At 37.1% G+C, this 50,671-nt stretch overlaps 2 protein-coding genes across 17 annotated transcripts; both read right to left on the bottom strand.

Moving 5' to 3' along the window:
• Positions 1-11,666: 11,666 nt before the first annotated feature.
• On the bottom strand, positions 11,667-16,474 carry LOC148870341 (GATA transcription factor 8-like). 4 transcript variants are annotated; one of them, XM_088970903.1, is made up of 5 exons: positions 15,988-16,247; positions 15,408-15,766; positions 14,309-15,112; positions 13,126-13,367; positions 11,667-12,772 (listed from the first exon to the last, which is right to left on the bottom strand). In XM_088970903.1, the coding sequence occupies exons 4-5, from the start codon at positions 13,354-13,356 to the stop codon at positions 11,993-11,995; spliced, it is 1,011 nt and encodes a 336-aa protein (XP_088827029.1). In that variant the 5' UTR covers positions 13,357-13,367; positions 14,309-15,112; positions 15,408-15,766; positions 15,988-16,247; the 3' UTR covers positions 11,667-11,992. The 4 variants fall into 4 exon arrangements, with proteins under 4 accessions (XP_088827029.1, XP_088827030.1, XP_088827028.1 ...); XM_088970904.1 differs by lacking the exons at positions 14,309-15,112; positions 15,988-16,247 and adding an exon at positions 16,323-16,474; XM_088970902.1 differs by lacking the exon at positions 14,309-15,112 and having other exon boundaries at positions 15,988-16,417.
• Positions 16,475-30,231: 13,757 nt separating this feature from the next.
• LOC148870342 (protein ENHANCED DISEASE RESISTANCE 2-like) lies at positions 30,232-49,867 on the bottom strand. Of its 13 annotated transcripts, none has more exons than XR_016107794.1 (22): positions 49,379-49,867; positions 40,881-40,955; positions 40,640-40,693; positions 40,487-40,552; positions 40,316-40,377; positions 38,222-38,352; positions 38,100-38,146; positions 37,926-38,026; positions 36,767-36,862; positions 36,616-36,680; positions 36,453-36,524; positions 34,938-35,084; positions 34,498-34,817; positions 33,571-33,634; positions 33,238-33,413; positions 32,969-33,070; positions 32,782-32,832; positions 32,524-32,683; positions 31,669-31,764; positions 31,391-31,531; positions 31,196-31,297; positions 30,232-30,553 (listed from the first exon to the last, which is right to left on the bottom strand). XR_016107794.1 is itself a non-coding variant. In XM_088972370.1 (21 exons), the coding sequence occupies exons 1-21, from the start codon at positions 49,529-49,531 to the stop codon at positions 30,461-30,463; spliced, it is 2,217 nt and encodes a 738-aa protein (XP_088828496.1). In that variant the 5' UTR covers positions 49,532-49,867; the 3' UTR covers positions 30,232-30,460. The 13 variants fall into 13 exon arrangements, 4 of the variants coding, with proteins under 4 accessions (XP_088828496.1, XP_088828497.1, XP_088828498.1 ...); XR_016107787.1 differs by having other exon boundaries at positions 30,359-30,553; positions 32,524-32,667; XR_016107791.1 differs by lacking the exon at positions 32,524-32,683.
• Between the last annotated feature and the right edge of the window lie 804 nt (positions 49,868-50,671).

Consider the following 50,671-nt stretch of genomic DNA (forward strand, 5'->3'; position numbering starts at 1 on the left):
ATCATCAATATGAACTTTCTCAAGTTGTAGCAGGTTCATCTCCAGCACATCTCGAATCCAATGATACCTTACATCTATATGCTTAGAACGTGAGTGGAAAGTAGAGTTCTTATTGAGGTGGATTGCACTTTGGTTGTCACAGTATAGAACAAACTTTTCTTGCTTATGGCCCAACTCTTATAGGAACTTCTTCATCCACAAGACTTCTTTACAGCCCTCAGTAATAGCAATATACTCAGCCTCAGTAGTAGACAAAGCAACACATTTTTGTAGTTTAGATTGCCATGAAACAGCTCCCCCTGCAAAGGTAATCAAGAACCCTGATGTAGACTTTCTAGAGTCAATGTCACTAGTCATGTCTGCATTTGTATAACCATCTAGCACTAGCTTGTTACTTCCAAAGCACAAACAAAATCTAGAAGTACCTCTGAGATATCTGAGAATCAATTTCACAACTGCCCAATGTTTTTTTCCTGGATTAGAGAGAAAGCGACTAACACCACCAATAACATGAGCTATATTTGGCCTTATACATACCATAACATACATCAAACTACCAACTACGGATGCATAAGGCACATTCTTCATTTATTCATTCTCTTTCTCACTTGTAGGACATTGCTTGGAGCTAAGCTTGAAATGACCTACAAGTGGAGATACAACCGGTTTTGTTTTGCTTATATTGAATCTCTCTAAAACCTTCTCAATGTACTTTTCTTGGGATAACCAAAGCTTCTTGTTCTTCCTGTCACGGATGATTTTCATGCCAATGATCTGTTTAGTTAGACATAAATCCTTCATAGAAAAAGCTTTACTGAGTTCTTTCTTCTACTTGTTGATCTTAGCAGCATCATGACCAACAATCAACATATCATCCACATAAAGCAGGAGAATAACAAAATCATCATAAGAGAATTTCCTTACAAACACACAGTGATCGAAAGTAGTCTTATTGTACCCATTAGCTTCCATAAAGGAGTCAAACTTTCTGTACCACTTTATGTGTGCCTGTTTGAGCCCATATAAACTCTTTCTCAACCTGCAAACAAGTTCTTCTTTACCTTGTCTCACAAAACCTTCAGGTTGCTCTATGTAAATCTCCTCCTCTAAGTTACCATGGAGAAAGGAGGTCTTCACATCAAGTTGTTCAATTTCCAAGTTTAAGCTGATAACCAATCCCAAAACAACTTTGATAGACGACATCTTCACAACAGGTGAGAAAATTTCTTCAAAGTCAACACCATTTTTCTGATTAAATCCCTTCACAATTAATCTTGCCTTGTACCGTGGTTGTGAGCAATTTTCTTCACTCTTAAATCTGAAAACCCATTTATCCTTCAAGGCCCTCTTACCCTTTGGTAGCTTTACCAGATCATAAGTATGGTTCTCATGCAAGGATTTCATCTCATCTTGCATGGCTTTTAACCTTTCTTGTTTCTTCTCATGAGACAAGACCTCCTGATAATTCTTTGGTTCTCCTCCATCAATAATCATTACATACTCATTAGGGGAGTATCTTACAAAAGGTTGATACACTCTAGTGGATCTTCTCAACTGAGGCTCTTCTGGTGGTTCTAAATTATTTTGTTCATCTACTTGCTCTTCTTCATTTACTGGCTCATTATCAATTAGAGGAGTATTTTCATCTTGATCTTCTTGTACATCTCTTCTATTTCCAGTATTTGTAGTTGGTGGACCAATCATACCTGGGTCAACGGGTTCATGATCTGTAGACTTTGGCTTATTTGGCTTTTCAAAGTCTGCAATAGTCCAATCCTTGAGGAACACTGCATCTCTGCTTCTGATGAGTTTCTTGTTGACTGGATCCCAAAACCTGTACCCAAATTCCTCATGACCATACCCAAGAAAGATACACTGCTTCGTTTACTATCAAGTTTGCATCTCTCATCTCTAGGAACATGCACAAATGCCCTACATCTAATTCTGTCATTAATGGTACGGTTCAATCTCTCTGCAACACTATTGTGTTGAGGTGTTTTTGGCATTGTCTTCTCAAACTTGATCCCATGAGTTCTGCAATACTCTGTAAATGGCCCTCTGTATTCACCACCATTATCTGCATAAACACATTTCAACTTCCTTCCAGTTTCCCTCTCAACTGCAGCATGAAAATACCTGAAAACATCTAAAGCTTGATCTTTAGTTTTCAAACAATAAGCCCAAACTTTTCTGAAATGATCATTAATAAATGTAATATAATAGTAAGCACCACCAAGACTCAAAGAGTCCATTGAGCAAACATCAGTATGGACCAAATATAGAACATTTGCTCTTCTAGAAGGAGAGAAAATTTTAAATGTGATTCTGTGTTGTTTACCTACCAAGCAGTGGGAGCATGAGTTCAAGTCAGAAAAATTCAAACATGGAACATTATGCTTCTTTAAAAGAATTCGTAAACCATTTTGACTCAAGTGACCCAACCGTGTATGCCAAAGTTCAATGGGAGAGTATTCAACTGCATTTACCTCTCCCCCACAAGATTTAGCCTCTGTCACATAGAGAGAACTGCACTTGTTTCCCTGAGCTACCACCAAAGACCCTTTAGTGAGCTTCCATTTTCCTTCACCAAAGTAGTTATGATGGCCGTCATCATCAAGCATCCCAATGAAAATCAAATTAAGGTGGATCTCAGGAACATGCCTCACATTCTTCAAGAGCAATTTGCAAGCAGTATTTGTGTTCATGCATACATCTCCTATACCGACAATTTTGCACTCTCCATCATTCCCCATCTTCACATGACCAAACTGGCCACTAGAATATGAAGAGAAAACATCACGACGAGAAGTGACATGATACGAAGCATCGAAGTCAACAACCCATTGTGAATTCTGACATGTGAGATTGACACTACCACCATCGCATATAATACAAACATCATCACTAACTGCAGCTGCTACAGTATTGGCTTCTTTTTTCTTTTCTTCGCCCTTTTCTTTGCTATGTTCCCTCTTAAGTACTCTGCAAGGGAATTTCTTGTGACCTGGCCTGCCACAATGATAGCACTTAATCTCTTTCCTTGACTTGGATATTCCTCGAGACCTGTCATTGCTATCACGATTCTTTGGAGTTCTACTTTTGCTTCTCCCTTGCCTTTCAGTAACCAGAACTTGACTTTGCGTTGTTAACCCGCAATCTTTTCTTCTGTTCTCCTCATTCAGCATGCTCTCCTTCACCATTTTCAAAGTGGGTACAGCATTTGAAGAAGAACTTACAAGGGAAACCACAAGAGTATCCCAACTTTCAGGCAAAGAACTAATCAAACACATAGCATGAATCTCTTCATCTAACTTTACCTCCATAGTAGCCAACTGGTTCAATATACCTTGAAAGACATTCAAGTGCTCAGAAACAGAAGTTCCATCTTGAAATCGCAAACACATAAGCTTATTGAAAAGAGAAACTTTATTATGATAATTTCTTTTCTAATATAACTTCTGCAGAATAGTCCACACCTTATGGGCGTTAGTCTCATTGGCAACATGTTGATACACAGTATTATCCACCCATTGCCTGATCTTTCCTACTGCCTTTCTATTTAATTTTTCCCAGTCTTTACCAGACATACCCTCTGGCTTGCCTTCATCACCTAATATGGTGTCTTCATAGTCATAATAACAGAGTAAATCCATCATTCTAGACTTCCATATTGAATAGTTTGAATCAGTGAGCCTGATCATAGTGCCACTGTTGTCATTGTTCGAGTCCTCCATTTAATTAGCACAAGAAATTCCTCGAAATAACCATAGCTCTGATACCACTTGTTGAGAAAAACATGCTATCTCACAATAGCCAAATAGCCAAATATATATGTTTGAATGTTTTCCTCTTTGTACAATTAAATGGACATGCAAGCCAAACAATATCAACCAAGTAGAAAAATTATATGCAATAGTAAGAATACAATCCACAAATAGAAGACACAAGATTTTAACGTGAAAAACCCTCCAAAATGAAGGGAAAAACCACGGGCAACTAGCCACTTAAAACTTCCACTAATAAATCAATAGGATACAACAAAGTTCTTCTCTAGCAGTAAATCTAAAGGCTATCAGCATCAACTACTCACCCAAAGGTGGATTTCATCACATATCACAAAATAGCTCAGAGACAAAATAGAGAAGAGGAATAACAAATCAAACTAGTAGATATGCAGCTTGATGAGAATAAAAATTATCATATTTTATCCCTTAATATTCAGTCTTTTACACTTATTTAATACCTAATTGGACTCACTATTCTTGTATTTCGATTTAGGGCATGAAAGAATGCGTTAGGTAAAAAATAAGGCTAATCGGGTAATTTTGCATAGTTTTGGCGCTGTGTGGTAATCTAGGTATAACTCTATCATACAGATTCCGATTGAGATGATTCAAGATGCATTGGAAAGATAAGGACAAAATAGCAGAAGCCCAGCTTAGAGAGAAGCCTTGCAGTGACCCAAATCGTTGAGGAAGCCCAATACGAATTTATCTTGCAAGAATAAGAATCATCAAAGAGTCCTATCAGATTCAACTTGTTGTTGTATTTGTAGAAAGATAAGAGAGATTAAGATTATCGGTTAAGAGATAGGAGTAGATTAGATCTAATTTAGGCATTATCTATTAGAGAACTAAACTCCCAATGAAGAAAGAACTCCTTTGAGGAGTAGGAGACAATTCCCTCCTAAGTCTATATAAAGGGGACGAGCTAGCACCCAAGGCACCATCAAATCCTCTAAGAGAGCTTCAGCCTTGAGAGAGAGCAATTAGCAACCAAGGAGGAAGAAGCATAGTTCGCCCCCTCTCATATAGAAGTTGTGATTTCATCATGAAGTATCTGTAAGGTTTTATTTTCTGGTTGAAGGGTTAGGGAAGCTTTGGTTCTATAACATTGTGACATCTAATTGATTTTATTTTAGTTCATTGTTTATGGGTATTCATATGTTTTCTATGATTTCCTGTTAAGATTACTCTTATTGATTAAGCAAGAAGGGCCCCTTGTTCATTCAATGAGAATAATCTATGGCCAATTGAACCTCCAATTTCGTATATGATTGGTAGGTTTAATCATGGTGGCAACTAACATAAATTGATTGCAAAAGAGCTTTCGATCTATGTTAGAAAAATATATGATCTGGTTTAAACGGTCTGATATTGTGAGATCGCTGACCAGAATTGGGTCTCTTCCCTCTTAATGCTATTAATAGATTAAATCTTAAGAGATTGTTTAGGACTATCTATTAATAAGAGAAGCAATCAAAGAGCTTGTTTTGGTTGTCGAATAATACGAGTAGAGACTGGCTGTTAGAGCTTGTTAATGGCTATAACCAATTTATTCATAAACATATGAATTTATCTTTGCATCGAGGATCAATGATAAGAATCAAAGCTGAACTTGTCCCTTCAACCGGAAGCAATCTCCCATCGATTTGATCATTGCTTTCTGTTATTTTCTTTTATTTCATCTTATTTTCCTTAATTCAACAATCCCCTACTTCGTATACTTGGAAATAAATCCACCCAATCCCTGTGGAGACGACCTTGCTCATCACTATATACAAATTATTCACTTCGAGCAAGGCTTTTTATCTTTGGTTGGATTTGACACCCACCACAACTTGAGACACCATCGACTGCATACAAAAATCCCAAGACGATTGGAGAAAGGATCACTATGCAAGTTTGTGTTATTCACCCATGAAAACCCAAAAACTTCTCTTCTTTCCCACTCTCTCTCTCTCTCTCTCTCTCTCTCTCTTTTGTTTTCGGTGATAGGTTTCACTGAACAGTTCAATTCACTGAACTTGCCGATCAAGTTTTGTTCCTCATTAATGTTTTTTCCCATGCAAAGACACACGAGCCTGCCTTTATGAGCCTCTTCGACTTCCAACTGCCCTCTCTTTTTTTTTTAATTTTTTTTTTATTTTGTGGGCCCTCCACGTGGGAAGGGAGCCCAACCAACAGATTTCTATATGATACACAGTTTACCATGGGGGATAAATTGCACAAATTTGGTGCATATTCCAAAGAAACAAAATGTTGAAAATATTAGCCAATTTTGACCTATTAGTTATTATAATGTTTTATACATGATAGCGTTCAGGTGCTTATTTTTCGAATTGCAAGACAAATTGAAATATCGAGTGGTAGAAAACCAATCAACTTTCAATTTCATCAAGGGAAGGCAAAGGATAGATAATGTCATTATAGCTTGAGATCTGATAGGGAAGATAAAGAAGAATTAGAGAAAAGGAGTGGATAACAGAGATGAACATGTCAAATGGCCATAATAGGTTGAATAGAAGCTTCCTTTTATAAGCTTTGAGTAATACGGGTGGGTTTCCCAGAACAATGGTGCAAATTGGTAGAATGTTAAAGTAAATGGAGTTTTGAATGAGTTGTTTCAACTTCAAAATGGCATAAGACAAGGTGATCCTTTCTCTCCGTATTTATTTATACTAGTCGTGCAGTCTTCTCTTCGCTTTTGAATGAAATAGAAAGTCAAGGAAATATAAGAGGGATCAGCGTGGCAAGAAGTTGCCCCTATAAACCACCTTTTTTGTTTTTTTGTAGGTGACTGCATTATTTTCCACAAAGCAGATATTGAAATGTAATATGTCTTAAAACATGTGATTAATAAATTTGAGCTACTCTCAGGGGAGAGAGTAAATAACCAAAAGAGCTCCATCCTCTTTACTTGAAACATAAGCCGAAGGAAAAGGGAATTCATACTTAAGTTGTTTGATATGAGACCGATAAATATGAGTGATAAATACATGGGATCAAGGTTGTGGATTGATAGGGAGAAGTATCAAGCTTATAGGGAACTATTAGACAAATTGAAGCACGAAAAGCATCTATGCTATCCTAGGTTGAACAACAATGATCAAAGATGTTGCACAAGTGTTACTAGTGCATACAGTGTCATCTATGGTTCTACCTAAAAATATCACAGCTCGGATGGAAAAAGTACAGAAGGTTTTCTGGTGGAAAGGGAGCAGTAAGAAGAAAGCTATACATGCCCTTAGCAGGGAAAAGCTATGCCGCACTAAGAAAAAGGGGGGGATTGGGTTTTAGTAGATTATTTCAAATGAATCAAGCCTTATTTGCAAAATAGGTTTGGAGGCTCTTAAATGAGCCAAATAGATTATGGGATCAAGTAGTAAAAGCGAAACACCTAAAGACATTGATCCCTTTTTAATCAAACTCCAAACTCTGGACGCTCACCTTACTGGAGGCAAATGGTTAAAATAGAAAAATTTCTAAAATTTGACTTCATATGGCAAAATCAAAGATGGGAGTCAAATTATTTTATTTTAGGATCATTTTTATGGAGGATATCCACAAAGGTCAGATTCTACTACTCACAACTCCACTATAACAAAGGTAAAAAATTTTGTTTTGTTCAGACTTCAGATGGATCATGGGATAAAAAGCTTCTACTTAATCTTGCATTATATGCAACGATACTGCTGAAACAACCCATCATTTATTTTTCTCTCGCCCTCTTTCGCAAGGGTAGTTTGGGCTGGATTACAGGTGACATTCCATGTACAAAGTTTCCTTGCAAACTCAATGCATATATATACATTCATAACTGGTACAAAAAATCTTCCTTGTACTCTGTCAAAAGTGTAGAAAATGTTTTCTTTCAAAGAATTGTGATTGCACCAAGACTAATATGGGGTGCAAGCAATGTGATATTGCATGAAAATATCTCCCCAGATTCCATATTTGTTCTAAATTCAACGGACAACTACCTCTGTACATATTTTCCCCTCACAAGGAAAATTCAGAGTATTCCACAAATAGAAGAAACTCGGTTCTACTTATAAACTAATGATTCATTCATGTCCTCATTGAATCGGGCAACTGGTTTGTATGTTTTAATGCCAGGGAGTAACAAAGTAGTTGCAACAGCAGGTCTGAAAATCCAAGTAAAACAAGCCTTGGATGCTGAATGGGAGGCACTTATTTTGGGTTTTCAAGATTTTTTTTTATTTTTTATTTTTATGCTTTAGTCATTGTAGATATCATGGATATATATTATTACTAGTACAAATAACTGGGTGCAAAAGATGTATAGAGATGTAGTATGGATCTACAAAAGCATTTTGCTAGTTGTAAAATATACCGCGTTATAATGAGACAGACCTAGCTACAAAAGCTTGGAGGGGAATAGAGCTATTCTATCAACTCCTCAACGGATTATCTATATTTTCTTTTAAGTTGATAATATAAGGTATTCGGTTTTTTTTTTTTTTTTTTTTCTATGGTGAAAAAGAGGTTGTCAGGGGAAAAATATTCTTTTTGCTCATTCTGCATCTCCTATGCACAAACCTTTTCCACATCCCTTACCCACAAGACAGGGAACATGTTCCCTTGTCATTCCAATGCAGGATTATAGTGTCATATGGGTGGTTGTGAAAAGAGTTTGTGGGCAGGATATCTAAGTTCATTAATCCTGTTAACTACATTGCCATGTGGAACTTTCTTGGCTTATTGGCTTATTTACCAACCTGACTAGAAGATACTTTATCCATAAACGTATGTCTAGGTTTTCTAGTGAAGAAGCTGATTTTCCATGTGGCAACTGCCAATTAGGTTTCGTGGATCAAAAGGTTGACACATGTTTCTTTCATCGTTTCCAATTAATTTCACTTTACAATCTTTTCCATGTGATTATAAAAAAAAAGAAAAGAAGAAAAGACCATTTCTCATGTCATTTCTAATTAAAATAGGCAAATGCTAGTGCGTGGGAGCACTGTTCATTCTATATGATATAAGAATGAACTGGGACCACACAACCCCATGACCCACCCTTGTATTGGCCTGCGTGCCACTTTATGACTAAGGGTGTTAACGGCCTAGTTTTGGATTTGACCCCATCCAGTCCAAAATCAATTTGGACGGATTGGATGGATAACAAGACATTGGATTGGATTGAACCTGGTCCATTTGTAATTCAATACAAGGTGGGGTATTGGCATTTGACAGTTAGGCTGTGTTTGATTGCAATGCAAATAAATTTTCACTGGTGTAAAATTATAGTAGTACAAATGATTTGAGTGTAAATTATGACCTATTTTGTTTCAAATTTTAGCTTATGTTGTTTGATTGTAGTACAAATGAAATAAATTAAGATATGAAGCAGAATAAAGTAAAACCCAAAAAACAAAATTCAATGAGAAATTGCATTTTTTTTCATTTGCACTCCTATGCATTAGTACTAGTTGCAAATAAAATTGTACTGCAATCAAGGCTGTGTTTGGTTGCAATGCAATTTTATTTGTACTAGTACAAATGCATAAGAATGCAAATTACTGTTTAATTTTGTTTTGAATTTTACCTTATTCTACTTCATGTCTTAATTTACTTCATTTTTTCTGCAATCAAACAAAATAAACTAAAATTTGAAACAAAATTAGGTCATAATTTACAATCAATCCATTTGCACTGCCATAGTTTTGCATCAATGCAAATTTATTTACATTGCAACCAAACACAGCTAAGGAACGAAATATGTTTGGGTTAGTATGAATTAAGTGTTCATCTTTTTTCACGGTGTTCAATGCTAGAGCTGTTATGTTTGGGTTAGAAGGTGTGCAAGAAGATCAAGCAGCGGAAAATAGTCAGAAATGACACAAACGCAACAAGTGATGTGGAACAAGCACCCAAGTCGAAGGTAATGAGTGATACTCAACCAAATGCTCCCATAGAGCTTAAGAAGGCTCCAATGGAAAAAGTACGTTTGTAGGAGGAATCAACAAAATGCGGAGATGGAATAAAGGAAAGGTAATGAGGAATTCAAGTTCAACATCATAGTTGCAGCATTTCCTTGAATCTGGATTTACTCCTAACACCCACCTCACATGTCATATCACTTGAAACCGTGTCATTGGGAGCATCTCCATCGATCTTCCATTAAGACCTATATGATTTAACTGACTAACTAGAATAACTGAATCAATTATAAGTTTGGACTCTTTGAGACCCAAAACTTAAGCCCATCGGAATGCGCAAACACTGCTCATCACTCCGCATGTGCTTTATACCTTTGACCTATTGCTGCAGGAGAAGTGCCATGTGGAGAAAGTATTAGAAACACACTCCCACCCCATGTGATATGTGATTTGATACATAAGAGTGAAGACTAGGATGGATGTATCTCGGGCAGGTTGATCCATTTTAAGGCCAGTAGAGGCCCAAAATCGAGACCTAGTTCACTCCCGAGCCCGATCTAACTTGACTAGGCTTGGGATTGAGAATTTGTTAAAATTTGTCTAGGCCCATTCCAATAGCCCACCCATGCAATGTAAATTTTTCAAAATTCTGTATTGAGAAATGTACCCTTGTCTAAGCATTTATCCAAGCTCCAATTAAAACGTATCATATTGATATATTAAACATTACCTTAAATTAAAATTTTTAAATAATTTTCACCCTTAGGCTCAGTTTGGGAAGAGTAAAATATAAATATGTAGATTGTAAAACCATTTCTAAACCATGTATCTGTAGTGTATACATGGGCTTGGTTTGGAAGGAGTACAAATACAAATATGTACAGTGCAAATATATACAAAATAATACAAAATACAAGATTTTTGAGCCTTAAGAATAGATATGTTACCTATACAAATTAATAACCAATCAAACAGCTATTTTCTTATCTGATAAATTCATTAAACACTGAAGGATAATTTTACAATGTGTAAGGGGGTAGGAACCGGGAGCCCCATGCATGTTTTCCAATAACAACCAACTTATTTCAGGAGGGGGACAATTCAATTTTACCCCTTTTGGCTAGAGATCGGCTTCAGTTAGTGCAACATCCATCCCAACAGCCTTTATAGCCTTGTATTGAGAATATTTCCATACTTATGTGTTTTATTTTATAAGGAGATATTCCCAATGGAAGGCTGCAAGAGACTGTTTGATCGGTGTGAGCATGAACTTGCATTGACTGAAGCCATACCACTTTGGTTAAATGCAAGGTTTGTTAGCCCATTCATGGTAAAGAGCAATCGAAGTGAGCTTGGATCTCCTACAGTCCTACGCACAAATTGGGTTGCGTTGGGAATATCTTCGTTGTCATTCATGAGAAATAGTGTCTAATGGGTAGAGATGTGAGAAAAGTTAGTGAAGAGGAGATCCAGAGTAAAACACTGTGAGGTAGCCTTTCTTGCCAGCTAGCATGAATATATCTTTTTCTTCATTTCGCAAGGAACTTTAGAGTCGCATTAAAATTGTCCAATCATGATAGGAGACATCGAACTGTGGGGTCCGTTTGTATCAAACCAACCTGGTGTATCATGATTGGCCCAATATTACAACTTACAAGTAAAACTGCTGAGATGCTATCATGATTGGCCCACAATCATTTAATCTCTCACTGGCACTGGCATGAGATGTTATCATTGGTCTTACATCTGCTGCTACGTATCCATCACATTCAATTAATCCATTTTATCAAAAATGGTACCAAGGCATCTCATAAATTTTGATAAACACCACCATGTCTTTTTGATATTATAGCCAAACCCTTTGTATGCATTTATTATTATTATTTATTATCAACGCTTCATTCGTTCTCTTATGTAAGAGTAAGACTTGGAAAAATCATAGCATCACGCTGATACCATTGCACATGACACACCATAGAAATAGAACATCAAATTCAAAATCCACTTCAGAATTTCCTAAGAAAAAATGAATTGCAAAAAAGAATTGGAGGAAAAGGGAAAAAGAAACCAAAGAACATAAATTTCAATAGCTAACATTCCTAATCCTAATCCTTCATTACCCCAGGTTCTCCTCTTCTTTTCCTTTCTCATTACTAGCTAAAATATGGTCAACTGTTTGCTCCTATCCCCTTCCCCCGCCTATGTACAAAATTATAACAAAAGAACCAAGAAATGATGAAGCAGTAAGACCCAAAAACAAAAGGAAAGAACAGAGAAACTCCAACTAGGCTATCTCAAGTTCCTCCTTCATATGTAATCAAGCAAATGGCTATTTGGTATTAACTCTGTCGCATCTGTAATGGGAGTTCCGGTGGCAGCCATCTCTGCCTTCTGGCCAGCCTGGGTCCTCATCTCTAGAACTTTCTTGTGGGAATTGGAATGTAATGAAGCGACAAATGTTGGGCTTGCTGCGGGCCTGTACTCTGGGAAGAGACGGCCCGACTTATAGCGGACCCCGCATGCATTGCATAGAGTCTTAGGGCCCATAGGACCAGCTCTCCATTGCGGGGTCTTCGTTATCTCGCAGTGCAGACATTTCCTCACGGAAACCGGCTGTGCTGGAGCATATAGCTCCTTTGCACCCGGCGCAGGCGATAACTTCTTTTTCTTCTTTTTCTTCTGATCCAACATTTCAGATCTCGGTACCTTCTTCCATGGACGGGACTCCGCATGATTTTCGAACTCGGATGCTAATTCGGAGGCCGACAAGGATGGGGAGGGATCGGTTACCGAGGAGGTGGGAGAGATGAGGGGGATAACAGGCCGTGGGTTGAAAGTTGCAGGGCGTGGGCGCTTGCTGCGGGCGCGGCCAGGGACGATAGTTTCGGGACTGAGAGGCATGGTCCTTCCTCCACTGCCAGAACTGGAGCTGCTGCTTTCAAGAACTGAGACAGGACTGGAAGTCTGGAACTGGTAAGAATTTTGATCATTGGTGGAGGAATCTTTGTCAATGGTGATACTGCTGCCGGCAGAGAACGAGTCCTCGACGAAATTTGACAACCATTCCAGTTGGGCAATATCTTCATACTGAGGAAAAAACCGATCAAAAGCAGCAGAGATCAGATGTGAGTTTGAAAGGATTAGGTACAGGATAATGAGGCCCATGGGCTTTTATTTTTTAGTATTTCTTATGGGTGCCAATCAAATGGATCAGTGGCCCATGCATATTTAAAAAGCCTACGGTACACGTTACATATATTCTCAAATATTAACCGATCAAAGAAGAGAAGGCATTCATCACGAATTCTCGATGGAAGACGTGCTGAACAAACCAAACAAGATAGAAACTCCTTGATATTTTACTAGAAAAGCTGTTGTTTTTTATTATTTTATTAACAGTAACGCGACTAACCAATAAAAAAGGGGCGGGGGCAACTCACCGGAACAGAGAGTTCATTAGCAAGTTCTGATCTGCTGCTGTCGTTATTATCGGAGAAAACAGCGTTTGGTCCTCCCATCAAAGTGTCAGGTGGTGGGGCAGTCCAGAGAGCATTGCAGTCTCCTCCAATTACTTCACCTTCCATATCTCCGGTTGGAAAATCCAGCAGATCATCTATCTGGTCGAAGAAATCCCCGCATATATCCAACAAATCATCCGCTGGTCCTATCATCTTCTCTTTCACTGCAGCACAATAAGACCAATGTTAGCTATAGGGCTATCCTTTTGCTTTTTCTCATTTTCTATCTTAATGCAGTAAAAAAAAAAACTACCTTCTAATGTTATTGTTACTACGTGGATGATTGATTGAACTTATTAAGTAAGAGAAATGGGGAACATATAAGAAGTTCTATTCTATACTGACCTTGTTAATGTTTTTTGGCTATTTGTTGGTATATTATTCTTTGGTTGATTACCAAAAGAATTTCTATACTGACCAAATTACATTACCTTAAAAAAGGATATTTGCGGGGTGTTATCTTATAGATCACGATTTTCTTCTTTAATTAGCTAGCTCTTATTTACTTTTTTCTTCTACGCATGAACCCAAAAACCGGCAACTCTTTCCTTTCCCAATAACGTTCGCGTCCTTACCAAAAGAGGGGCTTAAAAAAAAGTATAGCGTGCTCGGATTACGCGGGTAATTCCAACCGAAGGTTAAGGTTCCACAGGAAAAGAAGATCTACTGCGTTGAAGAGCACCCACCCAAATATCAATGTCTCATTTTTGCTTCATATTCCGATCAACATCTCGAACCGGAAAGAATTGTTTCTTCAGGAAAAAAAAAGACTCAAGCTTCTTTAACGTGACAGCTTCCGCTGCCGCTGGACTTTGTACATAATTCAATGAGGACTCTGCCTCACTCAAAATATTTTTCAATTGCTCTACAAAAACAATCTTTTTCTTTTTTTCCAAATAATATATATTTCTGGTATCTGTAGCGAAATTTAACCAACAGGTAAGGCGCTGATTTCCTAACACCCACAACCCCACCACCTCTCACCCTGCAAGCACCCCATTCCCATCTCAAGCCTCACCCACCGGTAGGTTAAGGTGGGGAAAGAAGAAAAAGAAAAAGTAAATAAGGAAAACGGAGAAAAAAGATAAACTAAGAAACACGATACCTTTTGCTTAACGACTGAGAAAACCCGCCTACAACATCTGTTAACGTGTCACATGAAACATAGGTGGACCCTAAAGAGAGAGAGAGATTTAGGGGCAAATTTGGATGGATGAATGTCGATGACAAATTGGCAATCCCATCTTACTGCAGCTAGAAGCCCAGGATTCCAATATATCAACAGAGTGGAAAATGGCTGGAAATCATCATCACACCATTATTGAATATTTGAATTGAATTCTACCCCTGCACCACCTCTATTAGCTGGAACCACCAAATGCGGGATCGTGTCCGAAATCCGAACCATGTGCCCACATATCTTTCCTTCAAGAGCGTTTAGTAGATTGAGGCAAGATGAGAGAACAAGTATCTGGCGTGGCCCAACTAAGCAATGATCACGTCCAATCCGTGTGACCCAGAAGGCCCAAAACGCCAGCAGCAAGTGTGAAGCTTAATGAAGTATGCATTAATGGCCTCGGTGGGAAGAAGGCCCACATTATCAACGATGGTGGTTGATCAATGAGCCGGTAGGCCACGTATACAGCGCATTTTAGTGGAAGGGGAAGTAGTGAGAGTGAGACAGAACACTTGAGGTGGACCAGAGAAAAACAATCAAAGGATCCACTGCAATGATCCTAACCATCCAATCCTATACCGGTGATGATCACAGAACTGGAGCAATGGGAATGGCTGACCGGGACAGACCTCCCATCGTAATAGACAATGTTGTAGGTCCGTATTAGACTTTCACCGTGTAAATTACCACTCACTCCGGAGTACAGGGCACCAAATCCAATGTAATTTCGGCCTTCAAAGTAAGAAAATTCAAATTCTTTCAAGAAAAATGGCAAAATGTTGAATTACTGGTGGAAGAAATTTTAAGAACAAGTTGCATTTTTTTTGTGAGAAAAAAGAAAGTTCAAATTGAAAAGTAAAAAAAGTAACAAAGAATGTGCTCATTAAACGCAGACTCATTAACTTTTCGCAATATTCAATATAGTTCACATTGATTTGAGGAAATGAGTAACGGATTTGAAGAGACCAACAAGGAAAAGTTCAATGAAGATAAAAAGAAAAAGATGTAAGAGTTCAGTGGAACAAACCTCAATATCAAATGGACTATCTGCTGGTATTACTGCAGGTTCTGTTTCTCGCTTGTTTGAATTGGAGTAACAGTGCTTGTTTGTCACACTGATGGAAGATTGAGATAAATAGATAAGTGAATGAAATGCAGACGTTTAGACTGCAATTTGTCAAGCACTAGCTCAAAATTTGGGTTCGCTTTCTGGTCTCGTTGGGAATTCTAGAAGGCTTGTATGATAGACTCAGAAGTCCTGATTTAGAAGATGAATTCCAACAAAAAAGAAGTTGAGCGGGTGGCAAAGTTAACTAAGTAATTCTGGTGGAATTAAAGAGGGAAATGACAAACTCGACAGCGAATGGTAGAGACTTCAGTCAATTCCTGCAAAATCAAATGAGCAGAAGTAGAAAATGAGAAACAGAGCACCATAAAATCCTTAATAATCTCCAATAAATCAGCAGAAAATGCATGCAACTCTTCACCAAGGGAACAAAAGAGATGAAATTCTTTCAAATCCAAAGGCGGAAGAGTGAAAAACACTGAACAGAAACAGATGTATATAGTAAACGATTTCCCGGAGAAGAGAGAAAACAAACACAAACCTGTATGTAAATCCTAATTCCCGCGAAAAACTCAAGGAAACAACATAAAGCAATGCTATCCGCGACAACTACAGAAAAATCGCAATGAAACCTCTGGGAATCAAGCAAGGACCAAAACACAAGTACAAGAACAAAAGCTAAATCCTACTCCTAACCCTAATGTTCGACGAGAACTCAAACAAAGCTCATAGAATGAGTAAAGGAACAGCGAGCGAAAGAGAAAGAAAGAAAGACGAAAGTAGTTTGAAAGTGTAAGAGAGGAGAGAAATAAACCCTAATAAGGGGGGGGGGGGGGGGGGAAGAACATGAGGAGAAGAGAAGGATACGGTGACTACTTCTGTTAGGTAAGCCTCCTCATTCATTGCTAGCTGTCTTTTACGATCCTTTCCCTTCCCTGTCGTGATGTTGAAGTCCTCATTACCTTTCCTTTATTTCTTTTTCTTTTTCTTTTTATTTTTTTTAAATCACCCTCCCTCTCTAGTCTCCCCCCTCTCACTACTCACTCTCTCTCCGATGACTGAAAGCAAGAAAGGGTCCCACGCGGCCTCATTGCTTGATTTTGATTTATTTTCTATAATTTATTTTTATGTATTCCCTTCTCGCAGATTTCCTCCATTCCTGGTTCCTGGTTTAAAAAGATGGTCTCGGTTTTCGGTTTCAACTTTCAATGTCTGAATTGTGAAATCAATGAGACAAAACTGCCCTCAACACGAGTTATGGTATTTATTTGTGATCACATCTTTACTCCCGTTGAACATTTCGACTTAGAATATTCAAAAATAAGGGAATTTTGATATAATGATTATCTTGTTCTGTAATTAATAATAAAATGAAAATGTCTTTTAAAATGCTGATGATTGTATGTATGAACCAAATGAAATATAAATACGATCGCTAATATCCTTAGAATTACTCTATTTGAAAGGAATATAAATACAAATGTATACGGTACAAATACTTTCAAAATAATATACAATATATATAAGATTTTTCACTCTACATGATTTGTATTTATGCTCTTTACAATTGGGTGTTGGATCATATTATTTTTTATAGCTCCTGGCTCAAAGCTTAAAAAAAAAAAGGACTGAGATAGGCAGCATATATAACATTCCCATGAGCTTTGAAATAATTTCATAAAAATCTATGGACTTTGATTTAAAGCCAAGAACTCCTTGTTTCTAGTTTGGAAGCGGCATTGGCATATTTAATATGTATGCACCCTTCAAAGAAGGGATAATAGAGATTAGTATTGAAGAAGCAGAATGGAGGTGTGGGGCTGGGTAGGGGTGTTCATGGTTTTGTTAATCGAATTATGGTACTTTTTTGTAAATCGAATCGGTGGTATTGGTTTTTCTAATTCTCCAAACTGAAACTGAATCGGTACCACCAGTTAACTAGTTCGTCGGTTTTGGTTTTTGATCGGTTCAGTTTTTTGGTTTTTTATATTTATAATATATATTATATAAATATATGTATAATATTATATAATAAATAATAAATGATATATAATATATTATAAATATTTGAAAAATATATAATATATTTATAAATATAATATAAGTATATATATAATACATAAAAAATATGTGACATATATTAAAAATATATATAAAATATACATAAAAAAATATACCAGTCGATTCAATTAACCGTCAATTTTTTTTTTTTTTTTTTTGTAGATTAACTGAAAATCAAAATTAAAAAAAAATCCCAAACCAAAACCGAACCGATTAATTCAATTAACCACATTTTACGGTTCAATTTTCTTAATTCGATTCAGTTTTTCGGTTAACACCCATAAGGCTGGGTGATCTATGGGTGGAAATCGGCCGGGTGTCCGGCCAATATATGTGAAAGTTTTAATTTGCATTAACGTATCAGGCAGATGGGCCCTTCGATCAGGTTTTCCACATAATGGCTTTTCATAAAGTTGGCAGTGGCAGTAGCACATTATTGATTATCCCACAACATTCAATCCATTAGACCATTACCTCCCATGTTAGATATGAGGTGTCACAACCACTAAACTAATTCTAAGGATATTTGGTGTGCAATCATACCAGCATTATATTACATCAAATTTGTTTGAGAGAGAGAGATGTTACAATGGATGACCGGCCTTTCGGAAAGTCCCCCTGAGCTGTTCATAAAAAGAAAAAAGTAAAAAAGAAAAAAAAATCAAAAGGCATTGGGTTCTTTGCATAAATTTTATGTCATTTCAATCCATATCATTTTTTTTTTGTTTACTTTATCCCATACCGGTTTAAATGATTAAATCCTCCAATTTTCAACAAATTATTCTTCTTACTGGTGATGAAAACATCTTTAAAAAATTATAGAAAATCCTAGAAAAAAATCATTACCCAAAACTATAATCTAAAAAAAAAATTACAGAAAGGTTTACCACACAACACAAAATGTACGTCAGTCAGACGATGGACCACACGGTCTCGATTCTCCCAATTAAAAACCAAACATGAGTCATTTCATTATTATTGCCTTATTGGCTTCCAGACGAACTTTTAAGGGGGGCATTCGCCAGCGTTTTTTCAAAACAAGTAAACAATTATCAATATGATTTTATTTTTCCGATGCGATTTTTTTTTTTCAAGTAAAAGAATTGTCTTGATAATATACAACCCAATGTGTTACCAAGATGTAGATTCTTAACCTGACAATGGAATTAATTTCTACAAATTCTAGCTGGCTGTAAATTTCGATTTCGAGTTCTATCACGTAGCTTTATTATAGTAATACTTGTCTTTCCATGGAATCATCGACTGCTGGTGGAGCTCAGGGTCAGGGTCAGGGTCAGGGTCAGGAACACAGCACCGAAACTATGAAACAGAAACTAATTGCGGGTGGCAGATGGCAGATGGCAGGGCAGACTGAAAGCTTGCAGTTGCAGGTTGCAGCATAAGTTACTGAGGAGGACATAACATATAGTCCCTTAAATTGATAGGAAACACCGCACCCTACAAAATCCCAATGCTCCGCACTCATTGTAGCCATTTGCTCGTAAAATTGGGAATCTTATTTGTAACTCCTCTATCAGTATCACTTTCAATTTCTGGGTTTACTATTTATTTTATTAGAAAAATAGCTAGTGTACAGCATTTGTACTCTTATTTTTTGTAACTCTGCATTAGCAGTACGGACCGGAATTTCTGCTTGGTTTTAACGCGAGAAATGACAAAATTTTAAATCACCGTTGGTATCATCTACAGTCATTTTTATTATTATTAGAAGAAAAAAAATAAAATAAAATAAAATGGAGCTCGGCACCAATCACATCATTGGATAAGTCATGTATTTATTATTAGGGATTTGGTTAACGAATTATTGGGCATTGGGTTAGTATCAGAAGTAACTCACGCCAATACAAGGTGAAGGTGGGGTTGAGTCAAGGCAGTCTCGGTTCTGAAACAAAGAATGGGGGTTAGTTTAGTAAATTAATCTGATATAACCAGAAGTTTTGGTGATCTAATTAAGGATTAATAGATTATATTTAATAGAAAGTTTACCAACTCAGCAGCGAGTAGGGCATTCATGTTAGGTGTAGAAGAGTTTTCTGTTTGTTGGTGGAATTTGATATTTCACTTTTTTGGATTTTACCTGTCTCGTCCATTGCACACAAGTATTACCAAGAATAAATATATAATGAACATTCACTCGTCGTTCAGGTTCAGTGTGTCTTGCATTTATTTTAGTACAACTAAACTCTCAGTCATTCTACCAAAAGTTTTCTACTTTCCTGGAGACGAACAGAATAGAGCAAAATTAAGCACAATCTGCGCCAAATGTGAAGTAAGAATTTACAGCCCTTCAATTTACTTCGTCCACCTCTACACTCCATTAATGCATGCAAAGAGTGGGAGTGTGGGGTGGGCCACGAGGCACTAACCAATCTCTGCAGTGCGGAAGCAACCGCCCTTGGCAACACTAGTACTGCTCATAAATTAAACTTACATATTTAATAAAGTGAAGGCACAACAGAAGGTTGTTTTGGTTAGTGCCTCATGGCCCAAATGATGGGGCTCACCTCCCATCCGGTCCCCTTTCACTCTCCTCTTCTTTTAACAAACTTGAGCTGCACTCTTTGCACCTCTCTCTCTCTCTCTCTCTCTCTCTCATAAGTTGGAATATTAAAAAACTTTTAAAGGATGGAGCCAGATGTTTTCTTTATCTTTTACCCAACTTGGGTTACACTCTTTGCATCACTTCCTTCTGAAACACTCTCATCACCAGTTTTAGTGAAAATCTAGTTTCAACTCAATATGGAAGGATTAAGCTTCATACTATACTCCAATGGTGTTGCCTAGCTTAGACTATGCAATCATGAAGCTATGGATTCAGTTCCACTGACACTGTTGATTACTAACAATTCTTCCCATAAAAAATGTAAGGGATGGAGCACAGCAAAATATTCATATTCATATCAAGCAACCTGGAACCACTCCGTCCTGGAGGAAGACAGTAAGGATCGATGCATACAGTTAAAAAGAATACAAATATACGGAAACCTATTTACTTAAAACACCGTAATTGGTCGTCCCTTTTTCAATTCTTAGCTAGTCCTATTATATACCATCTAAGTGTGAAGTTCCAAAATGTTTGCATGGGTCACGCGATACATAGAATGGGAACATGAAAGTATGTATGGCACCGACGACACAGAGGCCGGGTTACATCATAATTCATATATAGATGCATGGGTTATAGTGTAGGGTATATCAATCAATATCAATTTTCTTGAAATGGGCAGATGGAAGCGGCGCCATTGGAGGAGGTTAACAGATTGTGGTAGTAACGTCTTGGAATGAAAAACTCAGGCGCAGCCTCATGTACATGCATGTATCGCATTCACTTGCCTATTTTCCCGCATTTCTGACAAAAACACATGATCATCATTTTTCACTTCATTTGTTCCATTTCTTAAACAACTAGTAATTGCTATATGTTTTATTTCATTTGTCTTTCGCACCGGATAAATTAATTAAATTAAATTTTCCTAGCAAAATTATATTTGGAGAAAATGGTAGATCATCAATTCCTCATCCTGATTGTTTACGGTGAAATACAATGTTTTAATGAATAGGAAGCACAGAAGCGAGAAGGGGCACATCAAACTAAGTGGGACTGAATCATCATCATCTTCATTTAATAAAATGCAAAAGAGATACTTAACTTAGCGGTTCTAATATACTTGACTAAGCTGCTTGGATAGTTGGGAGATTGCTTAGTTTGTTTAATAAGATGATGGGTTGAACTTGCCATCTAATTAATAAGTGTAAGAGTTGCACCATGTCATGTGGTTGGTACTTCATTATCTTGGATGTTCAGTCGTCACTCGTCACACATTTTTGAGTTAAAAAGAGCAATTAATGGTGCATTGTTGGTTGATCCTTCATGGGTGGTGGTGGGACCGTGTCAGTTGTAATCTTCTTCTTCTTCAGTTGTTTAGTTCACCTTGGGCACACCGTCAAGAGAGAGCTACACAGGCCATCAATATGAGTCACCAAAGACAAATTAACCCATAACTCTTTTCCCCTCGCGTCTTCTCGTCGTCAGAGTGTACGATCCTCCTTGAAGTTAGAATCCCCTAGGCTCCTTAAGCGTCCGATTGGAATAAGTTGTAGGTCCCACGCGAGACTGGGTTACTCCGTTAATATCGGTCTAGGGGCATATCGGGACCGAATCTGCTCCTCACACATTGCGCCTCAGTCACGCCTCACACGCACATCGAACCATGCATCGGGAACGTCTCCCCTACTTATGAATTATTATTGACGGGAGATGTGTTCAATACACGGTGGATGTACGTGTGAGGCGCCCCGTGTAAGGAGCAGATCCCGTTTCGGGCATATCAGATATCACAATTCCAATCCGGCAATCCGGATTTCTTCTCCACAGAACACGCCTCACATCAACCTTACATTGCTTTTAGCCGTGTAGTAAGAACATCTCCCTTTATCATTTATGGGAAGATGTTTCGAATGCACGGTCGCGATCTTGGTGTGACGTGTGAGGCGCGCTTTGTGAGGGTCACATTCGATAATTTAATGGAATGGATTAGACATTTGGGCGAGGTATTGACCATGTGCTGGATTGACGGGAGTGAGATGACAAATAAGGGACTTGACTAGCTCGTCACTTACTTATTCACTAGTGTGTGGGAAGCCGGCAACAACAGCGGGGGATGTAGTCCTGTAGGTGCAGAGTTGCGGGCATGTATGTTGGTGAATGGTACACATTCTCCCTGGCCCAGCGCACGTTGCGTTCATCGGTAGAAAGTCGACCACACTTTCTGACACCCAGATGATTGATGTACTGTTCGTGGAGCCATGTCCCAGCTGGCACAGAACAGAAGATGCTGCGTCAGGCATCACCACGTGACTCTCTTACTTCGGGATCCGAGCTTGACGATGCTTGTACTTTTATCAATACTTTGGACTATTCTAGATTGCCATGTCACTTTGAAATTTGCATTTCTGATTTGTTCCCTTCTAACTCCCAACTCATCGTCCGTCATCAAATCATCATGCATATTTGCATTTTTCCAATTTCACTTTGAATCCTTGATGACGTATCGATGATGAAACAGAGTTTCGTCCCAGCACCAATACGCTACTACTAGACCTCTCTTGGATGCGAGCGTAGCAAGTAGCAACTAGAGCCAAAAGTCTTCTCAACAATAACAAGATCCTTGGACCCTGACGTCAGATGGGTGGGCCCATTGATGGGTTGAATGGTTGAGATATATTTGGATTTTGGATGGGCTCTTGAGATCTGTGCCAACTTAGAGTAAACCCAAAAAGTCAATAATAACCCATTCTTCCTTTATTGAGTTGAGGGGCTCTTTATGAATATGATTTTGGAAGCATTGAACCGGAACATGGGGCCCACTGATCCACTCAAAACACGACCTAATGGGCTTAGTTCTCCGCTGAATTATGTATCCATTTTTTTTTCTCTTTGCCAAGTGTTTTCAAATATGCAAAAAAAAAAAGAAAAAAATAAGTGTTTTCAAATATGCTTTTTCTTCGAGTTCCAAAAAACAAAGTCTATAAGTCAAAATCGTATTCATTCTGTTTCTTGTTCTAAAACTGAAATCAAGAATGTATTCTTGTATTTTTAGTTCCAAAAACACATTTTTTTCCTTTGTGGTTTGATATAAAATGTTTATAAAGCATATAATAGCCTATGTGATCAGCCTTATGAAGTTTAATGATGTTTTTTGTTTTTTGAAAACATTTTTTTCTCTATAAATAAGTATCATTTTAAGTTAAATTGAAAATACTTTGAAAGAACGTATTTTTGTTTTTTGCCGATGTGGCATTTTTTAAAAAACAAAGAGCATTATTGTTGTTCTCTAGAGTTGAATTCCTTAATTGCTTGATGATATTCTGGGAAGTCTACCCATACTCATTGTACGGCTACTTAATTTACTAAAATTAAGAGAAATTAATAAAAAAAATTCAAATAATAAATTGTGTAATAATCAAAGAACCCCTTAAAATACCAATACAATTCATTGTTGGGTACAATACCCCACTCCTGAACTTTGAGATTTCAACATTTTGCCCCCTTACTGTGAGGTGGGACCGCTGAATTGGCTGAAGTGAATACCTTATTTATTTATAAATAATTAAATAGCGAGTAAACTGCTTAATTGCTGAATGCCTTCAGATTACACAATTCGGCAGTTATCAATCGCAAAAATTTGACAGCACATAATAGTTTAGTAAGATATTGCTTGGCAAAGCTCCAAGACATAATAGTTAATTTACACTATACAGTTTGCTAGCATACTAAAAAAAAACGATTTTATTTTCTAAATCAAATCAGGCAAAATGATTATACCATGCAACAAAGACATGATTAGTTTAATGTGAATATGTGATGGTAAGTATATCTTGTTATATTCTATGAAATTTTTAACCAATGAAAAGTAAATAAATTTTAATGTGATTGATTGATATCCAAAATTAAAAAAAAAAAATACCAATATTAATAAATAGAATTCTTCAAACTATCATCCCAATCACATATTAAAGGGCACCTCCAACATTAATACGCTCGATCTTGAAAACAATAAGACCAAGATTGATTGACGCTAGTATCACAGTTAATAACCAAAATGAGCCTACAAACCCATGAAACATTTCCCAAATTTTCACAAATTGATAATGGAATCTGAAGGAGAAATGTTTTATGATCAATCAATTTTGGTGCTTTGAGACAAAAAAAAAAGTTATATTTACTTGGCACTAGCTAATTGGTTTACAGAAAACAGGTCACGCATTCCCTGTCTAGAATAGAGTTCGCGAATTACGAGTGACAACCAGCACTGGACTTCCATCTCCATGTGTTTCCCCAATAAGTTACGACGTTTATTCTCATTTCTCAACAGGAGAGAAAGAAGGAAATAAGGCTGAAAAGAGAATGTGGAGAATGACTCCATCCGTCTTGCTGGATTTTGTATAGAGCTTCTGAGTCACAGCCTGTACATATTCTGTTTGAATTCAATTCAATTAAACCGTGGACTTTTTCCTTTTTGTGGGTAACAGAAGGAAAACTACACATATTCAATTAAACTGTGGATTTTACAAGCTTAGGTCGTGCAGTAGCCAATCAAGACTTGGATCGGAGGGTGCGAGTGGGGAAAGAAAACGAAAGCACGTACGTCGAAAGTGACCCCACCTATGTCCTACCTCCTACGCCCTTCGCCCTACGATCGTATTACTTTCAAATTTCAATTACAAAAGTACCCCAACGTAACAGTCTAACAGCCTATTTGCCCATTTATTTCTTTTACCGGGAAACATATATGGCGTGTCGGTGCCGACACGGGTTCCAACCGACAAAATTACCGGGTCCTTCCCGTGACAAAACCCTGACATTACAGCTCTATTTCCATACACCATCAACGGGCACATGCCGGTGACAAAGAATCCCATGTACACCTCGTCGCCTCGTCGGTGCGTGGTTTGTTTTATTATTAGGCCCATTTTAGGTATTTTCCATATTAATAATTTATCTGTTTATTTATTTTTCTTGGTATTACGACATTTGCTGCCACGTGAGTTTCTAATGACCAAGAACTTAACTCCCCACGTAGATCATGTGCTGATGGTGGTGTCCACATGTTAGTAGTCGGTCATGAGTATTTATAAGAAATAAATAATTTAGTTTTTTCTAAAATTTTATGAATAATTAATGAGGCGATCGAAAGAATATTATAAGCCTGTGATCACCGCTTTCCCCGCCGTGAACAGCGGATAAATAGCGAAGCATGCAGGTGAAAAATAAATAAATTAATTTTGAAACAAAAGAGGGATTAATTGTTGGTGACTTGGTGGGGCACAAGCAACGTGAGGGCCTCTATCCATGCCATGGTTTATTTTTGTGGAATTCTTGTTTCAGAAAATGACGTTTCTGACCATGTAAATATATGATGAAAGCAACCACTCATGGTGTTGTTTCTGAAGGTCGTTTTGGTAATTGTGACATTTCGTGCCTACTGATTGGTTTCCATCGACAACATAGTTTTTTGGTGGCATCCATGATCCATCCCTAGGTCTGGGGGACACAGGCGCACAGCTCAGTGCCTCACTCACTAGTACGTACAATTGCTTCAATTTCTCTCTATTACATAAAAAAAAATCCACGTCTGCGCCCATAGAATGCACCTCACAGCACAGCCCAACCGTGCATGTGGGACGCCTGTGGGGCGCCATTGTAAACTCTAGAAAAACAAAAATGGGTGATTTACTAATTACTTGAATGCAATCTAAATCTTTTCTGTAGCATTGCTGGTTTGTAGGGGTGAGCAAGAAAAACCGATAAATTGAATTGATCGAAATCGAATAAAAAATTCGGTTAATCAAACTGATTGGTTTTTGGTATTTTAAAAAATCGAAGGTACCAAATTCGGTTTTGGTTAGTCAAAATAAAAAGCTGACAGTTAATTAAACCAACTGATATATATATATATATATTATGTATATTTATGTATAATATATATTCTTTTTTATACATTATAAATTAATAAATATATATTTATAATATATAATATATTATTTATTATTTAAAATATAATATTTGATATATATATTTCTAGTATTTTATTATATATTTATTATTTATAATATATATTACAAATAATAAAAAACTAACAAACAAAACCGATGATTAACCAAACCAGTCAGCTGATTAACCGATCAACTTTAATTCGGTTTTGATTACCCATTTTTCAAAAACCGGTAACTTCAATTCGGTTTCAAAAATAAGCCCATAGTTCGATTAACCGAACCATGAGCACCCCTGGTGGTCTGAAAACCGATTAAACCTTGTTTGTGCGATTCAAGAAAACAATATGGGTTAGGGGATGCATGTGACGTGCTTCCATTTTAGATAGTAAACTGAGCTATTGCGCTCTAAAATTATTAATATTGATTCCACTTGTGATCGAAAGTGAGTACGTATAAACGATTTAATTTGCTCCCACTCTTTTGTTTGAATGACCAAAATAACAACGATGGTTGGATCCATTTACATGTGTTGGATTAAGTGGTTCTTCTGGAGCATATGTCGGTGCATATTGCAATTAATAGTTGGAGACTGGAGAGGATGCCATAATTTGTTGGATGTTATTTCCCTTGCTAGAAGGTATTGATAATGGAAACTGCCTTGTAAAATCGGTATGGCTAATAGAATGGCTTTTAGAATTTAGATCGGATTGGGTTGGGTTTGGAGTTTTGAATCTGAACCACAAACATCATATTTCTTTTATGAGCTGCAGTACTGATGAGAATTGAGAGTCACAAGTCAATGCCTTCAACTTTAATTTCAATACTAATATTCTCGAATGGCAGTCGACCGGGGTATTTTATTTATTATTTCTACTGCATCAAGCTTAATTCTTCTTAAAATCTTAATAAGAATGGTGATCTAGTAAGTTTGAAATGGGGAGATAACTTGTAGTATTTAACACAACATCTTTGTGTTTGGAGGTCATCTTGGGAACGCAAAATTGGTTTAGTGTTAGTGATGATACATTGATGCACCAAATAAAAGTGTGTTAGGGGGAGAAACACAACAACTACTGATGCATGCCTGTCTTAAACCAGAATATGATGAAAATGAACTCCCTTTCGATTTAGACTTTAGTGGAGAAATATCAGAACATAATAATTCTAGTCATTATCATGACTTAACGTTTCTGACCGACCTACAATCAGTCCAATTACAGACAAGTTTGCATTGAACTATTGGCAGGACAGCACTAAAACTTTATATTGCGTTTGGAAACAATACAAATAAGTGTGAATGCAAATATGTAGAGTGTAAAGCGGTTTATATAAATTGTAAAATTAGGTTAGTTTTGCACTGACAAATTTGCCTTCTTACCAAACAGATTTTTAGCTGCAATGGATGCAAACATGAATTCCAATAAATCATATGCTTTTTTTTTTTTATCAAAAACTCACTTGAATGCATATTTACTTTTTTTTTTTTTTTATTGATGTACTTTTACATCTTGTTATCAATGTAAATATGCATTGAATTGTTATTTGTCAATGCATAAATGTAATACAGGCAAAAATGAAGCAGAGTGCATATTTACTCTGAACCGTGATTTACGTTGTTTCCAAAAGCAGCATTAAGATCAAATCAATGGAAGAAGGAAAATGCAGAGAAATTAAGATCAGTATATATGCATAGATCCATCACCCATTCCCACAGTTTTTAATGGGTAGGTACGTAGACAATATCAATTCAAAAGCTGCGTACTTGTTGTATAAATAACTCAGCATAACTTGTAGTTAGGAAAGTAAGCATATACAGTGAGGCAAGATGAGGTACGTGTACCAGACCACCCCAAGTCCAAAACAAATAGCACTACAACAGGATTAATGAAGAGAATGGTCAAAAAGGAAGGATGAATATAAAAAGTTGATGTGCTGAGTTTTTGCGTAAACCATGGGTTTCTCTTTTGTTTATCACTTTTCATAGATGCTTATTATTTAAACTATCTATCTATCTTCTTTCAGCCCACCATTCATAAAAATTTCCACATATACCTTGGGATTGACATGCTACCTCCCTCTCTCTCTCTCTCTCACACACACAACCCACGAGGATATAATAGCATATTTTCTTACGGAGATGGGAATTGAACTAATAAAGAGTACCAATTTCTATTGCTCTATGAAGTCTTTCCCTATTTCAGAGTCTGGTAGGGAAGATGATAGATAGATGTGTATAATTAGATAGGCAATAATTTTCAAGCATTCGGCATTTCAGCTAACACTTTTATTTATTTATTTTTGCTCGTCCATTTCAGCTATACGTACCAACTACCAACTCTTCCCCCTCCCCCTCCAAAAAACAGAGAAGGGTTACTTGCTTTTCATTTTACCAAAACAAGGACTTGATCAAATGACTATATATTTAAATAGTCAATGCTTTTTTTTTTCTCTTATATGCTGATAATCCAGTATGGTGTAGACAACCATTCACTTCTGAGTTCTGCCACCTAAGAGTCATTTGACCAAATTAACAATTGAGCCTTACCACTAACCTGAGTGCCTTCATTACTTGCACTTGCACTACTTCTTCTATCAATCAATTCTCTGTAAATTGAATAAAAAGTATACAATATCAACAAAATTGACCAAGAATGTACCTATATTTAATTCGATTTTGAATTAAACATTGGAATTTATACTGCATCGTTAATTTGTTCTTTAATTTTCAAGTTAAAAGTTGGAAGCCACCTATAATTAAATAATTTTACTTTACTATTTTATTTTATTTGACTATTCCAGGCTGTATAAATTTATCATCTACAATAAATACATCTTAGGCATTAACAAAATACATAAATTTTGATTCAATCTCTATTTGCATTGTCATTCTTTTGACTCCGTTTTCGAACCTTAGATGGGTTGGCATGAACCGAGTTACCGAGGAATATATTGCTTCTCACTACTAAAATCTCTCAATCTTCTTTCACACCACTCCAAAGTGTAGCGGCCCTAGTACACATAATTCTTCCTCTACTTGGATTAAGAGAGATGGGTAGGACTGGGTGAGAAATGGATCTATGACAACATCCATTGGAGGGTTATGAACTAAGCCATAAAGAAGGAAATGTGGTTTCATACCTTCGAGATAAAGGGGCAAGAAAGGAAAGAGTGGTTGACATTTCTCATTGCTCCTAAGCTAGAGAGCCAAAAATAAGGGCAAGAGCACCAGATTTTACATTTTCTTTGTCACATCTCACCCATGTTGATGAAGATAATCTTCATTGCTGCATCTAAGCAAAAGTGCTTTGATAGGGAACAAGTTTAAGATATGGGGTTTATACATCAAGGGTCAGAAAAGAACATGCACAAGTAAAAAAAGCCCTTTTTAAACCAAGATTTTTATGAAAAATAAAACGGGAATGATTTGAGTAACTTGGTAGAAGATCTATATTGATTAGAATTAGACCTGTTCATGGGTCGGGCCGAGCTGGGCTTTCACTCTGTATTAACAAATTTTTCTAAGGCCCAAGCCCGAGCTCGAAATTTAGCCAATGTTGTTACTACTGCTGAAGTGGCTGAATAGAGAGAGAGAGTGAGAGAGAAATTATAAAGAAAAAATAATAAAACTGTATATATTAAATTATATATATATATATTTCAATAAATATTATATTATTTATATATTTTATATAATATATAAAATACATATTTTATAAAATATGTATTTTATAAAATATATAATGCTGAGTCGGGCCGAGCCAGGCTGGGCCATCGAGCTACCTGGCCCATGAACAGGTCTAATTGGAATGTAGTTTCGTGGATAGAGTGGTAAACCCAAAGCATGGTTTTCAAAACTAGACCGGAAAAATCAAGAACCGATCATCTGACCGGTTCCGTTTTCCCCCAAAACCATTGATTTTGGTCAGCAAACCGCTGAATCGGCTGGTTAACTGTTCGAACGGTTTTAACCATTTTCCATTTTTTTTTATTTTTTTGTTAGAATGGGCCAACCGTTCGAGTCAAACGGTCGGACCGCCCTGACTGGTTTGGTCACCGGTTCGTTTTTAAAAACCATGACCCAATAGGTATTTGACCAAAACCCTTGAGGAGATGCAAGTATTTAACTCAAAATACACATGTTTGCTTTTATTGATTGGATGCCCAGCATCGTTTACTCTCGAGTCGTTGGGAGTAACAGGATTCCTTCCTAAACAATAATCAATAATGCCATAAAAACATATACATTCAACAATTACATTTAATAAAAATGAATGAACTCTTCAGGAATGATTGTCTTTACAAATATTGAACTCACTCCCCAAGAATACAAATGATGCCATAATCACTGCCAATTTAATTTGATCAAATGAAAGAATACATTCAAGTTTGTGCATGATAATTGATTTTCAGAGTAAAATGGAACAATATGGTGATAATCATGGATTCACCAGAACTGATTTGGATGCATCCAGATGATTAAGACGACATGTTCCTAGTAGGAACTCTGGTAACTCCTCTTGCGTGTTAGCCTGCGTTAGCGGCAATAGACGGTTAAAAAATGAGAATGGACAAATTCATTGAAAAAGGTACGTTGTAGATCTTCCTAGATATTATACACAAAATAAAATGCCCCTCCCCACTCCTTGCATGGGAAAATGTGTCAATGGAGCAAAGAAGAAACAAGACACCTATAAAATAAGTGTGGTAGAAATCAGGACCTAAGATGAATGCATGAGAACTCTGTGATCAATAAGTGGAGAAACATGGAGGCAAGCCATATCAAACAAAGGCCAATAAATGCAATAATGATAAGTAAATAGTGATGCACTGCAAGATGAACTTTCTAAGAGGACAATGGGGAGCCAAAGAAGATGAGTCCAAAAGGTGAGAATAGAGTTAAAAAGTGCAATCTTTAACAGGAGATGTTAGCTGAGATTGAGCAGAATGGGAGATCCATTGCAACTGATCCACATAATTGGGAGATGGGAGGTGATGATGATGACGACAGCAATGAAGACAACAACAATCACTTGAGCATTATGAAAGATTTGTGCAGCTGATACATAGAAACGGGTTATGGAAGCTTTGGTCATAAATAGTGCTTATACTGAAAGTATTTACGAAGATGATAATTACCAAAAGCGAAGGATCATGAAAATATAATATTTTACCTGTATCAAAAATGCCATTTCTATAACCAGATTGTTCAGGTACCCAAGAACAAGACTGACCACACCTCTTGCAACACTTGATGACCCAATATCAATTCCAAGCTGAAAATTTAGTTACAAAGACAGTTAGAACAAGTGAAATGACAAATCTTGAATTTTTTTCACTCTGGCTGTCTGCTTTGCAAGCATATCTACCCATATGTGCACACAGTAACTGCATTGCTGCTAGATGCTATGTTGTGTCAGACACATTTAGTTACATTCAGTGCACAACAACCTGTCCTTTCATGCTCCTACGATGCCCAGGTATTGTAGGAAAGAACCCAATGCCAGAAACTATAAACCACAACACAACAACATTGAGTGAACCAAATTCATATTATAAAATGTCCAAAAGTCATAAAAACAGGTATATCCCACTGGCCACTTCCATGTTCTACTGTTACAATGGATTGTGTACATTAGTCATTTACCTCCATGTAGTTTTTCCCATGAAAATAGTTGATCTTAAGTGCTTGACCCACCAGGCATGCTTTCTTCCCAACACTTTGCTTTACTATCCATGACCCCTAAGAGAACAAACACCAAAAATAGAAAAAGGAGTCAACTGTGGATACTGTAGTTTTAATGCGTTCCAGGATATGATACCCAGTTACCTGCACAAGGTAGTGTGTCATGTTAGATACTTCAATTTTTAGTGTAAATTTTGTATCCAACACTGTCCCATTGTGTCCTCAAAGTAAAATAGGTTGCAGATCATAAAATTTAAAAGAATGTTGGGCTGCATATGCATATGCAGGTCTTTGATCTGTGTGTGCGTGTGTACAGAACGTGTAAGGAACTTGGCCCCACATGGGAAAGTATGATTTTCAGTGCATAAGGGGAGATCTCCCCACAAACAAGGTTGGACTTGGTTCATATTTATGAATGCACCATTCTACACTGAGAAATCTACCACCTCTCTCTCTCTCTCTGATGCCTTTTTTTTTCTTCTGTTATTCCTAGATCTCAACAAGAAGGCTGATCTGTAATCCAAATCAGGAGTTTTGAGGAAAAAAAATCTTTTCAGTGAGGAGTTTTCAGGTGCTGAAAGTTTCCTCAATTTCCCTCATCTCATTCTTTTACTTTTATCTTTGCAACCAGACTCTTTTTTTTTTCTAAATAAGTTCTTATTTTGTTGTCGATCAGCAGAGAATACCATCTCCATTGACACTAAATTTTTGGCAATAAAATGTGAAACTTGACTTTTCTAGAAACTTCAGTTTCATTCTGCTATGTTTTGAGGGTTGAGAAAAAATTGAATAGCTTCAGTTGTTCTTTATACTTACCTTAGAAATGTAAGGTATGATCTTAAACCTTGAATTTCTGTAAGTGTCATCTCCATTGACAAAGCTCTCTAGCAAGGGAGTGTCCTCCAAAGGAGTACTCATCATGTAATACAGCACAAGACTATATTTAGTAGAACCAGGCACCTAGTTCATGACATCTCTGCTAAATATTATGACAGTTGAGGATCCCATGAAACACTAGAAAGGAAGAAAAAACAAAAAGATCACATGAGAGCAAACACTAAAAAATACTTTTACCTGTATGTTGACAATGAAGAAGAATTCTGGACCACCCTTTGTGGCAGATTGCTGCATGATTCCAACGTTTAGGTTATAAGTCAATCATTTGTTAATATTATATTAAACCATTATGTGTTCATACATGTTTATGTCACATGAGAAGCAGTCTTGGTCCATAAAAAGAATCATGTAATTATATATCAACCTGAACAATGCCCCCAGGACGGCCACCAAGATCATCTTCCCTCTTATCAGATTTAAGCCAATCTGCACCAACCATTTGCATCAAGGTTCCCTTTGCCTTCATCTGGTAATAAGATAACAAACAGATTAAAAATATGAAAATACAAATAAAAGCATAATATGTACCACCAATACCAAAGTGGATCTACATCAAATAGAAGCAATTTGTTTATTCTTTTCTTTAAATGATCTTTACAAATTTCAGCTTCCAAACTAGCATAACAACTGCACCTTCTGATGATCTATTAAATAATTATCTCCACGTATTAGAAATGTTGAAGGATCAGCTGTCGTCCAACTACAAGCCAAGTTACAACATGAATCTTTTGGAAGAGTGGCTCCATAACAGCATGATATGCTGTCTTCCCTTGCCATCTCTTGTAAGTCCATATAACCCCTCTTCTGAACTGCAGCATATAGAAGGCTCAAGTTATTTCGTAGACCATAGACATCCAAATGATAAGGAAAAACATGCCATTCATCTATCATTATGGTGATATTTCCTCAGATGCCAGATCATGCAATTTTTTCACAAAACCTCTTAGTTGATCTAATAGAACTCACCTGCTAGATCATGCAATTTTTTCACAAAACCTGTGGCTGTTGATAATTTAGGATGGCGTAAGTCCTGGAATTGTCATTGTTAATAGAGCCATATGAGAACACAAGAAGTTAAAGAAGTTACAAGATTTCCTAAAAGCAGAGTAGATCTGGAATAGTACATGTGGCACACAATCGGGATTGTAATTCAGGGATCTTACCATGGCCTCCCAGTAAAACAAAATTGATAAATTGGATAACTGAACCATCTTATTTCTAGATTGCTTAATGTTGGTCCCAGTTATGTAGAGTCTTGGGAAGGGTGTATTGGATATGGACCTAACATTGGATTTTTTTTTGGACAAAGCAGCCATTCTCAGACACTTGAACCTGCATTCTCAAACTTGTCAGCTTGAGATTTTACCATTACACCAAGCAATGACTCCTTGCAATTGATTAAAGTATATGACTAGAAAATCTTTGGGGCAGAAACAAATAAACCCATTGCCCACATGAATGCAACATATAGAAACAAGGAGGATGGCTACCCCTGCTCCTTTACAAAAGTATAGATCTTATGTTTAATAAAAAATTTTCATGTAGTTCTGAAATTCCTTTTGTACTTGCATATTAAATATTTTTGAGGTGCATTTTAGAAGGAAATGCAGCAGTAGGAATTTTGGACCTATAAATCATTGTAAGGAAATTCATGACCAACATCAACAATCCCCACCCAAAATATTAAAAAAAAAAAAGAACAAGAAGTCAAATTATGGTGACTTAAATTTCATTTCCATTTAATAGAACTAGAGTATATTATTGGCTTGGACTGATTTAAAGGTAAAGACAGATTGAAAGGTCAAGCACAAGTTCAGGATCTATGCTTCTGAAAAAGAAAACGATTTGCCTCTTTAACAAACAAGTAAAACATCAAAGTTCTCTAAAATGTACCTGAGGATGTATTTCTGGACTCATATTAGAAGACCATCCATTCTCTGATGGATCAAAGTCTGATGGTTCAGGAACATCAAAGAACTCATCAGCCACATCATTAAGTACCAGAAGACTAGCAGATTTTGAAGATTGTTTTTCCACCTCTTCTTTCATCAAATCAACTTCCTTTGTCATAATATTCCCTGATGGTGTCTGGACTTCAACCTTGAGATCCTCTTTTTCATTCTGAGGCAATCCTATACATTGTGTCAACTCTCCTGATGAGAACTCAGTGGAGGGGTAATTTCCTACTTTGGCTTTGAAGAATTCCCTCAGTGCTGCAGGCACAAAAATCATGATGCAACTCAAGTAATGCCCTGAAACTTCATGAGCCAAAAACCTAGGAAGAATGAAAAGTGGAACTGAGCTTCATTAATAAAGAAGAACAAGAACAGTACCTGCAACTCTCCCAAGCATTCGGATGGTTATTGACCTCGCAGATGATGTACGTATATAACACTTCCAGAACCTCCAGTCAATGGCAAGCATGTGCTTTACAACAGATTGTTTCCCTTGGTTCACTGGAGAAATTACATATCCTCCACCTGCAAAATAATTAAATATTCATGTTTCAGTTTTCAGTCTCAAAAATTAAGGAAATTTTAAGTATAAAATATAAGTATGAAATAAGTATAAAATGACATAACATGAGCAGACGAACTTCAATTTCAAAAATGGTAATAAAGAAAAACATTTGATTCATGAGGCAAAGGAAGAATAACCGACCGCAGTAGGACTGGATCCACCATTTGTTGGATGGACAGTTACATTGATCAATCAGACCACTTCTAATCTCAGAAGAAAGCCCTAACAGTATGGAAAAACCACTTCTAGGGGTGGCAGCAGATCAGGTTTGGTGCAAACAGCAAATGAAATGGCAGACACATCAGCCAAACAAGGGGCTTATAAGACAGCAATTGTTTTGGGAAAAACTGTAAACTCTTGTTGTTTGGGGTGGAATTTACACCCTCCCCTCCTGTAATCTTCAAGTTTTCATTAATAAAATTATCTACCTTACCATGGGTTGGGGTAGGACATGGTGAGAAGAAAAGATGGGGAAAGGGAAATAGGAATACAAGAAATGCTATTAAATGACACCAGAAAGCACAACCATGAATTCAGTGCCATTACAGACAATGGAACCCATTAAAATATAGGGCAACCTTTTTCTTTTGGTGTTTTTCATGGTGCTCACCAGATGTATGGCGGTGCTAATGTTGGGTGATGCACCCCAGTTTTGCAGCTTTTGCTTGGTAAAATTTGTTGAAAAATACTCACATAAGTAAAACATGTGCCCATCCACACTCACACAGATAAAGACAGAAGGACGTCCTCCAGGCATCCGTGCCTGCCTGATGCAAATGACCCCAAGGGTAAGTGGGCACTAGTGTGTATTCTTTTTTTCTTCTTTATTAAAGCCCAATGTGCCAAGATTTCTGAAAACCCAACCTTGGAATGAATAAAGTGAAAACCAGCTTAAAAAACCAAAGCAGCTCCAATCCTGACCAACAACCAAAACTGAACTGGGTAACCAACTTAACCAGCCTCATTGTCATTGCTAACCATTCTTTGTGCATTTCATGAGGAACAGAAGCAGGGAGGTGGCTTACCAGCTGCTTCTTATGTTCCAATCCAGGTGTAAATATTAAATGTCAGATAATTGAAATAAGGTTACAAAAGAAAGATGGTTTAACATGAAATGGAAATAAGTATCATGGTTGATGCATTGGAGTGCATAAGAATGACATAGATTATACACAGTTCTAAGCTTCCCAAAATTCTAGTACATTCTATTCCATAATTGTCATACTTGGAGGCCTCCTAATTCTAGGCATTTTAAAGTACCAAATAAGCACAAAAAAGACTAGAAAGAAGATAAATATTATCCATTTCTAAATTCAAGCATACATTACTTTTAAGGCAGGCCCGTACATAGCCTTTCTGAGGTTGACATTTTTTCTGAAGCATTGAATGGTAGAGAATTACTGCAACAAAAGAGAACCTAAAGATTTAGTATCCGATGGAATGATTTTGGTCATAGATGACCTTTAAGAAAACTTAATTATGAATTACTACCATATGTTCCATCATCCTCCCTTCTCCAATAACGCTTCAACAGTAAATCTCTCTTTCTCATTCCCCTGCAAGCCAACTGTGATATAAAAACTATGAACTACAAAGGAATCCTCTTTATGAACTAAAACGATAAAGAGGTTTTGGATCTGACCAAGGTAACCAATTGTCATTCAACTGTTTGTGAATAATATCAGTATGACCATCAAGGTGCTCAACCACACTACCCCGGTAAATACAGAAGTCCCATCTGTCAAAAGGAGATAGTACATTAGAGGAGATAGTACCTTTGAAACAAAGTACTCTCCATTCTTGAGGAATAAAGGCAACACATTGATGCAAGTGTCTGATCATTAAAAGATTATGTGTTCCTTTGCTTTTTCTTATGACCAATCTATTAATTAGAATCTGGATGCAACTTTTCCGTACGCCAAGTTTCTACGAGTTAGAACTAATAATAGTGATGCATTTCTTACCAAGCAAAAAAATAGTGATGCATTTCTTGACATCATATTTGTTTATGGACACTTGTAACAAACAGTTTAATAGGACATAATTACAATAATTGCCCTCCCCTACAAACTAGTGGTACATGTTTTTCAATTTGCTATGTTTGTATATTTTTTATATTACCATATGGCCCAGTGTAAGAGATAAAATGTAGTGATCACAATATAAACTGTGTATAACACACCTTTGTGTACATTTTAGAATAGAAATAAATAAAGGTATTTGCCTATGTTTCCATGTTTCCGACATGTCTTGACAAAAGTTCCATGTCAACAAGCATCCAACATACAAAAAATTATAGGGAGAAATATCCCATAAATCATAGCCAATTGAATCTTCCATCAATTAGACTGTTACATGCGGCCTTCAAAAATGTCATTCAATTCATAAGGGTCTGATGGCTGGAAATCTGCTTCTATTTTACTTATTTATTCTTCTTTTGTGAAATAGAGAGATTTTCATGAAAACAAAAAGGAATTACATAAAGGTATTCAAAAATACACAAATGAACAGATGACTTGGGATGTATATCAGAATCATTTATGAGATATATCAACATAATCACAGTAGCTTATTGGTTCTTTTTCTTTTCCTCTCCAGTTAAGGATTACATGATATTATATTAGTTATTTTCATCATTTTCTTTTCATTATAATAGATAGTCCATTGACTGCATTTATATGCACCAATGTATGGTAGAGAACCATGCTTCACCATGATATTAATGATGTAATGGATCTTATATAGTTTTCATAAGAAATCCAAAGTCAGACCAGAGATAATAGAAATTGCATCCATCTTACTCCGATCTTGAGGGACCAAGAGACATAAGTGTCCTGAAAATGGCCTCCGATGTTCCATCAACCACACCCACTGCCATTATTGCTGGATGATCATCCCGATACTGATGATAGAAGCATATTTCAGAAACAAAACTACATTCTAAAATCAATACTTATATTAATAAAGATACCCACCTTCCGATGAAAATCGCAATCTTTTGCCTCTTTAAATAGCCTTAATCCTGTATAAGTTCTCATAAAGTAAATTTACGTTTGTTTACCTATACTAAAAAGCATATAAATAATTTAATGCTTGCCATTTTGACATCCGAAAATTGTCCAAGGAGAAGGTGCATCAACATCAGAAGTCATTCGATCCATTTGCATGGATGAACAAAGAGTCCAGTCTATGGAACTCATGTGTCCCGTCCTCTTGGAACGAGTTAACCTGTGACAAGAAAACAATACAAATAAAATAGTGTTTAAGAAAATTATGTATTTCTAAATGGTAACTGGTAAGATTATCAAGAAAAAGAAATGTAGGTTCAACAGCTCAACTGTCAGATCAACATTTGATGAAAAAGATTGCATGGACATATAACCATTGCTTCTCTTGCAGGATATTATGAAATCATGTCAATATGAAATTATGATTTTCAAAAAAAAAAAAAAAACAACAAAGACATCAAAAATTTCTAATCTAATAAAATATGCCTACATATCATGGTTGTACAAAAGAAGAGATTATGTGAACATTGGAAGCTCAACGAGTAGAACTTTGCATAACGCTTCTTGAGAACATTAAATTAAATGTACTTATCATGTATCCATAATTAAGAGAAAATTTGAACTTATTATATAAACCCACAGTCAAATATCAAAAACTGAAAAGATCAAATACTAAAAAAGTGATTGAGTGAAAAAAAAAAATGTAGAGCGAAGGTTGATAATGGAAGCAAACTGAGGCATAGGAATTGGAGTGAATTTTAGATTCTAAAATAAGAGCAACACCGCCGATAGGAGAACCTCAGAATTAAGAAGCAGCCTTCTTATCATCAGTACTTAATTACCCTATTTTCATAGTGAATACTGATGCTTTCCTAATATCTATTAATTATGATAATAACAATGATAGTGGCGATGACAAGGACGTTAATAATAACAATAATAACAAAAGCGTCCACATGATGTATGGAGTGGAGTCTAGGCCAATGAAGAAGCAAGACCTGAGAAAAGGAATTTAATGGAGAAAAGGATGTTAATATGGGTAACTGACAAGACCATAAATAATGAAGTAAGAGATAAGTGTGTTTAGAGGAGTGCAATAATAGCCCCAATTGGTGATAAAATGAAGTAGAATCAGATGGTTTCTTCTTGTAAATAGAAGACTTCCTATTGCCTAGTAAGGATTGATCTGATACAAGTTGATGGTTCTAGAAGAGCTAGAGGGGCTGGAAAACCTTGGTTGTAGGTACTGGAAAAGATCAGGACTCACAATATGACAGAGATCATGACTGTTGATAGAGTAGAATGGCCCAAAAGAAAGATTCATGTGATCAGGCACATATAGTAGTAAGGCTTTCTTCAATTGAGTTTAATAAAGGGTCCTCACAATTTCACTATAAAGACACCAAATCTCTTAAGATATAAATTTTGAAGGATGTCTAAAACAATAATTAGATGATCTAAAATGTCCATGTCTGTAATGTGTAAACATTAAAGATTTCCTAGCAGAACGGGGTCTTGCGCATCCTTTGTAAAGACTTTGTAAAAACTCTGTAATGTGTAAACAATAATAAGGCTTTCTTCAACTGTTTCTTGTAACAGTCCTCAACTATGGGGTCTTGTGCATCCTTTGTAAAGACTTTGTAAAAACTCTGTAAAGTGTAAACAATAATAAGGCTTTCTTCAACTGTTTCTTGTAACAGTCCCCAACTATGGGGTGTTGTGCATCCTTTGTAAAGACTTGGTATTATTACTCTTCAGCAACGAACCAGCTAAAGTTTTCATGATTCTTTCTGCCTTCCAAGCTCTACTCATAAAGATTACCGTCTGTCCAGCAAACCAAAAAAGCTATATGATGTTTGGAGCCTAACCTACATTAGATTATTTAATTAGGGGGAGAAAAGTAGTTACTTGATGCATGTATGCATGTGGATGAGCATGTCTGTATTCATGCATATCTTTGAATGAGAATTACAAACTAAAGCACCAATTATGCATAAAACTATTTCAACATGACAAATCTTAGAGAAAAAATAATCCTGCTATCTCATACAGAAGGAATATTTCTTGATAGATAAGTTTCCTGTTAGAATGAGATTCCAAAATATAAGTACAAAAGAACAAAATAATACATAACCAAGGAGTACAGTTCTTTCTTAGTATGAACATGCCAATCCATAATTCACCTAAATGACTGCCATTTGCGCTTTGGAAAAGCTATGACATTTTCTCCTTGGTCTGGGCGCTCCTACAAATAAAAATAAAAAGGAAACAAAGAAAGAGAAAGAAGAGTCAGTATTTCAATTATATCAAGAGAAATATCTGTCTCAGGTTAGCAAAAGTTGGAATTTTGAAACCTTTAAAGCTGCTTCCTGAAAGGAACTAATCCATCTTGCTGCTTCTTCTGGACTACTTGCTCCCAACTATAAAGTTGACATTTCCAACCACTGTCACCAATAAGTTGTCAATTTTAAACATAAACAAGGCAGAATGTTCATGCTTTACCATACCTTAAGCTGATCATTGTGATTAGAAGTATTGTAAAGTGTGAAAATAAAGAATACCTGCAAGTTGCAGGAAACTATCATTAGAAAACTGTTACAACAAAAGTATCACTAGATTCACTACTCATATGTTAACAGAAAATAAATGATTGGAGGAGAGGGAATGTATATATCACTGACTAAAAGAGGAAAAAATGAAGGAGAAGGGCAAAAGAAAAAAAAAAAAGAAAAAGGCCTAGATTCATACTTTTCTGTGAATGCTCTCCCTTCCATTGTCAGTGACTCGGATGCAGGAATCTATTATTGCACTTCTTACAGGATCCTGACAGATAACAGAAACGGTTGTAAGTCCTACAACTTGATATTGTTCAAATGATTAAACAGTTGAATCTGAACAGAACAATTTTTTCACACTTGTTTTTTGATTGGTAACCAGTAACTTGTATTAATTAAGAAAGTTAAATAGTAGTACATGGCTCTCATCCCGAGCTAAGCCAACATAAATCTTACGAGTACAATTTGGCTAAAATAATTGCTCCCTAAACAGCCCTTGCTTGGCTAAGGTAACTGCCAATGCATTTGCTTGTCTGTTAAACCACTTAAAATTAGCCTAAACTTCTCTTGCTAGTCCCTTGATTTCCCTCATTACCTGTCTGAATACCCAAGGACCCTTGCTATAGTCCACCATCTAGCCCACTACCAATATGGAGTCACTTTCAATCTCCATTTGTGTCAGATTCAACTGCTTTTCTAGTTTTAAACCTTGTAGGAGGGCAGGAACTACTGCTGTTAACGAGTCTGCTACTCCTATTGGACCAGAGTAGACAGCCATTATCACTCCCCTGCCATCTTTATAGGTTCTCGATATACCTGAGGGGCCAGGATTCCCATAGGAGAAATTTTCACACAAATTGGCCATAGTGTAATTTAAATTGGATAGTGTTGCCAAATAAGTTCATTCTATCTATTCCTTCTTGCATCGGAACTTCAGATGGTCCTTCAAACTTGTAGAATCTTTAGAAAGAGGTGATGAGGATCATTCTAGACCTTTGAAGAACTGCTCTAGATGGAAGAAAGCCAATTATTAAGGAAGATCTAATTGGCATGATGACGATTCTTGGGAGATTTTTTGTCATTTTTAATTTACTTGTAATGAGGGTTTAGTCAATAGGAATCATTTGTCTAGTCGTTATGCAGTTAATTTTCAATTATCATAGCCACAGGTTTAGTAGACAAGAAGTTCTAGATGATATTTCTTATTTTTATGGTCCAGTGGTTTTTTTTTTTTAGTTATGATGAACAGTGGTTCATCATAATTTTTTTACCTATAGATTATTCTTGGATAAATCTATGATGCTAGAAATATATGATACCAGAAGAGCTTTGACCAATCAAAACCCCCTATGAATTTTGATGAATACCACCTGATTGATTACCACCTTTATGACATCTGTTGATTGGTTATAAGTTTTTTCTGATATCATGGCCGAACCCATTATTCTATTATCTTACTATTGAAGGATTGTTAACAGGTGTAATATATGTACTGTTCACAGACTTAATACCCGCAGGGGTATTTTTGTAATTCTGTAGACATATTGTTATGTACGGCCAGAATAGTATAAATGCAAAGCTTCACTCGACTGAAGCTAAGTTTTGTTGAGGCCTTAACTTAGTTGCCTCTTATTCTTCTTCCTCTTCTCCTTCCTTCTTTTCTCCTTCTTTTCTTCTTCTTGGCCTCTTGCTCAACATGGTATCAGAGCAGGTTCGTCCAGGCCTAGAAAACAACTAACTGAGGTCTCTCTCCTCTGCTGCGAAGGAGTTATAGGACTGATGCTCGAAGACAAGGAGGAGGAAGCTTTTCTAGTGCTGCGGTTAGTCTTCACTGCCGAGTAAGGCTCTGCTACAAGTATGCTGATTGTTCAACTTCCTAGCATAGAAAAAGGGTTTGGCTACATGTTTTTTGCTGGTAACTGGACTGTAGAAATCCATCCCAGATGTTCGAAGGAAGGCTTTGACCTGAAGAGGAGTTCGAGTTCATGACTGAACTGCCTATTGCAATCTGACCTGAAGGGAAGTTCGAGTTCATGACTGATGACTGTGCTGCCTATTGCTGGTACTGAGATTTTTTTTCTCTATTCCTGTTTATGGCTTCTTGCACGACTGTTAATGTTCCAGAATCTGAGTAGGGACTGTTCCCCTTCCTCCGATTGTATGTTGCCCTAGTCTGCACTCTAAGGGGCTGTTGATGAACCCTAGAACTTGAGTGACTGTTCGGCTGCCCTGGAAAGTGGATATCAGCCGATTAGGTGTGGTGAATCACCACTCGTATTGCTGCTCCTACTGTGCCTTTTTTGGGCTGAGAAGCTGTATCAAAGTTGTGAACTGTAGGTCTTTCAGACCTGGTTACACTGCATGTGCAGTTCGTATAGTGTTTTTGTGAACTCCTACACAGTGTAGGTGATAACCCCTAGTACTGCAGTTGCAGTGTTTGTATTTGGTTCTCTGTGAAACTGAAAATCAGCAAGTGCCTAGTTGTGGACTGTAACAGCTCTATAAGGCAGTGTACCTGTGTTTTCTAAGTACTTCTAAACCTAGAATCATGAATAAGGAAAGATTGTGGTGCCCTAATTGTCAGAGGCTCCGACACACCAAAGATACTTGTTGGGATCTCCATGGAAAACCAAAGTGGGTTCAGGATTTACCTAAGAAGCAAGGCTCAGATGTAATTAGAAGACCCGGGCAACAAGGTACCAAGAAACATCACATGGCAAATATGGTTTCTTGGAAGAATCAGCCCTCCACTTCTACTGTGCCTCAAACACCACATAGCCAGCACAGCTACTCTGGATCAGACCCAAGGGAGGATATTGTAAACTCCACCACCTCTTTTGCATCCATATCAGGTAATTCTGCCATTACTTTCCATGCTGCCTCACGCAACCTTGACTCTCCATGGATCATCGATTCTGGAGCGTCAAAACACATGACTGGTATGTCCTCTTACTTTCAAACTTATCACCCTCTTTTCGGAAGAGATAAAGTGAGACTAGCTGATGGATCATACACTTCCATAGCTGGTCAAGGAACTCTCTCTCTTCCCCTCGGCCTTACTTTTTCCCTACCTATTGTGTGATTCAGGATCTGGCCTCGGGGAGGACGATTGGTAGCGGTCATATGGTTGATGGACTCTACATGCTGGAGAATACGGCTGGCCTTCATGTTACAGAGTCTATGAGTCAGTTCAAAAAGAGTAAAATGTATTTGTGGCATTGTCGTCTGGATCATTTGTCTTTTGAAACCTTGAAATTGGTTTTCCCAGGACTATGTAAGTCAATGTCTGTTTCTAATTTTTCCTGTCAAACGTGTCAGTTAAGCAAGCATTGTAGAACTCAATTCCCTCAAAGAAATAGTAAATATGAGTTTCCTTTTCACATTGTGCATTCTAATGTGTGGGGCCCTGTTACTTTACCTTCTGATAGTGGCTACAAGTACTTCATTACCTTCATTGACGATTATTCCAAATACACTTGGGTATATCCAATGCGAACCTGTGAGGAAGTACCAAAAATGATCCAAGATTTTCAGCGGATGGTCTTCACCCAATTTCAGACCGAGATTCAAATATTCCAGTCAGACAATGCAAAAGAGTTTTTTCATAGTGACTTCACAGAGTTCTTTGCTTCACATGGCTCTCTTCATCGGAGCTCTTGTGCCCGTACGCCACAACAAAATGGTGTGGCTGAATGGAAGAACCAACACCTCCTTGAAGTGGCACAAGGATTACTACTCCACATGAATGTTCCCAAATGATTTTGGCTTGAGGCTGTCCTTTGTTCTACATACCTCATTAACCGAATGCCCTCTCGTTGCTAGAGTACAAAGCCCCACATCAGCTTCTCTTTCCTAAGGCCCCTCTTCTTTCTATCCCTCATCGTGTTTTTGGTTGTTGGTGCTTTGTCCAAAACCTATCTCCCACCCGGGGGAAATTGGACTCTCGTGCTATCCCGTGTATATTTCTTGGCTACTCATTCTCTCAGAAAGGGTATCGTTGCTTTGATCCTGTTTCTCGGAGATTCTATATCTCCATGGATGTTACCTTCTTTGAAGATGAGCCCTTCTTTCCTGTTTTTCCACCTTTCCGTGTTTTTTCTCGTCGTCATAAAGGCCAACCAAGTTCAAGAGTTGTGGAGAATCCAGAAATTGTACCTCAAGTGACATCAAACTCCTCGGGGGAAGATCATACCCTCTTAGGTAACTTGACTCCCAATGATAGTCCTAACCTCCCTGTTGTTAATGATCTTGACCTTCCTATTGCTCACAGGAAAGGTGTTAGGTTGTGCACCACAAAACACCCCATTTCCAACTTTGTCTCCTATGAGAACATCTCACCTTCATTTCGTGCCTTCCTTACCTCCATTGACAGTATCCCTACTCCTAAGAATGTGGTAGAAGCTCTCTCAGTACCAGAATGGACAAATGCCATGAAGGAAGAAATTGATGCTCTTCATAAGAATGGCACGTGGGAATTTGTTGATCTCCCTAAGGGTAAGGTTCTAGTTGGATGTAAATGGGTGTTCACTGTTAAGCATGGGACTGATGGAACTGTGCAGAAGTATAAAGCTCGTTTAGTGGCAAAGGGTTTTACTCAAGTATATGGAGTTGATTATGCAGAAACCTTTGCCCCTGCTGCCAAAATGAACTCTATTAGAGTACTTTTCTCTCTTGCTGCCAATCTAAATTGGGATCTACATCAGCTCGATATCAAGAATGCCTTCTTGAATGATGACCTTGAAGAGGAAGTTTATATGGCTCAACCCCCCGGTTTTTTGGCTCAAGGAAGTGAACAGAAAGTGTGCAAGTTAAAGAAGTCTTTATATGGGTTGAAGCAATCACCAAGAGCTTGGTTTAGCAGATTTCATACTACAGTTCAGCAGAGGGGATACAAGCAATGTCAATCAGATCACACACTGTTTGTAAAAAGGGTAGAAGGTAAAATGACTGCCCTAATAGTATATGTGGATGACATAATTGTTAATGGTGACTGGGAGGATGAAATTCAAAGTTTGAAGGGCTTCCTTGCCACTCAGTTCGAAGTGAAAGATCTAGGACCTGCCAAATACTTCCTTGGAATTGAGGTTGCCCGATCAAAAAAGGGTATCTTCATCTCCCAAAGGAAATATGTCCTAGACTTGCTTAAAGACACTGAAAGATTGGGGTTAAACCAGCTGACTCTCCCATTGACCCCAACCATAAGTTAAGTGACAACCAAGGTGAACTTCTTAAGGATGTGAAGCAATTTCAGAGGCTTGTAGGAAGATTGTTGTACCTCTCTGTGACTCATCCAGACATAGCATATGCTGTTGGTGTCCTTAGTCAGTTCATGCATGTACCTAGGTCCACCCATCTTGAAGCAGCAGAGAGAGTACTTCGGTATCTTAAGAAGTTCCTGGGTGTTGGTTTATTATTTCAGAAACATGGACACTTGAGGGTTAAAATTTACAAAGATGCGGATTGGGCTGGATCCCAAAGTGACAGAAGGTCTACTAGTGGTTACTGCACCTTTGTAGGAGGGAGCCTTGTTACTTGGAGGAGTAAGAAGCAAATCGTGGTAGCTAGATCCAGTGTTGAAGCCGAGTACCGTGCAATGGCACACGGAGTAGCCGAAAGTATGTGGATAAAGAATCTATTGGAAGAGTTGGGTTTTCCAGTTGGTAAACCCATGACTCTACTCTGTGATAACAAGGCAGCTATCAGTATCGCTGCCAACCCGGTACTACATGATAGAACAAAGCACATTGAAGTTGACAAGCATTTTCTCATAGAGAAAATCATCACAGGCGAAGTATGCACTCCATACATCAGCTCTGAAGACCAACTAGCAGACTTATATACAAAAGGGCTAAACCATTCCAGACATCAAGGTCTCTGTAACAAGTTGGGCATGATTGATATCTATGCCCCCACTTGAGGGGGAGTGTTAACAGGTGTAATATATGTACTGTTCATAGACTTAATACCCGTAGCGGTATTTTTGTAATTCTGTAGACATATTGTTATGTACGGCCAGAATAGTATAAATGCAAAGCTTCACTCGACTGAAGCTAAGTTTTGTTGAGGCCTTAACTCAGTTGCCTCTTATTCTTCTTCCTCTTCTCCTTCCTTCTTCTTCTTTTCTCCTTCTTCTTTTCTTCTTCTTCTTGGCCTCCTGCTCAACAAATATGAATGAATGAAAGATTGAATATTTCTCTTGCATGCATGCTTATAGAGTGATTCCATTGAAATCTTAGAGTAGTCCTAGGTCTCCTTGGAGTGATTCCTAGGGTTATTTCTGTCTTTTATTTTTGGATTGGTAACAGTGATAACTTTTAGTTATTAAAAACCATTACTCGACGTTGGTCCCAGCTATCTGGGGTCTTGGGAGGGTGGACTGGATATGGTCCTAGTCTTTTGCATTTTTTCTTTTTTTGCACAAAGTGGTTGCTCTCAGATTTGAACCCACATTCTCATGCTTGATAGCCTCAGATTTTAACATTACACCAAGTAATGGTCCCTTGATGAAATATTTACAAGTGATTAAAGCTGCATTATTAGGCTAGCAACTGCTACCTAATCCCACATCATAACATGGTAAGTTGCATTATAATTTTACACATTAAAATAACAAGGCCTTACCTTTCCAATATAACTCTATGAACAATTTAGTTTTTACTAGGGACCATTTGATAAGAGCCAAGTGGATGAATTGAATGACTTGTTGATTTGTCTTTTAGTGGATAAAATAATTAAATAATAAAATACTTGAGCATATGATAATCAATCCAACTTCAGTTTCAGCAGCTCACGACCTCCTTAATAACTTATTATTCACTAAAAGACAAAGCAACAAGCCATTCGGCACAGCCACTTCAGTTGATATCAAATGGCCCCTAAGTGGGCTTTCTGAATATCAGTTTTATTCCTCCCACCCCCGTTTGTCAATTGGCTTACTAAACTTATTTATTGTGGCATCCATTTGTAAGATTTCCTTTGTGGTGTTGTTGTGGAAGTTTGGTATGAACTCATGCACAAACAATTAATTACTTCATGAATGTATAGTGTGTGTGTATAAATTAATCTATTGCATGCCATCTTCTTATGTGGTTTTGTTAGCTACTTTGTTGGTGGGATCTGCTAAACTTTCTTTCCATTTATGAGGTCCTGTGTGCTGAACTAATAGTGCATTAGAAAAACTGCTCTATGTGAATGCTCTTCCTTCGAGGCTTCAATTTCATTGTGTAATTACTGATCCAAAAGAAGACACAGTGTAAGTCCCCACTGTGCAACTCAACATAGGGAATTTCATCATATAACTCCTAATTATCATCGCTATGCACATGAACAGCTTTGTAACATAATATTTCAATTATCATAAATTTCAAACTTCTGCTATTCTTTTCTTTCTCTTTTTGATGATCTTAAAATTCTTTTATGTCCCTAAGGCTGTATTCATTTGCAGTGCAATTCTGAACCGGATACAAATTTTGCATCCATTTGCTTGTAACCATCATTTGCATATCTACCACATACAAAATTTGGAGTATTTGTTTCATTTGCACTCGTAGATTTTGTATCTCAAAAATCGATGCTAAATTTGCACCACCTCCCTCCTAGATCGATTCTCTTTTATACATAGTGGGGATTACATCATCTTGCTTCTTACCTCACTTCCAAATAAATAACCTTCCTCCTACCCCCATTCTCTTTCATATAAAGGGACACACATGATTTTACTTCCTATTTTACTTATCACAAACAAATTAGACAAAGTCAAATTTGAAGCAAAACTGTAAAAGTAAGTCAGAATTTGCACAGCTAACAAACTGAGCCTAAACGACCGAACCTCAGAAACCATAAACCATCGAATTACAAAAGAAGGACCACATATCCTAAAAGATGATTGACGGACCAACAAATGAAGCTAAGCAGCCACCCTACAAATAAATAAAGAAACGTCTAAGTAAAATAAGCCTGAAATCAACGAAGCTTATACCCCAACTAGTTCGCTCGGCTATTTCTGTTCCACCATCAATCATGCACGTGAAGAAGAAAAAACCAGAAACTGTTTGTTCAATATTTCTAAGACGAGAAAGAATGGAAGAAAACCCATAGAGACTTCCTTTTCTGGCATGGAATTTTAAAATCAAAGACCAAACAATCAAATATCAAATAGAAACAGCCAAGAACTTCAGGGCTCATTTGTCCCGATGGACAAGAATAAAAATAAGGATAATAGTGAGAAACCGAAAAAAACGAAGCTCAAATACATCCAAAAAAATCTCGAGAAAAACTTGGGAGAAACAAATAATTTGTTAGCGATGCTTCAATATCTTTCTGGGGAGAGAAAATGGAAATGTAAAAAAAAAAAAAGGAAGAAGCATGTTTCTGTAAAATGGATTGTTGGTAATATTGATCAAAGGATTAAGTTTGAAGAGAAATAGCCTTCAAGTATAAGTGAAATCATGTTTAGATGGATATCCAAGTTAAAATAAGAAAAGCTATTTTGGAACATTCATATACAATAGAACACAATAAACCATTGATTTTCATCATTATTACATGTAACAAGAAAAAGAAAGAAAAAATCCGTCGTTTTGCATTCAAAAGCCGAAATTCGAAACAAACAAAGAACTCTGAGTTATAATTACCATCACTGAGCCATTACCCATTAAACTTTAAAGGGAACAGAAATAAAAACAAAATTACCTCTTTTCTCGATATTGGCGTTGATTTGAAGCTTGTGAGGCAGTGATCCTGGAGAATGAAATAGCGCTTTCGCGAGTACTGCAATCCAATCCGATTGGAACGAATGAGGTATAACCACCCTTCCATTGTGCCATCTTTTTGAGAGATCCCCATTTTTTAAATCCCCAGAATCCCCACCCCTTGGAATTCAACTCATTTCCTTTCTTATCAGAAGCCCAAATCCATTAAAATTTGAATTTTTTCTGCTTATTTTCCTTGTCAGAGTTGCAGAACAGGAGATCAGGCAGTTATGCAGTATGTACAAAGCAAGTCTTACAAGATCAATGGGGGATGAGATAATCCTCTAATCCCACCGAGAGAATCATTCGGGGGAAATATAGGCTGGATGTTCAGGTAAGCCTCCGGACCCTGTCTCTATCTCTCTCTCGTCAGTGTATGTGTCAAAAACTTTCAACTTTCAAGTAACTGAATGGTGATGTTCCACCCATCACCCATGAGACAAAGATTGGCAAGAAAAATGATGTTCACAATGACGAAAATGCCCTTGCGAGGAGATTGATTAAGTTCAAGCGGTTCAGTAACTTCAGATTTTTTAGCATTTGTCTACTTGAGTGCAAATACAAAATTACAAATTACAGCTACCTACTTCATTATATCTTTTATTTCTTGTCAAAAAAACAAAGAGTTCTATCTGTTATATATTATTTTAATTATTAAATGGAGTTATCCACGTCACAACTCCTTGCCGCTTTCTGTCGCTCCGAATTTTGTAACTTTTTAATATTTGAAAAAAAATTAAACGTGGGTCCATCCATAGTTACCCACAATCAATTTAGTTTCCCTTTTATTAGGAAACTGAATCTAACCACTCTCCACTCTCCAAAATCTAAATGGTCGCTGGTCTATTGCCGATTTGCCGGCAGGAGATCAAACATGTGCCCGCACCGTCGTTCTGCAAGGCAGTAAAGGCTGCTCGAACAGGTTTTTCCCTGATCAAAATCGAATTCAGTGCAAATCCTATTGGAACAGTCATTATAGCCTTGCATTGAGATTTGAGAATATCTCCCCATAAAATAAAATAAAGATATAAAAATATTCTCAATACAAGACTGTAAAAACTGTTAGAACAATATTTGAATGCACTGACTGAAGCCAATTTCGCTGACTCCCAACAGGAGGAGTCTTTCGTGAATTTGAAGAGGTAAATGTCATTCGCATCCAAGTGTCCAACCTTCAACCTTTGACTTTGGGAAACAAGATGGCTCATTTTTTATTTCAAGAGGCTTTAACTCT

Source organism: Nelumbo lutea, chromosome 2 (assembly GCF_056320005.1).
Source record: "Nelumbo lutea isolate HS-2025 chromosome 2, American lotus-T2T, whole genome shotgun sequence".
In the NCBI taxonomy this organism is placed as follows: Eukaryota; Viridiplantae; Streptophyta; class Magnoliopsida; order Proteales; family Nelumbonaceae; genus Nelumbo; species Nelumbo lutea.

What these genes read in the sequence shown, in the direction of transcription:
- LOC148870342 (XM_088972370.1), bottom strand. Translation starts at nt 49,531, where the DNA reads ATGGGGATCTCTCAAAAAGATGGCACAATGGAAGGGTGGTTATACCTC. An exon ending in CTTGGTCCCTCAAGATCGGA is followed by an intron (nt 36,863 to 37,925) that starts GTAAGATGGATG and finishes TCCTTTTGACAG; the next exon opens with ATGGGACTTCTGTATTTACC. An exon ending in AATGACAATTGGTTACCTTG is followed by an intron (nt 36,681 to 36,766) that starts GTCAGATCCAAA and finishes GTTGGCTTGCAG; the next exon opens with GGGAATGAGAAAGAGAGATT.
- LOC148870341 (XM_088970904.1), bottom strand. Translation starts at nt 13,356, where the DNA reads ATGATAGGACCAGCGGATGATTTGTTGGATATATGCGGGGATTTCTTC. An exon ending in CTAATGAACTCTCTGTTCCG is followed by an intron (nt 12,773 to 13,125) that starts GTGAGTTGCCCC and finishes TTTTTTCCTCAG; the next exon opens with TATGAAGATATTGCCCAACT.